Source organism: Athene noctua, chromosome 8, assembly GCF_965140245.1.
Source record: "Athene noctua chromosome 8, bAthNoc1.hap1.1, whole genome shotgun sequence".
NCBI lineage: Eukaryota > Metazoa > Chordata > Aves > Strigiformes > Strigidae > Athene > Athene noctua.
In genome coordinates this window covers 19,658,322-19,727,262 of record NC_134044.1, presented here as the reverse complement: position 1 = coordinate 19,727,262, position 68,941 = coordinate 19,658,322, and the positions used below count along the sequence as shown (strand labels likewise).

The following is a 68,941-nucleotide window of genomic DNA, read 5'->3' as shown; positions in this document are numbered from 1 at the left end:
CAAGAGCCACATGATGCACAGCGGGGCTGGGGAAGAAGAAGGGGAAGCCAGAGCTGCGGTGATGTCTGCGGACTCCCTCTTGCTTACGAGGGGGTTTCTCCCTCCAGGTCTCATCTTGGCTTTCATCACTGAGACATCAGAGGGACCTTCGAAGGGGAAGCCATGCATTGCAGAAAAGGTCTAATTGCCCAAACCATCGAGCCTGAGTGAGGTGTTCTGCCAAATTCAGCAGCAGCCAAAGTGGGCCGAGTGCTTTCCCCAGGGAGGGGACTGTTCCTTGGAAATTGCAGCAGGTGAGCACCCAGGCACCAGTACCCAAGCTTGGATTTGTATGTGTCCCTTTTCCACCCTTATCTGCACTCCTCAGCTCTTTCTGCCCCATTCCTCAGCATAGGAGAAGTAATTCATAAGGTAAAAGACCAAGTGTGTGCCTTGGGCCAGGAGTGTGCCAGGCTCGTGTAGTGCTGGTGTGCTCCTGGGCATTGAGGTCAACCTTGCCAATGCTGCCACTGCAGGAGCAAGGGGCTGTGGGGCTGGTGGAATGCTAATGGGGTCTGCCCCGGGGAAGGGAACACCAGAAAAGACCCCCAAAGAGGAAAATTTTTGTCTCAGAAAAGCCTATGTGTTCCCACAGGGATTGGGACAGAAGGAGGCACTGCCAGCTGGCTGGGTGTGCTGGGGATGCCATAAACCAGGCAGGCTGGAATGGGGATGGCACAGATGTTGGGCTGCTGTGAAGCTGCGAGAAAAGTTTTGAACATTATTCAGGAGCTGGAAGTAGAGGAGGCTGGTGATGGTCCCCAGGTCTGAGAAGGGTGTTGTGATCAGCTGCAAGCATCTGGGGGCTTCACTCCACAAGGCAGAGCCTGAGAAAAGTGAGAGCCTTCACTGGTAACTGAAGCTATGCAGGGAGTTGAGCTGGGGAAAGGGGAGAGGGCAAAGCACTGGGAGAGACCCATGACCAAGGGGACTGGGTGCCACTGGGATGGATGCTGGTCTTGCTGGGGTGGGGGATCTGTGGTGGCCAGTGAGACTGAACACCACCAGGGCCCCTGCACAGCCTGGAGCCTGGCCAGGACAAGTCTGAAGTAGGTTTTGAAGCGGAGGTTGTAAACTCAGCCTGAGAGCATGGGGAGGGGCAAGGGAGGAAAGGGATGAGGAGGTTTTACGGATGAGCGGAAAGCCCCAGGGGCTCCTCTGTCACGCCATGGGGCTAGTGTCTTCCTCGGCACCAGCAACCTGTCGGTGGTACCAACGGGAAAGGGAGAGCCAGGAGCAGGGCTTCCCATCCCTGACTAGGGATTTTGGCTTTAAAATGTAGCCTACTTCCTTAGCTCTGGGGCAGGGAGCCCTGCAGCCAGCAACGGGTGCCCAGTTCTCCCATTAGACCCCATGTCCTTCAGCAAGCAGGCACCAGGCAATCCGCAGGTTCTGTGCTCACCTCTGGAGCATTATCCAGCGTTAGAGCAGCAGTAGTCCTTCTTACCGTGTGACTTTGCAACAGGGAAGGGCGATTTATGAAAGGACTCGTGTCCTTCTGAAGTTTCCTCAGTGAGTGCTTCTATTTCCATGTTGCTCTGTGTTCAGTGCATTTATCTGCAGGATTAAAGATGCTTCTTGGAGTAGCTGGGAAAAACTCCTTGCCCAGGGCTTGCCCAGGTTCAGGAACCTTCATTTCACTCCTGTTAGCCCTAGCACAGGATGCCCAGTGGTACCTTGCTCTGGGAAGCTGAGCTGAGTCAATGAGATGCCTCGAGGCCACCTGTGTGTCAGTGGGGGCTGTTTTGTCGGGGATCAGCATTATCCTCGTGAAGTTTCATGGCTGCAGTCAGAGCTCTCCCCAACAGGCAGCTGCCCGCCAGCCAGCTGCAGCCTGGGTTTTCTCTGCAGCTTTTAGATGTCCCAGCCCTGTGTTCATTAGCAGATAGCCAAGGTTAGCCCATGATTTGATGTGGTGGTTTGTTCCAGCAGTGGATTACCTTCACGCATTACAAATCAGGGCCGAATTTCTCAACGGTTTTGGCACCAGGCAGGTGCCTGGAGCACGTTGCAGGGAGGACGAGGAAGGGGGAGGAAAGGGCTGGGGGAGGCGGCAGAGATGGAGCAGGTGAACTTCGTTCTTCCAGTTCTGGAAAAAAGCTCCTATTCTTGATTGAATAGCCTTTGCAGGGAGAGACAATGTTATTTTGCCCTGCTGGCTGTGTGGCAGAGAGCTCTGCAGTGCCGTGGCTGTGCTCGGGCATGCAGAGCATCATGGGGATAGGGATGCTTTTCCTAAAAGCTGCTCCCTGGCAGGCACTGAAGTTGCCTGCGCTGACAGTGCGGGACAAGCAGCAGTTGATCATCCTCCATGTAACTGCTAGAGATGCCTAAATAATTCATTAATGGTTTGGGGAAATAAAAATATTGTGCAGTGAGTAATTGCTTGCCAATGACGTTGTGCATTTCTTGAGCAGGTCATGGGTGGCCATAGCAGCACAGAGTTAGTGGGGCAGCAGAGTGCAGACTGCTTCCTCTGATTTTTTTTTTTATTCCTCTTTTAGTTTTTTGTTCCTTTCCACATGAACTTTCCTGCCTCTGGCTCTGTGCAAACATGAAGGCCTTTTGTTTCCCAGAGAACTGAGGCAAGGTGGTGGGACTGAAGCGTGGGCTGGCGGCATGGGATGTGGGGAGCAGACAGGGGCTCATGGGAGCACCACAGCCCCGCTTGGCCCAGCTCTTTGTGTTGCATGAGGGAGAGAAGGGCTATGGGGACAGCAGCAGTTCCTTTCCCCCCCAAAACCCACTTGCAGTGATGGGACTGGTGGCATCATGCCAGCCAGAGCCCTCCCCAGCCAGTCCCCATGTGCTGGTGACAAAGGGCTCCAGGCATCCCATCCCAGACACAGCCGTGGGCAGTGGAAGAGGCCAGGAGCCCCACGCTGATAGCAGTGACAACGGACTTCTGTTTCTCCGAAGTGGTCTGGGAAATGTCCCAGACTGCTTGTTTGTCCCCAGCATATTGCTCTACCGGAGGCGGCAGGCTGAAAGCAGGGCTCCAGCTCCCTGTGGGTGCCCTCACATACGGGGCAGGAAGCCCCCACGCTTCCCTGCACGGCTCCGGGTGAGCATTACGCCAGGGCTGAGCTTCGGGCACGACGGGGAGTTCATGCCCCGGCATTAAGCTGCAGCTTGTATGGGCTCCTGGAGGAAGCCTGCGCTGCATTCCCCGCAGCTCCTGCTTGTCACTCTATTAAATTTCCATTTTAACATGAAAACAGCTGGTTTCATGGTACCTCTAACTGTGTTATTTACACAGTCATGCACACAATCCCTGCTGAAAACTGCATCACTCACTGCGGCAGCAGCCCTCTGTCTTGCAGGTACCGAGCGGGTGGGTGGGGAGGTTGTGCCAGTCCCTGGGTCAGGCCACCAGCATTGCTCTTGCCTTGCCTGCGGCCACCCTGGCAGCTTGTGGTGAAACTTGGGTGATTCAATAGGGGCAAACCCACCTCGGAGTAATCCCAGTTCAGCCTGAGGGCAGGATGAACCTGTCTCCATCCACACCAGCTGGCAATTCCCCGTGAACCCGACCCTCTGCATCACCACTGAGCCCCAAGGATGGGATGCCTGATGCACATCAAGGGACAGAGACAACAACTGTTGGCCATGCTCAACAGTGCTTTGTTCTCAGCCCAGGAAGCAATGAAAATCCTCCAGCTTTGAAGCCCGAGGAGGCCTTTTTATTATATCCAGGACTTCTGGAAAAGGGAACTGGAAGTGCTTTCCCATAACGTGATAAAAAGCGCTCCTGGTTGAGACCACAGCAACTTGTTACACGTGAGAACAGTGAGTCAGTGCAGCGTGGGGCTGAGCCCAGTGCTTGCCCAGCCACTGGAAATCACCCTTCTTGGGGTATGTGTAACTGGGATTTGGAAGAGCCTTGGTACAAGTTCTGCAGACCCTGTGCTCCCTCCCAGAGACCTGGCAGCTGCCTGGTCCGCGTGGTGCCCGGTGCGTGGTGGCTGCGGGGAGCAGTGTGAGGGGTGGATGGGTGGGGGGCACATCCCTCCCCGTGTGCCCGCAGCAGGTAAGCACAGGGCAGAGCCGAGCCACGCACATGCCCTGGCTTCACATTTTAACAGCAGACAGTTGTCTAGGAACAATAAAAATGATCCGCTAATAGGAAAAGCACCTAGGAGACGAGAGGCACTTAGCTCGGGTAGAAAGCCAGGTTGTAATTTACAGTGGCCATAAAGCAGCCCAGCGTGGGCTGAGCAGAGGCCCAGGCTCCCCCCGTGCTGGCTGGGGAACATGGGGAAGTGCAGGTCACACAGATGGAGAGACCCCACGAGCATCCCATGTTTGCACCCCACAGCGGGCAGCTCTGGGTGAGGGCTGGGGTGCATGCTGGGATCCCCCGTACTCATGCATGTGGCAGTGATAAGTGGTAAGGAGGCTGCTGCAGTGACCATAGCTCTGGGGGAGGCGGGGGCTGAGATTGCTCCCCATTCTTTCCCACCAGTCTCGGGCACAGCGGGTCCTCCCTGGCACAGCCCCTGGCCCAGCTGGGAAACTCCTAAGTGGTAAGGCTGGCCTAATTAGTCTCCTTAATCTTCCCCCATAAATCACTCCTCCCCATCCCCTGCAGACTATCGGCAGCATCTGAAGTCATTAGTTAATTTAAACCTGGGAGTTCACACGTTGGCTTATCGGGAGTCATCTCAGTTCCCGCTAAGCGCTTGCTCGGTGCAGTCTCTGGCTGCTAGATCCTATCTGCGCCCGCTTTGAAGCGGTGATGGGTTGCCGAGCAGACGAGGTGCGCTGCCTGCTTCCCTGCCTGCTGGCAAGTGGGAGGGGAGATGGAGATCCTGCTTCTCCCCCTCCCTGCGCTCCCCTTTTCTGAACTTCTCCTCTGACTCATCCATTTGATTTGATGTTTTCACCTTTGTTTTACAAATAGCAGTTTGCCCAGGCGCTGCAAGGAGAAGGTGGCTGGAAGGAGAAGACGGCTCGGATGCTACTGTGGCTTCCCTGGCTGGGAAAGGACATGCCCAGGTCCCCCGGGTGGGCTGGCAGCCAGGTGAGTGGGGCCCTGGGGAGGGAGGCTGATGGGTGCCCAGCCTGCTCTCACACCCAGCAGGGACGCGGGGACAGCTGGACTACTGAGGGTGGCCATGGGGAGCTGGGGGCTTGGTGCCAGGGATCCCACTAAAGGCTTGTATTGTCCATTGGTTGCACTGTCACCTCTCTGTCCTCCTGTTCCTGCTTCTCCCTGGCTCTCCAGCCTGGTGTGAGCAGGACTCCCCAAGGCTCTGGGGTGGGATGTCCCCTCCTGCATGGGGATCAGGGCTTCCTAAAGTGAGCTGTGTTGCCTGGGGCACAATCCCGATGGCCTGGGTGCACACCTGTCCTTGTAGCCACGCCAGCCGCACTGTGTGGGAACGTGGTTGTGAGCTCAAATGTCTCTGCGGGGCCGGCGCAGCAACGTGAAAGCTGGGCTGCTAGTGCAAGGCAGAGTGTGGGAAAAAGGGGATTTGGCAGTGGGGTCTGGCTGCTCCTGGCTGTTTTTCTGCAAGGCCCTGGGAGGTGGGAAGCCATCCTGACCATCCCATGCTGCTGTGCCCTCACGGGAAGGCAGCACCCGGGACAGGGGATGCCTGGCTGGGTGTCCCTATGCAGGCAGGGCCCTGCCTAGTAGAGCGGCTCAGGGATCCTCCACCCCACAGCAGCACCCCCGGCGCAGCCCCATGTCAGGGCAGCAGCCAGACACCCCTCCAGCATAGCATACATGGCCCATGGCCCCCCAGGGGGCTCTGGCTGCCTGCATGGGCTCACATCTCGTGCATGGGGTGCAGGTGATGCCATAAACCTGGGGGGTATGTGTCCTTCCCCTGCACCCTCCACACCCCCAGACTCTGTTCCTGCTGCTCCCAGAATGGTGAGGGATGGCTAGTCTCTGCATGATCCGCTAATCTAGGCTGCTTGCAAGGATGGTCTGTGCATCCCTCAGGCACGGTGACTGATAGCCCAAAAGAACCAGTGCAGCCAGCTTTTTGGAGCCACATTTTTGGCCAGAGCACCCTGATCAGGCCCCTTTAAGCATCCTGATTGCTCAGCAGCCAGTCCTGCTGCCAGGGGTGGTTGCGGGAGGGGACACCATAGCTGTGCTCCCTGGCTGGCTTTGTGGCTGTCCTCTTCCTCTCGCTCCCCCATTCCAAGGGGATGCTGCAGCCGTGTTTGGTTTTGTAGTCCAAGCTCTGGATTTATTGCTTCCAGGTCTTTCTGTGTTTGTTCATTAAATGAAAGACGGCTGGGTGAGCCTGCTTTCCTCTCCTCCAGCCCCCCTTCTGCAGCCCAGAGGGAGTCCTTCGGCCTCAGGATGACACCTCCCTTCACGTCTCACAGGCTCCCAAACACTCCGTGGGGCAGTGTGAGTGGGGGACACATGTGCATGGGGTGATGTATTGTGAGACATGTCCCAATGCCCCTGGTCAGACACTAAACCTGTGCCCTGGGTGTCGGGGACAAGGTGGCTTTGGGCTGAGGGCAAGCAGGGGGCAGGTGCTGGTACCACCCTGTTCACGCCCCCAGGCACTACTGGCCATGCTGAGGCACAGCATGTGGAGGACACAGAGCACCAGCCGCGGGGCCCTGCCTGGATGTGCTTGAGTTATCCCCTGTCTCCAGGATGATGCTCCCCTTCTGCTGTGGCTGGAAGACATGAGCTCCCGATTAAAGGATATTTCAAACTGACAAAGGGGCTGCAGCAGCTGAGGGGACAGGGACAGGACATGTGAGAGACACGAAGGAGAAGCCAATTTGCACTGGAATGTAAATACAGCAGCAGCACGCTGATCCATGAGGCGCATCACCCCCCTTCTGGGCCTGGGACCAGGGCAAGAGTTGCCTGCAACAGCTCAGACCTCATCTGTGTAACGGGACGGCAGAGCCCACGTCTCGCCTGGGTGGTGTGCAGAGGTGAGGAGGAGGAGGGTCAGGCACTGCTGCAGCAGCCCAGTCCCACTGCAGCTGCTGCTGCTCTCTGCAGTGAGGTACCACGGGTCACACATCCACTGGCAGAAGGATGGAGTCTTGGCCATCCCTTAGTAATCCTAAGAATCAATAGCAGTGTCTCTAGTACCCCTGGATGTGCAGAACAACAGTTTGAAGTTAGGAAGGGAACTTCTCAGCAAGATTAACTTTGAAACCTAGTGACAACTCTTTAAGTATCTGTGTTATCTGTGTCCCTGCTGCTCATTCTAGCAGCTAGCTCTTACTAATGAGCTTTACTCAACACCACTAGATTTGTCTGTAAGACCAAACTCTGGGGATCAAGAAGTAAGGTTTAAAGATGCAAATATTCTGTGAGATATGCAGATTTAAATGGGGTATTTTTGTTCCTTAGCCTGGAGTCCAGGAACAAGTTTTAAGGTAAGTGACAAAAGGTCCTCTAGAATGTGAAACAAACTGTTAAAAAAGGAAAGGCCAAATAAAATTAAAACACAATTATTTTTAATTTTTTAGCAGATGCAGGGTGAACCCCAACCAGCCACCTCGCTACCCAGGGCAGAGGGAGCTCAGCAAAAGGGGTCCATGGCGAATGGAGCCTCAAATAAGTCCCTAAAACATCCAGCCCAGGCTGGCAGCAGGCTCCTGTCCTGCCCTGAGGGTGGACCCCAGTGCAAGGACCTGAGCTTGAACACAGATGCAGGGAGAATTCACCCCCTGAGGCAGGCTGTTTTTTGTTTTGTTTTGGTTTTTTTAATCTTCCACATGGCTTTTTTTTTTTTTCATATTGAGGCAGGAGTAATAACTGCTAAAGATGCATATGGAATTTGAATATGAATGATAAGAACAGCTGTGTATATCTATTATGAATGAACATAAACAGAAATGTATAAACTGAGATTTTGGGGCTTTTGGAAGAATTAGTGCCTTTGTTCCTGGATTTTTTTCCTATCAAAGTTTGAACCAAAGCCCATTAGCCTGGACTTTCCCGCAGCCGACCAAGCCAGGAGCTTCATTTCACCCTGGCTCCGAGCCACGCTGAATTCTCCTCAACAGCTCAGTGAGCCCTAATCCTAACAAATTTACCCAGAGAAGTGGGTCTCTTATTACACAGCCTAATTTGAATGCTTTCCAAGGTTAATTTCTGCTCCCTCCCTCTCCAAACACACTTACCCCTCCGGAGCTGGCTCCCCCCTTCCCCAGACCCCCCCACTCTGGCTCCCTGTTAGCGCCAGCCGGGGGGAGCAGCCCCCTTCACCACTGTGATGATTTTTAAACGAGAAAATAATGTGATGTGCATCCCTGGGTCTGGGCTTTGCCCAAAGGGTTTCTTATTGCCAAGCGACTTCCTTTGCAAATTAATTGCAACTTTCGTTGGGTGAAAATAGCCCTGGAAGCCCCTTCCCCACAGGCTCTTCCGCATGTGATATTACTCAATTTATAACTTGATTCCTGTGACTCTATTTCTTCCTTCCCCTCCCCGGCGTGCCGGTGACTGCCTGCGAGGGTAGCGGCAGGATGACCCACCGGCAAGGCAGCCGTGCTGGGGCGAGGGGAGCATCACTGCTGCCTGGCCAAGCTTGCACCGGCTTCTTGCTTTGCAACAGACTGTGTAAGAAAACCTCAGTGTGGGGAAACCAAAACCCAGCTTAGCACAGGGAGCAGCTGCCAGATCCATTAGGGAAGGAACCGGCCATGCCTGGTGGATGGCTATCATGAGAGAGGGGTGGTGGAGGGACTGACAGGGTGGTAGGGGCTTGCAGTGGGGGATTAAAAGGACGAGTTAGGGGGAAAAAGTGTTTGGAGGAGCTGGGACCCCACCTCACCCAGCAGCCTGGCTGGCTGTGGCCCCAGGGATGCTTCCTGCGGGCTTAAGGCTGCAAGAAGCAGAGCCTTTCCCCAGCAGCCATGACTGGGGATTTGCACTGGGTCCCTGCAGGTGTGGAAGAGCAGCCTCACAGCCCTGGGCAGGGGGCTTCCCACACACCCTAAGGCAGAGAGCTCCCTGGTGCATGGGGCAGGGTGCCCTGCTTGTCTCCTAGCTGCCACAGCAGCCGAGGTTCACCATGCTTGCTCTCCTTTCCTCACTTTTTTCCTCTTTAAAATTAGCTAATGCTTTTATATTTGCTCACACTGAGCATCACAGGTAGCACAGCATTCCATTGCTCCAGCAGAGGATGGACAGGGAAGGGGTTGGGGATGTGCCCTGTGCCAGAGCAGCGCCAAGGGCAGTGATACCGTGAAGATGTCCCATCTGAAGTGCCTCTGCAGGTCACATCTGCTGTCGTGTCCCACTGCCAGGTAACGTCCTGTTGCTGCTTCATGTCCCCCCAAAGCCTCTCTGCCCGACGCTGTCCAGTGGTCGTCTTGCCAAGTGGATACCCGCGTTTGATGATTTTGCTCCAGGCGTACGAGCTGCATGTATCAAAGCTGAGCCACATCTTATCTCCTGGCTGTGTTCCTGCCTGCTCCCAGCCTGGGAGTGCTGGCTGCGGGGTGTTTGCAGCGGTTCCCCGGCAGCATGTCTTGTGGTGGATTTGAGGTGCCAGTTTCAGAGGCTGAGGGGAGCCCCAGGGAAGGTCTCTGGAGTGTGGGTCAGAGCCCCTCCACAGCAGGAGCCCCATCTGCCAGGACGATGCTGGTCATTGCTGTAAGGTCAGCCTTAAATAATGGGAATAATAAAAATAACATAGCCTGGGGTGAAGGAGAGAGCAAACTGAATCCTAATGAGGTTGCACGGACACATGAGCATTTCATGGAAATAATTTAAAAAAAAAAAAGCATCAAGAGCGATTATTTAATGGAAATAAATTTTTAAAATATTTTTAAAAGCACCAAGTTTAGTTTGAGGGATGTGGGACACAGCAGCCAGGGCACAGTCCCATGAGGCCACGGAGGTGGTCTGTGTCACCATCCCCACCAAGGTCCCACACCTATGAGCTGCTCCTGCCCCTCTGCTTTGGGGAAGGTCCAGGGCAAGGCCTGCCTGAAGAGGGGCTGGGAAACGAGCCTGAAGGATGAAGGGCGAAGCTGCTTGGTGCAGGACAAGGACTGGCATCTTGTCACCAGCTTTATTGCAACTGAGTGTGGTGCCTGGTGTGAAGAGGCAGGACATTTGCTTTTAGGGATGGCCAAAATTTACTGAGAGTTGTAGTGGCAAACACTGAAAGAGGAAGTTTTAGAAGGGAAATAAAACATTAATGCCTCAGGGCTTAAAGCGATCTTTGGTGCCAAGGCAGGAAAGTAATTAGTGCTGTAGATGGAGAAATAACCAGCATTAAATGGAGCAGGGCGAGGGTGGGTTGAAGGGGCCCCGAGGAGGAGGATGGGCAGGGACTTTCCAGGAGACAGCAGGGACTGAGTCTGGAGCCCCCCAGGACCCCTCCAGCACACCGAGTCCCGGCAGCATCCGTCTTGCTGGGGGTATGCGCCTGCAACGCCCCAACCCTCCTCCTTGCCCTGGCTCCCACTGGCCACAGTCCAGGCAAAAAGCTCCCCGGAGCACGGCGGGGACCTGTCCAGCCCCGCACAGCTCCAATTATCCCCGACTGGAGACTTTCCAGGAATCCCATCCCCTCTCTCTCCCCCGACCCTGCCTCCCCCGGCCTCCCCCCGTCAAAGCAATTTGACTTTTATAGTAATAACTTCTGAACCCTGAATTGGGGCTGTGCCAAGGAAAGCAGCAGAAAACAATGTGATGGGCCTCGGCAGGCGCGGAAACTCCAGCGACTGAGACCAGCCCTAAAATAACTTCTGAGCGATTGTTATTTATTCTGGGAGAAAGTTCGTTCATTCACAATTTGGAGGGGAGATAAATCAGGGCGGGCTTGGGCTGCCCGCCCCTGCGCGGAGGCAGCATGCCGCAGCTGCGAATGCAGGGTGCCTGCAGCACCGCGTGCACCACAGCCCTCATGTATGTGCCCTGCTGAGAAAGACACACTGATTATTTTTTTTAAGGGTATTAGGGTTCATCTGGAAGCACTGGGTTCAAGTGGAGGAGTCCAGCTTGAGGCTGGGGGTCTGCACGCCACGTGTCTGTGCTTGCACGTGTTCTGGCTTCCCCTGGCACGTTGCTGGGTGTGATGGCTGTGCTGCATGCCGCTGGCTTGCACCCCTGCCCCTGGGTTTAGCACAACTGGGCTGTCAGTGTCTGTCTGACGGGCAGCGGGTGGTGCAGGCAAGCACTGGGCAGGGAACACAGACAGCATCCCGCTGCGGGTCCTGGTGAGCATCAGCATGTGCACAGCGGCTGCCAGTCCACATCACCTGGGCAAGCGGCAAGTTGTGAGCCCTCAGTAATGTGCTGCTGTGTTCACAGCTCCAAGCTGTCACAGCTTCCCTGCAGTTTGCTGGGGCTGCACCAGAGCTCCTGGCTCTGCCAGAGGAACCTTGAGCGGGCCGGGCAACCGTGGTCACTTTCTGAATTAGGAAAATGCTCTCTGGAGGAGGCAGCCAGCCAGCACCGCTGCGTGTCTGCTACTGCCGATGTGTTTTATGGTACCTGTCATCATGGTCTGGGCACCGGTCAGGATTTGAAGTGTGGCAGTGGCTCTGCCAAGCAGGGCTCAGACAGCTTGCATGACCCCCGGGGTGCGCAGTTGGGCCCTCTTGGCAGGTTTGGAGAGTAAATGCTGGGGAAAAGCTGCTGTCTGAGGGCTGGGAAAGGCAGTCCCTGCCTGCTGGTGACAGGGGTGACAGAGACCTGGCAGCACGGCTCTGCAGGCAGGTGGGTGGGACAGGGACAGACAGTGACCTGACGGGGGACAACAGACATTGCCAGCTTTGTGTGCAGATCATCTCCAGGAAGGATGCGCATCCAGGACCACCTGCCCACGGGCATCTCTGGGGCAAGGCTCCGTTCTGCTCTACCACAGCACCAGCTGGCTCAGCCACGATGCCACAGTGGCACAGGGCAGCATCACCATCATCACCCACCCTGCACACTGACTCTTGGAGGGTACACTGCTCTGGAGTGGGAAAACCCTGCCACATCCACTCCCTGAATGAGGACAGCCTGGGACACCCCCCTCCTCCTCCTGCCTGCAGTCCAGGGGACCTTGCTGATGTCACCTATTGTTTTTGGTTTTGTTTTTGTCTCAGATGTGTGGACACAGCAGAGCTGAGGCACTGGAACTGCAAAAGACACCCAGCCTGGTGCTGCCACAGGGGTGACTTGGTCCTGTCCCTTGCTGAGTGAGAAGATCACCAGTTTAGGTTTAGCAACACAATCGGCCTGGTACTGGATAAAGTGTCGCTCAGCTCCCCTTGTGGCACAGACCGTGGGGAGAGCAGGGTTAAAGCTGGGTCAGACACAGGGCAGAAGCAGCCCTCCGGCAGCGCGCCCGGCCGTCACACACAGCTTCCTTTGTGGCACAGTGCCCATGCCGGTGAGACTGGCCCTGCTGGGCCACATCCCTCATCCTGCCAGGCAGGAAAGCCTTCTGCCCTGTGCTCCTCCTCGCCTCTCCACGTCCCCTGCCCTCTGCCCCGCCATCACTGTGGGCAGCCCCATGCTTGCCAGCTGACTTCCAGCCTCACCACTCTTTGGGCTATCTGAACAGCTCGTGATCTTGGCAGGCAGCTCAGGGTCTTACCAGTCATTATTACAATGGTTATTTTTGTTTTCCCAGCTCAAAAGGGCTCTCCTCTTGCCTCGCTCCCAGCTGGCCCCAAGCCAGGTGGGACTGAGCATGGAGCGAGGGAAGCAGGAGCATCCTGAGGTGCCAGGGCAGGGGACCGTGGTGGGATGCAGGAGACAGGGCAGAGGGGAGAGGAGTTCCTGTCCCTCCTCCTAAATGTTCAGCTTGGAAATCAACACCCGCTTGGTTAATTCATTAGCTTTGATTAGCGACTCTGAAGCTTAGATCAGTTAATGGGCTCCCTCCTGCTGGTAAATCTCCAAGAGGAGCTCCACGAGGTTATCTGTACCCGAAGTGGCAAGGGAAGGATGGGGATGAGAGCAATTGAATTAGGAAGCTGTTAAACGAAGAAGCCAAACTGAGCCAGGGCGGGGACAATGCAAGATGGCCACAGAGGTAAAACATGGGGCAGAGCACCGCGCCACAGCTGTGCCTGGCTGGGCCAGGGCTGGGGGCTGGGGCAGCAGCTCCCCATGGTCACCAGGCCAGGCTGGGGTTTGGTATCACATTTGCTGGTCCTGCCCTTGCAGGTCACATCACCAATATCTTTCTCTCCCTATGTGGCCTGCATCTTCCTCTAAGTGGGAGTTCCTCCACATCCTGGGTTTGGTTGTTGATTAAATTACCTGAGAAGTGACCTATTTCTGATGATTATGTGATGTTGCAACCTTTAGTGTTTTCATTAAAATATACATGTATATATTTGTTTTCTGTGGTTACGAATGTAATTCCACAACCCACTTAGGAGCCGGTAATTTTCTGGCTGAGGTGGGAAGTTGCTGACATCTTGTGATACATGACAAGATTGATTGTATTTGCTTACCCTTTAACCTAATAAAGAAAAATAATGTTCCTTAGTCTGGCTAATTCTCTATAAATGGGCATTGCTTTAAATCAGCTGGAGGTGCAGGTGCTGAACCACACCATCGCTGAGGCAGAAGCCATTCCCCCCTGGCCCTCTCCAGCTCCCAGCCGAGGGGGACCTGCATGGGAGCATCGTCCCTAAGAGCACCCAGCACCTCTGGGGCCGCAGGGACCAGAGTGGTCGTAGCGGGGGGGTGGCCTCAGCACCCAGTGCGTCCTGCTCACTGGGAAAGCATTAACCAATTTGCGACTAATTGTGTTATCACCAGCCCATCTGAGCAGCTGCTGGGGCAGTGGCAGGCCAAAGAAAACACGGCCCAGTGCCCCGAGGACAGGGAGCACGTCAGAGGCAGCTGCGCCTGCTCTCGGGTTTCCAGGTTCCCCTTCTCCCACTGCAGTGGTCCAGTTGGTCTCTGGAAAGGAGGCGGCTCTGCAAACACTGGCCAGCACTGCAGAGGAGAGGAAGGATGCTGCGGTGGTGAGGGAGGGAGCTGCCCTGGCCAAAAGCTGGGCTGGTGCTCCCACACTGGTGTCTGGGTGACCTTGGGCATGCTGCACAGCAGGCATTGTGCCTGGCAAAACATTTGCCCTCCTTCACTGGGGGATAGGATGCAAGACGCAAAGGAGTGGGCTGGGCAGTGGTTGCATGCCACTGCGGGAGAGCCAGCGCTGCGGAGAGGGGTTCTGCCACCCCATGCTCCTGTCTCCTCCATCCTCCCTTCCTGGGTACAGCCGTCTCTGGGGCGAAGGAATTAGGAAGGGTGAGCCATATCACTACAACATGGTTCCCCTCAATTACTCACCCACCCTCAGGACAAACACTGTGTCTGGGCTGCTCTTAGCAGCTCTGCTGGCCTTCTTCGGCGCACAGCGCAGAGCAAATGGCGCGAGCATGTGTCACCAAGGCAATGGCATCAGGGCATCACATTGCCCCAGGGCGATGGACAGGGCCCAGGGCAGCATGCCCCTGACTGGGCGTGCAGAGGAGAAGGGGTTGGAGCCTGGGGAAGGGTTTTGCCTGCTCGGTGCCAGGCGGCCGCCCCGAGGCTGGTCTGCAGCGGCGGGGCTGGCAGGGGGCTGCTCACCTGCCTGGCGCGGTGGTTTGCCTGCTGGCTGCCGCCCGGCTGGGAATTGCCTTTGCCTTTGCGGGTGTGTTTAAAAATAACCCGCTAGCTTGTCAAGGTTATAAACAGAGAGAGAACAAATTGCTTTCTGAGTTGATTAAACTGCTCAGCGTGGCTGTGCACAAGGCGCTCGCCGTACGGCTGGGACGAGCCGGAGTCTGGCGCGTTAATTTACACTCGGCAGTTCCTGTGCTAATAAGGCCTTGAGGAGCTGCCTCCTCTTACCCTCGATGCTGGCCCCTCCAAGCAATGCTTGGCTGGGCCCTGAGGCCTTCAGGGCACTTTTCAAAAAATTTTTTTTTCTTTTCCATTGCTTTTGAGCAATGCCATGTCCAGAGCTGCCCCAGAACTGCTGGACCAAATCTTTGGAGAATTTCACCGGGTCTCTGCTTCATCCCAGGGCAGCCAAGGGAGGACAGGCAGCAGCACACCTCAAAATTCAACTGCAGGGAGCGAAACCCACCCGCAGCCACAAGCTGCTGCCAGAGACGTTTCTTCATGCTGGTGCAACAGCCATCCTCGCCTCCGTGCCGTGCCGCACCGCTTAGCATCACCCCACGATGCTGCAGCCACGGCAGAGTCTCCCTGCTTAAAAGAGGTTTCCAAATATAACCAGCCCCTTGCCTCCCCCACCGTCTCCCTCTAACTTTCTGGGAAAATCCCTTTCTGCCTAAAATTATCCAGATGTGCTTTACAGCTCGAGGGGAGTTTGTGGGAAAAATATGAGGTTCGCTGGATGAGACATTTCCTGAAGTGTGGGGCTGGGAGCTGGTTCCACTTTGGAGCAGACCCGCTCATGTGCCCGTCTCTGACAGAGCTTGGCTTAGTTAGGCCAGATCGGTTTTATCTCTTAATGAGAACTAGAGAATGAGGGCTTTCCCCTTCCACCCCCCTTCTTTTTTTTAATTCATCCTGCGTGTTGGGGAAAGGAGGAAGAAGATTTACTAACAAGATTGGTGCTTCCTATCTCTCTGGTTCTAGATGCTGTACAGGTTTTTCAACAGAGTTTATCAGCACTGCTGGTTCCCACCAATACCCCACACCTCAAGGGGCATCACAAGGAGCTGGCATCAGGCCCCATCCAGGGACTAATTCAGGCCTGAGTGGTACAAAGCACACAGTTTTTCCCTGGAGAGTGGCCTGAAGGACTGAGCTAATTTGGGGGCTGCTCGCCCTGGGCAGCCTCCAACCAGTGAGGGAATTTTCAGTGGCAATGGGTGCAGACTTCTGGGTAGGGGCTTCATGTAAATCATAGCAATTTGCTGGCTCTGCCGCTCTAAATCCTGTCTAATTATACCAAGGGTAGCATCTGACATTCATTTGTTACAGTATTTGTGTATAGACTAGACATTTTGGGGACGGATTTAAGAACAGCCTTCAGATCTTTGCCCTTGCAATCCGCTGCGAGTTGCAAACGACTGTGTTTGGCCATCTGGTTACCTGCCTACATTGGAAAATCAGTTATTTTAAAGTCCTAAATACTATTATTTTTATCTGCGATCATTTTACAGACGCAAAATTAGAGGCTGCATTCAGGCATCTTTGTGGGGAAAAAAAAAAAAAAAAGAAAAAAAGGAAATATTGGCCCGCTTTGCTCCTAGCTGCCCTTTTCAGTCTCTGAGCTGTAAAATAAGATTGACAGCAACTTCTAGACACTGACAGCAAAGCGCAGCCCAGGTCACGAGCCCACAGAGTACTCTGGAGGGGAGGATGCCTGGGAACCAGGCTGAGGAGTAACTGGTGTGGACCGAGCTGTGCGATGTCAGGTGTTTAACCAGCCTGCTGGAGCTCTTTGAGGATATTACTGCTTCGCTAGATAAGAGAAATTCAAGGGATGTGCTATACTTAGAGTTTCAAAACACACTTGGCATCAGTGCAGATCAAAGCCGAATGGTGCAGGCAGCATCCTGGAATAGAAGGTGAAAGAGGGAAAAGATTTGGAATTTACTGGGAGGGAAAAAAATAATACACTGAAACCAACAGCACGAGGCTGCTGAACTAAAAATAGCAAAGAAGGTATTAGCAGCGGCTCTGTGCGCAGACTGACACTCGGCTCCGCTCCCCCGGCTTGGGGAGAAACCTCCCACCCAAGCTGGGAGATGCAGAAGGAAAGCAGGACTGGTCCCAGGAGCCTCCCCTGCCCCGGCCTGGCTCCCAGCCAAAACCAGTGGGGACCAGCAGGGTTTGGGCAACCCCCAGCAGGGCATGCTCTGTGTCAGCCTGTCCCCTCGGGCAGCCCCTTCTGTCCTCGCCATGTCAGGTTGTCCGTGTCCCACAGGCAGCTGTTTCCAATCCCATAAACTGGAACAGTGCTGCTTTGTCAGCTCCCACTCCGGTGACCAGCCACGGGCAGGGGCTTTCACACAGTCCTGCTCTCCCTGGGGACATGGTGCTGCCACCACCACAGTGGGACCGGGGCACACGTGCCGGCCCCATGCCAGCACCCTTCTCTGCTCACAGCACTGCAAGCTTTTGGAGAGACGAGATGCCAAGCACCAGCTGCTTCCTCAGCCCTTCCTCCTCCTCACTGACGGCTGGTGCTGGCAGTGGTAACAAATCTGCCCCTTTCCACCTCTGCTAGCTAACATCTCCCCCCAGCACAGGGGTGACCAGGGAGGGCTGGGTGCCCTCCCCACCATGTGCCCTGGTCAGGGCTGTGTTTTAGGACAAGCTTTCCTTGTGGTGCCTGGCTAGCAAGGAGGAAGCACACCCTCCCAACGTGGTCTCAGGGCATGCAGGTTGTATCGCAAACCTGCAGCAGGGGTGGGGGCCCTGGGGGGACCGCTCTAAAACATCAGCCACTGGGTCACAGGGTTCAGCTGGGGGAGACCAAAGCCAGGGAAAGCCCCATGGAGAGACACCTGTGAGTGATGGAGTGGCCAGGGGCTCCTACGAACAGCTCACATGCCCCTAGCTGTGTGACGGGGTGTTTCCCTGCAGAGCCGCAAGGTTTGGGCTTGAAATGAGGGAGGGACTTCTTTCTTACCTGCTCCTCCTGTCCCTCTCCTGCTTGCGGGTTTGAAGGGTAAAAGGCATCCTGCCCTCCCTGGGGGAGGAGGGAGGAGCATTTCTGAAGCACCTCAAGTCACGGAGCCCTCCTCTAGGTTACTGCAATCAAGCTAATTGCAGCCCTGCGAGGGGTGGGGGGCAGGGAGCCAGTCCCTGGCACACGGGACACCGGAGATCTTGCTGTGCTGTAGGGGATGAGCCTGCTGGAGCAGGGGTGATGGGGGGGGCGATGTCACATCCCCCGTGGATCCTGGCAGCTCCAGTGGTGGTGGGGAAATGGCTGGATCCTGTACCCCTGCAGCCACAGAAGCATCACCCCAAAAAGGGCTGGATCTCAGTGTGACAGGGTGTGCTACCCAGCCAGACATTCCCAAGGATGGGAACCCCAGGATACCACCCATCCCAGGGGTGACAGCTCACCCTGACACGTGCTTGACACCGGGGGCTGGGGCACAGCGGCACGTTCATCGGGCTGAGGACTGGGTGCTGGGGTGCATGTGGGAGCCAGCCAGCCTGGCCCCACCACGTGCCGCTGTGTTTCCTCTCGGCTGTGCCAGGCCCCTGCCAGCTGAGTTTGAGGTGAGGCATTAACACTGGTATCTCTGTTAATATTGCTATAAAGCAATAAAGGTAACTTGATTGCGGAAAGGCAGGGAGACCAGTGGGTTTGGAGCTGTTCCATAGCACTGCTATTAGAGAGCTCGAAATGAGAGTTATTAAATTACTGCCAGGTACTGCAGGCTTTTCTTAACAGGGAGACTTCGGCTTGGCTCGGAAACTTAAGCTCTGGCTTGTTCAGGTTAATTAAAAGAGAGCTGGACATCTTCCAGGGCCTCACTTCTCATTTCTGACAGCTGCCCCCTCCCCTCCAGGGCCCAGGCAGAGCATGCCATGGGCACCCGTGCGGCGTCACCCTGCCGGGAGACGCTGAGGGTGCCTCGGTCATCGGCACCAGGCAGGGATGGCAGACCAGGGAGGCTGAGATTTGATGTCCCACAGGATGGTGACCCAAGCATCACTTGCAGTCCCCAGGTGCCTTTGTACTGTCTGTCATGGGATGCCGTCCACAAACCCATGGAGCATGGGAGGTGCTGCGGGGCTGGGGCCAGAATCCCCAGGAGCCCAACACAGACAGCAGTCAGAGGTTTTCATGATGCTCACCACAATGGCTGCTGCTCTGCCTCCCACACCTCTCTGCTTTTGCCTGTTACCCCCGGTCCCCCGCAAACTCCTGGACCCTTCATAGGGAAACCAGGGATGAGCACAGCACAGCGAGGGGGAGGCTGGGGGCAGGCAGGCAGATGAGGTCCTCGCTATCCCTCTACCCCTCTTCCCACCCCTCCTATTGCATGGCTCTTGGCATGTTCTGGCTGCTGCACAACCGGCTCTAGGGATTTGTGTGGCTTCTCATCATGGAGAGCAGCAAACCCAGAGCAGCTGAGGAGGGTAGGGGGGGTGGGTTTGCCCCAGGAGGCAGCAGGTCCAGCTTTGGAGGGGATTGCCTTCTCTGGGTGAGGAGCAATTTTCTTTCTGCCTGTGCTCAGCCATCCCGCTGCTGCTTTGACTCTTGCCTCAACCTCTGCAGGGATTTTCCTGCTCCCTCACCGGTTGATGGAAAGTTTTCAGCAGCCCCCTCCCCTCGCCCTGGAGCGGATCACCTGCAGAGTGGCCTTTGTGGGGCTGGGAGGTGCAGGCAGGTGCCTGTGCTGCCTGCCCCTCCCCGGGCTGGGAACAACAGGCAAAGGGGCCAGGGGGGCTCAGGGCTGCGCTGACCCTCCCTCCCTCCTTCCTTCCTGCCTGGCTTTGATTCCCTGACTGCTGGGGAGGGCGAAGAGGGTTTACCCAGCAGCTCGGATCGTAAGAGCTCCCGCCACCCTCCCCCAGCATGGCTCACTCCTGCTCCACCTGACCTCTGAGCAGCTGAGGACCGAGGGCCCCCAGCACTCCCAAGCTGAGCTGGGTCCCCCCTGGTTTGCCCTGTTGTCCCTGGGGAAATGAAAAGCAGCCAGGGATGTGTGGTGCCAGGAGGATGCATCTTGCTGCCCATCAAGAACCCCAGGGTTGGAAGTTGTAGGGTAACCCTGAGGTTGGGCTGCCATGGTGAGAAAACGTCTGGTCCCCATCTTCTCCCCCAAAACAGCTTTGGAAGAGCAGGGAAGCACTCCAACTCTGTGACTCCTCCACCCAGCCCCACATTTCCAGCTGGCAGATGGACTAACACCCCCAGGAGGGCTGTGGCCAGCTGCCCTGTCTCTAGCAGCTCCCCCAGATCCCCGGCAGGACAATGGGGAGTGGTGGGGTGCTGTAGCTGTTTTCTAGCACCCAGCACCCCACAGCACCCTCCTCTTGCCTGTCCTGGCTGAGTTTTGGGGCTGGGCTGGTGGAGGTGCAGATAAATGCCACTCACATGCTGTTAGTGACTCAACCCCCTGAAACGCTTTTTGGACTCATTTTCCCAGAGAGAGTTTAATGGGGTTTGTCGTGCCAAAACCCCAAGCTATGCCTCACTTTCATCCCCTAATGCAAGCCATATATCAAGAGACACTAACGGAGAAGGGAGGGTTTCTGACAAGGGGATCCTGGGAACAATCAGCCAATACCCCCCTCCCCAGCCTGCGCCCCCCCTTTCTTGTGCATTCCTGGTAATGTAAATAGAGAGGCGAGTGCTCACAGCCCTCCTTGGACCCGAGGAGCCCGTCTGGGGACGGCGCCAGCAGCCCTGCCGGCAGTCTGCTCTTGGGGGCTTTGGCCGGTACCTTTTGAAGTGTCTCGAGTATCAGTGTCAGCATTGTGTCCCTGGGGAGAGCGTCCCTGGGGCCAGCTGTGCCTCTGCACATCCCTGTTGCATGCATGCAGTGGTTTGGAGGTGGGAGGTCCAGCTCAGCCTAAATTGCCCCTTTTCTCCCATGAAAAGCCACCCCTTCTGTCCCTCCTGCCAAAACAGCCTTTCTCCTGGCACTGACAGCATCCTGAGGGGGCTTTGGGGCCCTGACACCCTTTGGGTACCAGCTGCTGGGTCTGCCTCCTTCCCCAAGCACTCCTGGCTCTTGTGTGGCGAGAGATGCAGCTTCCTTGCCTCAGCGAGGTAGGGACAGCCGCTGCAGCAAGTCAGGGCTCTCGCACCCTATTTAGGGCACCATGGGGTGCTGGGGAGTATGCGGTCGTTTGGCACCAGGCACCATCTCCACTGAGGGCCTGGAAAGGGGGAACCGTGGGTGGGTGCCCTTTTTGTGGTGCATTACGAGGCATGGGGAAATCTGGAAGACTTAACTTTTCTTAATTTAAATGTCCATGCATTTGTTTGCTTTGCATGTTAGTAGTGTGGGTTTCGGCTCTTGTGAAGGATGTTGACTGTGTATGGCACCATGTCACCTTGGAGGGGACCTACAAGCCACCCTGGGCATGAAGTTTTGTCCCTGTGCGCTTCGGTCATCATCCTGGGAGAAACCCAAACCCACTCCAGGCAGGGCCAGAGAGCCCAAACTGGGCACAGCTCATTCTTCTAAGGAAAAAAAAAAAAAAAATCAAGCCAAGAAGACTCCTCTGGGAGAGTTTCCAAAACAAATCCAGTCTTGGCTCACCTCACAGAAATGGGAAAGCTCCTGGAGGTTTTCCTTCAGCTTGTCTGGAGGAGGATCCCCAGCACGTTGCAGCCAGGGCAAGGGACACTAGAGCCAAGGTGCCACCAGTGCTGGTCCCTGACCCCCAGGCCATTGCAGGAGAAGCAGACATAGCTGGTAACATTTGGGTGTGGAGGAGGTGGTGCCAGCAGAGGGGATGACAGGGAGGCTTGTGCTGGCTCGTGTGCCAGGAGCCAAGAGGATGCTGGCTGTGGTGTCCTCAGGGAAGTCCCAGGGCAGCAGGAGAAATCCTCGAGCCAAGCACCCCGGGACAGGCTGTGGAGCTGAGGGCCTGGGTGAGTGGGGGCAGCCCCACGGACCACACATGCCTGGGATAGACTCCAAGAAGAGAAGGAGCTGGGATGGTGGCGAGCAAGTGAGTGGGCTCAGGATGAGGAGGAGTGACCCTGGTGGGGATGGGGACCACTTGACACCATCTTCCTGGATCCTAACCCTCCAGGCAATGAGGACAGAGACTCAGTGGAATGGGGCTGCTCTCTTCTATCACCCCTAGCAAGGCTGCAAGCAAGGCCAGCAGGTAGTGGACCCCCAAAGTGGGGAAGGGGTGTGCTACTTCTGGGGTTAGCTCCCCTCCTGTCTTTGTTGGGTGTCAGTAACTCAACCAAGGGCCAGAGAGAGGAGGAGGACTGCGACATCTCACACACAGCAATCGCATAAGAAATGCAGGAAACCTTGCTCATGGCTACAATCAAAGCGCTCACGGGGTGGGGAATGGCACCGTACTGACTTGCAGCTGAACAAAAGCTGCTTCAAGGGAATGTCACCCCAGATCCACGCCAGTGAGGGGTGTCCCCATGGGATGGGAACACCTTTTCCCTGTGGGACCCTTCCCCAGGGACCAGTCACCACACCACTGAATGGCATCGCGCCGGCTGCCCATGGCCTTTCTGCTCTCCCACACACCCACAGGGGATCCTGCAATGGGGCCGGTGATGCTGGGTGGCCCTGGGGGACCCCAGGGGGTGTGCAGGGGCTGAGGGCATCTGCAAGGGTTTTATTTGCTGGGACCAGCCCTCTGCAGCCCTGGGGTTTATGAGGCAGCCGATGCGGCTGCTTCCTTGCGGACTGCAGCAATAAAGCTTGTCGGGGGGTCAGAGGTGATACCGGCTGCTCTTAAATGGTCAAAACCGGTGGTCTGGGATGGAAACTGAACTTCTTGAGCCATAATCAGAACCAGCGGGGTTAAATTCCGACAGCTAAATACCGAGGACTTAGCCTAAACATCTCTCCTGTCTTGCTCTGTCTGTCCCAAACAGGATCCTGCAGCGTGTGGTTGTTTGGGCAAGGTCAGGCTGCCGGCATGCCGAGGTTTGTGTGACGCATCTCTCCGCTGCCTTGAGATCAGGCATCGCCGGGGCCGCCGAGTTTCCTCCATCTCGGTGCGCTGTTGCACTGGGTAAATACCTCTGTAGCGCTTGAGAAATTCAGAGAGACCTGCAAATGGGTGCAGACTTAAGCAGTTGCTGGTTTCAGGGCTCTCCAAAGCGCCAGGGTGAGGTTGATGCTGGAAACCTGAGCCCTGTAATTGTATTTTTCTGCCCAGGTGATATCTGAAGGGTTGGTTGGTTTGTTTGCGTGTTTGTTTGTAGTACAACTATCAAAGGAGGTCTCGGCGGTGATGCACACCGCTTCTAAAAAAGGGCCTGCCCCGGAGCCAGCACCAGCCCTTCTCCAGGTCGAGCCACTACACGTCCCCATAAGCATAACCCGTCCTACCAGTGGCAGCTCCGGAGGCATGCCAGCATTCCCGCAGGAGTGGGGGATTGCCTGCCATGCCTGAAAACAGGCTCTGACATTGCTGAGCACTTCCAGGAGAGCCCTGGAAAAGGCTTTCTGCAGGGGGAAAGCGGTAAGTGCAAAGGGACATGGCCAAAACATGACTGCAGAGGGACAGGGGGAGCAGGGGACTCAACAGGAGCAGGGCTGAGCAGATGCACCATCACTTTTTCCTCAGAGGCACCCCCCTCTAGAAAAAGACACTAAAAAAATACAAACATGGCCATGAATCTCAAGGTCCATGTACTGACCATAGTGCAGTCTACTGAGGAGACCTGGCTGGACCTTTCACAGGCTGGTCTGTCCCTTGGCCAACCCAACAAGGAGGAGGGAGAGCCCTCAGTGGCATCCACCACACAAAGCCACCCCCATCCCAGCGTCTGTCTAGGCATCCAGGCACCTCCACCTCTCCAGGTTCCTGGTTTCTACCTCCAGTCTGTGGGAACAGAGTCACTACAGCCTGTGGCAGGAGGTTAGCGGAGGGCCAGGCGGGCTGCTGAGTGTTAGCATCGATGTGGTTTATTACACTCATTAATGATGTGGAGAAGGCAGCGTGTTAGCAAAAACGTGACATATTTAGGTTAGTTAAGGCTGAAGGACTCTGCTGCTGTACGAAGGGATTGCACAAAGATATATGACATTCACCATGGGCCTGTGCGAGATGATGCATCTTGGATAGACTAATCAAGATAATTCACATATATTGTCCTAAATTAATTATAGCTACTAAGTACAAGCCCAACATGTCAATGCAGACAGCTCAATTAAGAGCTCTTATTCAATATATGCTGATGGTCAAAAGAGCAAAGAAAAGATTACAATGGGAAGAGAGTATGGAGCAAAGCAGTGGAAATATTGCAGTATCACTGCTTAAATCAACACAGCTCTGCCAACACATGGAGGGCGAGGGTGATGGGCATGGAGCAGAGTGGTGAGAGGCTGAAAGGACACAAAGAGGGACCTGCTTCAGCCCTCTCTTCCTGATAACCTCTTAAAAATGGAAGAGATCAAGTACATGAAGCAGATTTTTTAATAACAAGGGGGGGGGGGAAGAGCTATTTTAGAAAGCAAGTGCTGTTTGGGTGGAGCAGGAGCAGCGTTTCCCATCAGTGTGGGGCAGTGACCCCAAGGCACAGCATCAGCTGGGGTGTGCATGCCCAAGGAGAAAAGGTGAGGAAGAGGAGAAAGATGGACCCAACTGTGTATACAGTGGGTGAGATCAGGAGCGGACACTGCACTCTGGCTCGAGAAAGAACATGGAAAAATTTGAGAGAGCTCAGGAATATGGGAAACTGCCTTTAAATGAGAGGTTGAGGCAGGCCCCTGTCTATTTAGTCTATTGCAGAGGAGGTTAGGATGTAACTCCATCACAGTCAGCACGTACCTCCATGGGGAAGGGATTTCTTTCAGTCAAAAACACGTAATGAAGCCCAGCGTCTGGGAGCTGGATCGAGTCTCACTCTGTAGCAGGAACTTACCAGGGGCTGGGAGAGTTCCCTGTCCCTCACCCCACGCAGCAGAGGGGCTCGCTGCAGGCTCCCTCCATTTCCCCAAGTGCTGTGTTCCTCAGTGGGGGACCCTGACACTAGACACCCTGTGCCCCAGGGCAAAGGGTTTCATGCCCCAGCCCAGCAGTGGCTGCGGGAAATCTTTGGGCTGATTTCCCTCCTGCAAGACTCCGGCCAGCATCGTGCAATCTCTTTTCATTCCTTTTTCATGAGATGTGAATAATTAATGAGAAACACAATGCAGGGAGGATAAGATGAATATATATGTATACATATACTCACATGCACACACATATATAGTGTTAAAAAGAATTAAGGCTCAAATGTATTGGGGATGTTGCAGTACAGCAGCCGTGAAAATGTGGGGCAAAGACCAGGGGCGTAGGAGACAGTCCTAAAAGGCAGATGGCAGGTTTTTGCAGGATATTGAGGATGGGATATAGGCACTGTCTCCTATGGAGGGAAAGGCCCAAGCAGGTTGCCCTGCAGAGCCCTTGGGGTTTGGCAGCAGGGACCCCCAGTCCTCCTGCCTGGCCTGGGAGCTCGCTGCAGGCAGAGGCGTCTCCCCCAGCTCCTTCCCTGGAGACGTGCCGGGCTGTGCTCGCCTGAGGAGAGAGCGATGCCAAGAGCTGCTCTGTGTCACCCTGGGGAAGGGGCGAGATCCCGGCGGGTGCCTGTGCTGCGATGGGAGGCAATGCCAAAGGAAGGATGGGTGACAAACAACATCTCTGGGCCCCAGGGGTTTTGGAGCCCTGAGAAAACCACCCTCCTCAGCCTCTCGGCAGCAGCCCAAGACCTGCACGGCCACTGCTGCTTCTGTGCAGGGTTGAGCCTCTTGCACACACGAAGGCTGGGCTGTCCATGGCCAGCCAACAAGTGGCTGTGTTGCACGTGGATATGTGAAATCCTGCGGCTCTCCCTGCAGCTGCACAGCAAAGCCCATCACCTGCTGCATCAGGCCTCCCAGCCACCAGCCAGGCCTGAGGAGTGCTAATTGGCAGTCATTAGTCTGCCTGCAAGGCTGTCCTCCTGCAGCCCTGCCGGTTCTAGAGTTCCTGTTGTAATTGGCTGCTGTTCCCCTGCCCCACGCTGGGTGCTGGAGGCAGCCCTGAGGAGAGGGGAATCCCCCAGCATCGCCCCAGCCTGGGGGACAGGGTTGAGAACAGGGATGGCTGCTGCTGCCTTCCTGCAGCCCAAATTTCCCAGGGGTCAGGCACTGGAGCTGTGGGGAACCAGTTGCCTTCCCAGGAGCTGCCCTGAGCTAACCCAGAATGATCCTGTGGTGCAGCCTCTCAGCTGTTTTTCCATCCCAGAGCTGAGTTGTGGCCCATGGCCAGAGAGAGGTAGAGTGAGGGGATGGACAGAGGGGACAGGGAGCACCTCGAGAGTGGGTGATGGTATAGCTGTGGGCAATGGTTGCTGAGCTCAGGCATCAATATGGTCACACTTTCATTTGCTCAGGACATAGGGAGCCTGGGAGTCCTCCACAACCCTGGCTCATGTTGTGTGAAATTAATTTGTAGGTCCTCTGCACCCCAGCAGGAGACAGCCCACGTGGCCCACCCTGACCCAAGGAGTGGACTTGGCCTCCAGTAACAGGAGGGTCTGTGCGGGTGGGGTGTGTGGGGTCCCCATGCAGGGATGTCAGAGACGCATGGCCACGCTCACTGTCACCTGCACCCCGGCCAGCCCATGTGTCCTGGTGGCATTTTGAGCAACGTGCAGGGGGATCCCATAGCTCCCTCGGCTGCACGTTCCCCAGACAAATTGCACAGGGCCATGTGCAGCCCCAGCAGCAAGGTGGCTTCATGGTGGGACACAGATTGTGGCTGATCCTCCTGACAGTCCAAGAGTGGGGCATTTTCCTTCTCCTTACTCCTGCCCTGGATTTCCAGCTTTTGATCCTCTTCACTCCCAAAATACCATTTTATAAATAACCCCTCTGGAGCTCTCCTCTGCACAGTGCCTGCCACCTTCCCCACCAGCTCATACCCCCACCGTGGCAGGGCCCAGGTGCTGGGCTAGCATCACTGGCAGGACAAGGTTTGCCCTCACTGTGGGTTGACCCCAGCCTGGCTCTACCTTCACCCACCGGGGCTGGGGGCAAGCAGGAGCGCCCAGCAGACAATCCGGCCTATCCTGCCTTTTATCCACCGAGTCAGTGGCTCCCGTTTCCCAGGTCTAATTTATCACCTCACTTTTTATAAATGGGTCATTTCCCATCCCCTGCCTGAGAGACAATTGCGACAGGCCCTGGCACCGCGCCACGAGCTCCTTTCAACTTCATAGCGAGTTCATCAAAGGCCCAAGACGCCATTTCCCCAAACAGTAAAAGTGTCAGAGAAAGAGGCGTGTTGGGAAGCCTCGGTGACAGCCAAGTGCTTAATTAGTGGTAATGCAGAGTTTACAGCCCCCCCGCTGCCTCCCCCCGGCCTCTTGTTTCTGGGAAGGGCATGAAGGATGAGAGACAGGTCTCTCTGCTGCTCAGTGACCCGTGATGTCCCCCAGTGACGCGGCGCTGGCAGAGGGGACAGGGACATCCCAGCCTGGCTGCTGCAGGAAGACAAGGAGAGATTTCCTCATGTGGTGCTCCCCCAAGAGCATCCCCATCCCCAGGTCCCCCTTGTGCTGCAGCCCACCTCAGCACCTATGGGTGCCCCACCCCTTGTCCCTGGCTGCTGGGTGACTGGGGAGGATGTGAGAAAGCCCCAGTGCGGGGTCAGTGGCGGAAACACTGTTTCCCACCCAGCCATCCTCATCCCAGTCATAATCTCCTGGCTCCTGCAATGCATTGCAGCCCCTTGAGACCCACTGGTGGGACACCAGGTCGGTGTGGGGGCTGTGTACCACTGTCACATCCCTTTCATTCCTCTCCTTTCTGTGCTAACCCTCTCTTTTTCCTCCAGAAATCACCTCCCTGCCCATCACGCTCCCTGCCTCTCTCCAGGCTATTTTACTGTATCCTTTTGGCAATGGGGCAGCCAGAGCCAAGTACAGTGACTTTGGTGTTCAAAGGCAGAGCATAAACATTAACAGAGCTGATGGCATGACAATATTGGCATTCATCTCTCTCACAGCTTCCTTAATACAGCTTAACATCAGCTACAATTTTTAACCACCGACGGTGCATTTAGCAGGGACTTCTTGCTGCCTCCCACAGCCGCCAGAACCATCCTCTCACCCCTGAGCTCGTTGTGGGCCAGATTTTCTGTCAGAAGTTGCCAAATACAGGTAAGGGTTAGAATGAAAATCAAGAGATTTGGTGATGTGGTGCTTCATCCACGCTGTGCAAGGGTGCCTGCAGCTCCCAGGGGAGCGAATCACCATGGGGAATACTGCCACCACTGCAAAAAAAGGTACAGGGAGTGAGAGAAGGGGTGTCCCCATCACTTGGCCAGCAAAGTACCATGTCCCACTCTAGGATGAAGCTGGCCCCAGCTGGAGCACCTTCATGCTTTGCTTTCCCACCTGCAAAGGTGCCACGTTACCCCTCCAGGGGCACACATGTGGGGATGAGCAAGGTGATGGGCAGTGCCATGGCACTGCTTGCTAGCCATGTTCTTCATCCCTCCAGTGGCCAGAGCAGTGCTGAGCTGATATAAAGCAGATATAAAGCTGATTTTCATTAGGGAACAGTCTCAGAGGAGCACCGGGTCTCACCGTGAGGCCCCACTCATACCCAGCAGGGCCGTGATGCCGGCAGGTCTGCCCCCTCCCCAGGCACATGCCCCACGCTGGGTGATGGATGGCATCTCCACACCACCACCCCGCGGCACACAGGCAAAGCTGGCCCAGATCGGCCCCAGGATGAGATGACAGCCATCATGGACCTGAGTCCCCACGTGCAGGACCATGCCACCCTGCGCACAGGACATCCCTGACCGGAGGAGCTCGTGGAGGGACCTGGCAGCTCCCATGTCCCACCTGGCTGTGGTTCCCTGCTTCACCGAGTTTTCTGAGTGCTGGGCTCCCCCGCGCCCCCCCGCCACCCTCCTCGGCATGGCTGGGGCCTTGCAGCTACAACCAGGAAACTATAAAACTTTACAGAGTGCGGCTGGAGAGAAACAGGAATTGCTGCAGTGACTGCCAGAAGGGCCAGCATTAGATTCACAAGATTTTCCAGGGCTTGGACTCGCCAGGAAGGGATTTATCCACCTAGGAGGAGCTGTAAAAACTAAAATTAAATTCTTCATCTTGGAAAGGGTAGTGGGGAGAGAAAGAGGAAAATGCTTGACCTCCCCCCAAATGCTCTGCTGGAGGCCAGGAACCAGAGTGGGATGTGGGGCACCCACAGCTGCACCTGCCGAGCCCCTGGCTGAGGGGGCCCTGGCACCCCGGGAGTCCCTGCCCCAAACACTGAGTGGGTATTTCTTGTCCTGGGGGCTGCACCCAGCACCCCTCCAGCCTGACCTTTTCCTTCAGGGTATCATTTGGGTGCCTCTGTGGGTGCCAAGGGGAAGAGTTGGAGTCAGTGTCCCCTCCCCAGTCCCTATCCCTATTCCCCATGGCTCCCATCCCCCCTGCAGGTGAGGATGGTGCCAGGAATTGCATGGGGGCATTTCGGGACCCCAGCAAGAGGTGAACAGGGACATTCCTGCTGGCACAACCTGATAGCATCCAGAAGCTCTGTGCAGGGTGTTTTCCATGGTGTTTTGGGGACTGGTAAGCAGTTAGGAGAAAAAAAATACACTGGCCTGAGAGCTTCAGGGATGTGCCACAGCATCCTGAGTGGCCATTGCAGGGGACAAAGCAGTACCGGGCTGGATCAGGAGCTGCTCTTCTCTGATGGGGTCCAACTGATTTGGGGACCACACATGACCCCCAGTTCTGGACCAGCTGAGCCATGGCAACCTCCCCAGCTCTGCACCATGGCCAAGGGGACCGGATCCAACCACCTGCCAAAGAACAGCAGGTCCCCTCCTGTGTCAGGCCCACCAGCTCTCAGCCCAGGGGCATCATTCTGGGACTGAGGTTGCCCAGGCACTTAGCACAGTCCCAGATGCTTTTCTCTGCTCATCTGCTTCCCCTGCCCTCTCCTCCATGCTGGTGTGGGGCAGGCAGGTCCTCCCTTACCATCCTGCTCCTCCCTGTCCTACCAGGCTCACACAGAGGTGGCAGGCAGGGGCACACCAGGGTCACCCAGCCACAGGCCCGCTGAACCGGCCCCGGCACCCAAGGGCTTCTGGAGCAACACATCCCACATTCCTCTACCTCTCCTCATGGGCTTTCCCCAATATAAAGGTGCATGCAAATGCTTTTAGCAAAAGCCCAAACTGCTGCCAGCTTTGAAGGCCATTTCGAACATGAGGGGAGCCAGGATGGTTCAGCATCCCAGCTGGTGTGCAGGGGAGAGGGCTGTGCCTTGACGGGCTCTTTTTAGGAATACTGAGCTCATGAGATGATAAATCTTATGTTGCTGATCTCTTTGCGACAAGCTGGGTCTCCGGAGCCTCGATGCCAAGCAGCATGGGAAAGCATCCCACCATGGCCAGGGAGAAGCCAGACTGCTCCTCCAGACATGCGGAGGCAAAGATCAAACAAGGCTCACTTGGAAATCTCAGCAAAATTGTGTCAGAGGACACAAAGGATGTCCGGGCCAAGCCAAAGCTGCAGCTCCACCATCGCTGGCTCCTGGGGTGAGCCGGGCTGTGCTGAGGCCCCAGCAGCTCCGTCTGCCCGGCCGCTGGAGCGGAGCACAACATGCCAGCAATTTGTTTTGTACCCGTGCTTTCAGGCTGGAAAAGCCAAGGGAAACATGCAGATGAGAAGTTTATGTGCAAAATCCCATCGACTGAGCGCCCGACTGCTGGCAGCGCCGCATCGCCAGTGTCCTGCCCTGCCGGGACGCCCAAGTGCTGCCTTGCAGATCGGCTTTGCGGCATTTTTTCTTTTATTCCATTTTTTTTGCCTGCAACAGATTTTACACCGAATGCATGGAAGCACTGCTGTGAAAGTATGTATCGGGGAATGCTCTTTTGTCGCTTATTCTGGTTTTCTTTCTATTTTTTGCCTGTTTCTGCCAGTGCAGGCTCTTAAAATAACTGGCTACTTTAAACCGTGTTTCTTTGTTCCCCAGCTGAGCACCGCTGGTTGCCAGCTGGAGAGGGAGGGAGGTGAAGTGTCAGGGCCCTGTGGAGAGTTTTAAAGGAGGTTTGTGGTGATGGGGACAGCGTGTTACACCCCGAGTCCTTCGAGCTGCCCTCTCTCTGACTGCCAGTAGGGCCTCGTGCTGTGGGTTTTCTCAGAGAAGCACTGAGTTTGCAGGTTCTCAGCTGACCCCCCACGCAACCACCCAAACCTCATCCAGGCTGCAAGAGGGCAGCCTGCTGGCAGGTCCCCCCACAGTAGCACATCCCCCAGGGACTCCTGCCAGACCCCACAACTGCAGACCCCTGCCTGCAAGGCTGCCCGTTTCCCACCCTCACACCATCCGCTTTTCAGTAAAATTTTTAAACCATAAAAGCTCATGACCACTGGAGGGGAGAAGGGGTACGGAGGCCATAGAGTTCCCTTAACCCCAGTTAGTGTGGGAAAGGGCTACGGCAAAGGTAGGTGGTTAGGAACTGGGAGCCAGCCCCAGGGGAAGCAATAGCTAAGCCTGGGCTTATCCCTCTGGAGCTGAGCGCCAGGGCAGCGAATGCAAATCCCAGACAGGCCAGGCACTGCCTGGCATCTCTCCCAGGGTGTTTGCACCCTCATCCTCGGGCACCCCAGGAATGTGGCGTGGCAGGGAGAGGGGATCCCTGCAGCCGGGGGGAATGGGGGGGGCACAGCCAGCCAGAGCGCTGCCAGCAGGCTGGGCTCCACCACCCACGGGGCACCAGGGCTGGGTCGGAGCCCGGCTTGGAAGCGCTACGTCGGAGGCTGGTGCCATGCCTGGGCACGTCCCCGCTTTGTTTATTCCTTCGGCTTATTATTTTGTTTGACTATTTATTCCTGGCTGCCTTTTTCTCACGGTGGCTGTGTTTATTTAGCACGGCTAGCCTGGAGCCCTCCAGGCTCGCACGCTGCTGCCGGGCAGAGCCATAACCCCAGCACGGCAAGTGCAGCGACATGAGCCCCACGCTGAGGTTTCCCCGAGTGCCTGGCAGGGTGTTTGCAATTGGTGAGACGGTGCTCCAAGGGGAAAGTGGCTAGGGGACAGCAGTGTACAGGGGGGTGGTCACACGTGCTTGGTGCTGTTGAGGTTGCCAGCACGCAGCCACAGCAAAGGGCTTTGGCACCTGGATGCCTTCCCACCAATACAGCCCTGCAGGTCTGGGGCAGCAGCACCAAGCAGAGAAACCCTGGGTGGGAAGGAGACAAGTTTGGAAAGAAAGTGACCCTTGAAGTGATGCCACCCCCTTGCCATCAGTGATGCTCCTAAGAGAGCCCATCCCCACCAGCCCCTCAAGGTCCCGGGTGGTCCCAGAGCCCATCCCCACGTGGTACCAGGGTGATGTGGAGATGCCAGCCCTCCTCCCACCCCCTGTTTGTCCCTCCGTTCCCAGGCCCCACGTGACGTCCCCCGTGGTGGCAGCCCCTGAGGACCCAAAACACTGGGTCCTCTCGATGCTGAGGATGCGGTTGTGGCTGGGGGCCGGGGAGCCATGGCAACCCAGCAAGGATGGGGGTTGCCATGGCGACGGGAGGCGCAGCATCCGGAGCTGGCTTTGGGCGAGGGATGCTCCAGGTGGGGTGGGAAGCAGGACCAGGGTACCCCCAAGGCTGGGGGATGCCAAAGCTTCAGCTTGGGGTCCAGGAAAGCCCCACTGCTCCAAGGGTTGCCCCTGGCCCACAGTGCCTAGAGGGGGTGGGCAGGTGGGGGCTGGCAGGGCCCAGGTTCTGCGCTTGGCCCTGCCGCAGCCCCACTGTTCCCACTGCCACTGTCACCTCCAGCTCCCCCCAGGCAGCCTCGGCAGGACACGGTGCCAGTGCCTGTGCACTTGGTCCAGGGAGCGACCGGCTCTGCAGGACATGCAGTGTCAAGCGAGGCCTTTTGTCTTTTTGCATCCAGGAGCATCTGCTGAGCACCTCTGCATGCTTCAGATATGAGCATGAACTCTCAGATATCTTGTTCCCCTTCTTGGGGGTCATTACCCTCTACTTGGAAAAGGCTCTGTGAGGTCAGACTGGGGTACAGGGCAGGATTTAGTCCCTAAATCATTCCATGTTCGGAAAGCATCTTCCCATGACTAAGGCAGGCACTGGGCTGCCCCCAGCACAGAACCGGGCATGCAAACTGTGTCTGCACCCACATTTCAGCTGCAGCCCCCTAAACTGTTCACTAATGGAGCCAGGCTGCTAATTGCCTGGTCAGCGAAGGTGCCTGAGAGGGCCGAATGCTGGGTGAGTACCCCACCATAGGGTATCACTGGTTGACATCCCTGCCTTGGGCCCCCAAAGACCCACGGCCACCCCCTCACAAGTGTGTCCCACCCTGCCCCATCCCACTGTACCCTGTCCTGCTGCAGAGCAGGAAGGCAGCGAGGGGAAGGGGGCAATGGGAGGCGGTGGGAGGAAACGGACCTCCCAGCTGGGAAGCATGGGGGAGAGTGACATTTGCCAGACACCGATGCTGCTTTTGATAAAGAGTGGGGGGCAGTTTGCTGCCCGCAGGCACCCACGTTTCCCACACCTCCCGGCAGCTGGGGCCAAGACTTGTCTCCCAGCCCTGGAGGCTTTGCCTCCCACCCCCCCAGTGCTGTCCTGGCAGAGCCGGCGCCATGTGAGGCCAGATACCTTCTTTCCTTTTTGGACCTGGTGGGCTGCAGAGCAGGGGGGAAAGGGCACAAACGCTGATTTTGACTTTTTTTTTTTTTGATGTAGCAGTTGTCAGCATCTGATAAGAAAGGGCTAATACAGAAGTGGACAGTGTCACCTCAACAGCATCAGCACGATTGCAACATACACCCTGTGGCAGAAAGACAGGGCCGGCTCTTCAAACACAAACATCATCGGATTTTTCCCAAGGGCTCATCTGCAGTGCAGGAATCAGTCCAGGAGCCAGGTTTCCAGCCACTCTTCCTCCTCACGATTCTTCCCAGGGCTCAGGGCTCTAACACCCAGCAGGCTGGGCCCTTTCCCCCTGCAGAAATGGTGGTCGAGCTCTCCTGCAAGCCCTCGCCGGCAAACGGGACTGGTGGCTGCTGGCAGATACTTGCAGCGATTCCACCCTGAAGCTTGTGGCTGGTCTTTATATCCTAAGCCTGCTTCAAACTTTGCACTGGGAGAAGTGATTTGTCTGCAAATGTTATGTGGTTAAAATAAATGCAGAGAATTTTAATCCTGGGAATTTGGAAAGTAGGAGATTTAAAATAACAAAACCCTTTCATATGGCACTTAATCCAAAATTAGCTGGGTTTTAAGTTTTACGGCGGTAGCTGATCATTCCTTGGCCACCTCCTGCTTGGCGTGGGAAGGGGAGGGCTCCCCAGTTCCCCGGAGCGGGGGTCAGTGGGGGCCGTAGGATGGGCTTTCCCGGCAGTGCCATTCTGCACCGTGCCAGGGCGGTGCCAGAGCAGTGACGGCACTCTTTTTTTTGTTGACATGGAATGGATCTCCCACAGCTACTTAGGGTTTTAATTGCCCTGTGATTAAAGTTTTCATTACTAAGCAATTAGCACCTGAAATTTTAAGTGCTGAAGTGTTTAACTGCATCCTGAAGCTGCCAGAGGTGAGGGGTGGTGGATGTGGGTGGGACGGGAGAGGGTTTTGAAGTGGAGACCAGGAGTGGCAGGAGGTGGCCGCCTCGCTGGGGCCCAGCCGGGCTGGCACAGGTGCTGCCGGCTGCCCCAATCCCGCTGGCAGCGCCAAGCGCCCGGCAGCCCAGGGAGGAGTGCCCGGAGGGGCGAGCGCCCAGGGAGCCTGGGAAGGAGACAGGCTGGAGCCAGCACTGACCCGGCGGGAAACGCGCCGGCTGGGCGAGCTGGCACGTGGCAGCACTCCCTGCCCTGGGAATGGGGCGACAGGGCCCCCCAGGGCCCCCCTGGAACCAGGGATGACACAGGGAACCCCCCCAGCAGCCACACGGCTGCCTCAGGTGCCTGCTCAGGTGTTGTCCCTCCACGTGCTGCCCTTCGGACAGGGCAGATGGAGATGCCACCTGATACCACGACGGTCCTGCTGCAGCAGTACCTAGCCCAGAAGCGGGGGATCCCCCCCCACCTCAACTCCCTGCACCCCTGGCACAGCTGCACTCCCAGAGAGCAGGCAATGGAGGCCTCTTGCAGGGTTTTTTTTCTCCATCCAGTCAGTGCCACCCTTCAAACACACATCCCTGTATCTATCTCGTGGCGATGCCTTCCCAGGACTGGCTGCCTGGCGAGGAACACACTCCCTTCTGTTTGTTTTACAACTCCTGCTGGGTAATTTCATTTGATGCCCCTTAGATCTTCTGAGAAAATAGGAATAATTGTTCCCTAATCACCCTCTCCTTATTAAGTTACAGCCAAGGCTGCTGCATGCAAACGAGGTGAGGGGCGGTGGCTGGGTGCACCGGTGTGCACGGCCATGGTCTGACACACACCATGTGTGTGCCACTGTGATGTGAAGCCGCCACTGTGATGTGGAGCCACCACTGCAGCACGCTGGGGCTGCGTTTGGAAATGAGGAGTGAAAGTCAAGCTTGCTCCAGCAGGTTGGGGTCTCTGGGTGGGGAATTTCTCACAGAGAGAGGGCTGGGCTGGGAGGTTTGTCCTCTGAATGTCCATAGCTGTTGCTACTTTTTGAGGCTTTCCTTTCATCTCTTTTCAGCAGATCCTGCCGTCCTGCTGCTCCCCATCTGCGTGGGAATGCCTCCTGGGGACACTGTGGGCACTGCAGCTTTGCCATGCAGGCTGGAGGGCTGTTCTAAGGCAGAGCATCACTAACTCAGGTTAGTGCTGCAGACACGCTCCCCTGCGTACCCCAAGGCCCCGCATTTCACCTCTCAGCCCATCCCTGCCCACGTTGTGCTGTCCCTGTTGCGGCCCTGTCCAGCTCCAGCCATCGCCCCAAGGTGCCAGGGAGGTGTCGGCGGAGGGGACCGGGGATGGGTGCATGTGTGCAGGGACATTGTGGGGCTGGGAGATCCCCGTATTTCTACAGCCATGTGTGTCCCCCAGCCACGACATCACCCCATCCCCCGGGGGCCACAGCAGCACCGTCCTCAGCACCAAGTCCTTGCACAAGCAGGCGGGTTGGCGTTATAGAGCCAGCCGCTGACAGCAAATACCACACAGTTACCACAGTTATTTCCTATTGTGCAGGCGCCGGAGCCCTGCCAGATCTGCTCCCCAGGCCGCCTGTCGCTGCGACACCCAGGCAGCCACCCGGGTCTCCCTGGCCAGCTACCTGTGCTGCTGCTGGCCAGGCTCCGAAATCCTCAGCCCCCAGCTGGGACCGCAGTGCTGCACCCGCCTGCACCGGGGGAGTGGGAGGCCCCGGGGAGAGGCCGACTGGCAGCACCGGCGGGAGCAAGTGGGGGCTCATTAATTGCAGCACATGGGGAGAGAGGCGATTATACGAAGCATCCTCCCCCTGCCTGCGCCCCCCTCTCCCTGCTCCAGTTTCTCATCCTTTTCTGAAATAAATTCCTTTCGGGCTGAAATTTGCCAGGCATGGCTTGGCTCCAAGGGGAATTCTTGGGGAAAGTTTAAGTAAAATTGGTTCAGCCATTTTTGAGTTATTCAAGTGAGAATAAGCAATTTCCCCATGTGCTCCGTTCAGAAATTTTGTGCTTGGGTAACTCAGACCTCTGGAATCACAGAATAAATGAGGTTTCTGCATCTCGCTAATCTGGCAGACTCTGGCTGCAGGGGTTGGTACGGTGTCTCCGGCAGAGAGGATTTCCCGGGAGTGACTTCATGGGGAGACAGCGAATCTTCCCACACTGAGTCTGACCCTTGGTTAAGTTTCTTGGCATCTCCATCAGCCCCCACTACTCTCCTTCCCCACTGGCACAGCATCGTACCCTGGCATGTGTGTTAACAGTGCCAGCTTCATCTTTCACTGCTCCATTGCTCATCTGCTTGAGTGACAGCAAGTCCAAACCAACAACTTCTGCTTCTTTGCTCAAACTTTGGTATTTTACACTGGAGCGACCCCCTTTCTGCTGCTTAGCTCCCAAGCCACTTCCTTTAACCTGGAGAGTGCATCACCTCCCTTGCTGCTTCTCCTGTCCCTTGCAGAGATTTATCACAGTCATATGTCATGTCCCATCTTAAATTAGCACACTGGCTCTCTCGAGCATGGCTTTTCCCTTCAGGAACCGTGCCCGGTGGTGCTGGGGCGCTGCGGCAGCCCTCGGGGCACAATGCCCAGGCAAGGCTCCCCGCAGCTCCCAGAGGGAGCCAGCATTCCTGCAACAGGAATCGGTCATCTCCAAATTTTCAGCAGCCCAGGCAGAGACCAGGCCTGTCCTGATCTCTCTGGCCAGGCTTGGGAAGCTGTATCCATCTGGGACAAGGAAGGAGAATGCCCGTCTAAGACACTGGTGGGTTTGTGCAGCAGAAGGAAGAGGTGGTATGGACATGCTCTGAATACATCCACACGGCAGAAAGGCTGAGTGCAGCCAGCCCTGATAACCTCCCAAATTCCTGCTCCTGCCAGCAGTGGTGAGGAAGGTGACTGGTAGCGTGGGCTTGTGGTCGCCCTGCTGCACCAGCACGGGGCTGGGGCCATGGCTGCACAGTGAAGGAGTTTCTGGGGCAGGTTTCTGGGGCAGGGAGCACTGTGACAAGGCGCAGCTTGCACATGGCAGGTGGCTGTGGCGGGGGCAGCCCAGATGGCTGTGCTGTGATGGTAAAGCTGCCCGGGGTGACGCACCCAGACATGCACCCCACTACCCCAGACCTGCTGGAACTCCCAACCACCCTGGGGACCAGGGGCATCAACATGCCCCCAAATCAGGACTCAGGGGATTTTGTTCAGCCCTCAGCCAAGGCCAATCCTCCCCAGGCATCTGAGGAGGGGGCTTGCAGTGCAGCACAGAGGGCCAGGACAGGTCACAGCCCATGTTCTGTGTCTGGCACTGTGAGGATTTGTCTGTCCTAAAGGATGTGGCAGTGCCAGCTTCAGCCATGGAGACGGTGTGTATGCAGCATGCCAAGGGAGCAAAGTCTGTCCCACACAGAGCCCCACAATCTCCCCATGGCAATGGGGGGAGAGATCGGGGAGAGGACTGAGGCACTCATATGCGTGCATGGTAGCTGGCACTGTCTCCCACGAGGACTGTGATGGGGAAAGCACCCTGGGGTTTGGGAAAGGGGTGCTGGGGGGTGTGCTGGGGAGTGTGCTCTCTGTATGTCACCCTGGCCAGGATCACAGCATTCAGCCCTGTCACCATGGTGGGAATCATGGTGTGGTGGGGATGGGATGGGATGGGATGGGACGGGATGGGGTGGGTCGGGATGGCACAGTGTGGGATGCATGAGATGATGGGATGGGACCATAGAGGATGGGATGGCCGTAGGTGGCACAGGTAAACCAGGCTGCCAGTGATGGGGCACAGAGGGGCCGTGGCCCGTCAGCACACACACTAACAGGCTCCCGCACTCAGCCGCAGCCGGTGGGGGCAGGGCAGGGCGGGCCTGGGGCTGCGGGGCAGGCCGGGAGCGCGGCCCCTTTAAGAGCCCAGTTCCGCGGGCGGCCGCTGGGTGGGGCGCGCTCCCCGCCCTGCGCCTCCCGCGCCGGGGGGCGGGGCCACCGGGGGCGCGCCGGGCAGCGCCCGCCCCCTCCGATTCATCTTTCCGCGGAGGCTCCGCCCCCGCCCCACCGCCGCCCAATGGGCGCCGGCGCTCGCCGTCGCCAGGGGCGCCGGGTTGCCAGGGGCGGGCTGATTGGCGGCCCGGCCCCGCCCCGCGCGGCTCAGCGGCGGCAGCGGCGGCGGCGGCGCCAGAGCGCGAGCGTGGCGCGGCGGCGAGAGGAGCCGCGCGTGGCGCCGAGCTCGGGACTGCCCGGCGGGGCCGCCCGCACCGCCCCCCGCCATGGCCGCGGCCCGCCCGGGGGCCGCCCCGCCGCCGCCGCCGCCGCTGCTTCCCCTCCTGCTGCTCCTGCTGCTCCCCGGCGGCCGCCGCGCTCTGGAGGGTGAGTACCGGGGCGGGCGTGCCCGCCCGCCCGCCTCACCGGGGCCCGTGCGATCGCGCGCGCACACACACACGCACCCTCCAGGGTGTCCCCGGCCCACCGGGCCTCATCAGTGTCCGCCGCCGGCTCGGCGCGCCGCGGACGACCCGGCTGTTCCCGCGGGGAGCTCGCCGCCGCAGCGCGCCCCAGCCCCGCTCCCAGCGCTTAGCCGCCCTCAGTAGGTTTCAGAGTCAACGCCCCGTGGAACCGAGCCCGGCGCGGCCGAGGCGCGGCTGCCGCGGCCGGCGGGAAGCGGCGCCTCGTTGGATACTCGGTTCATGTTCCGAGGCTTTTCGCCACGACCGAGAGGACTGGAAAATTAATATTTCTTTCAGTGGAATCTCGCGGCGTGCCAGAACTGGTGGGGCCGCCGGAGGAGTGTCCGTGTGCTGTGTCCGGCTCCATCCCTTCCCCGGCGGGGCTCGCCGCGCCCGCCGCCTTAACCCGCGAGGCTCCGGCGTGGGACCGCCGGGGCCAGCGGCCACGCGTGCCGCATCCATCCCCAATCGGGGCTGTGCTCCGCGGCTCACCCGCCCCCGCGGGTGGGCGAGAGAAAGCGGAGAGGAGGACAACCCCCCGCGCTCCGGTGGAGTTGGGGATAAAGGGAGCGTTAATTGTGTCGCCCTCCCCTCGGTGAACCCCGGTTCGCGGAGCGGTCGCCTTCCGCGGCTTTGAGCGAGAAAAGCGGCTTCTGGCCCCGCTGGGGGATCGGGGGGTCCCGGGGCGGACCAGGCGGGTCGCACCGGGGAGGAGAAGGAGGAGGAGAAGGGGGGGGCCAGGAGGGTTTTTGTCTCGGCACAAAGTGTGCGCGGCTCCGGCCGGCAGCGCCGGGGGCGGCAACGCTCCGGTGTCCGGTAACCGAACCCGCTGCCGGAGCCACGGGAGGGGGCTGGGAAGGAGAAACCCCGAGTGGAGAGGAACTGCCGATGCCTCTGCCCGGGCGGGGGGCGGCGGGGGGCTTTTGTGTGGTCGGAGGCAGTTTTGTGCTCGGACTGCTGCTGCCGTTCACCGTCGTCCCGCGGGCCGCGGCACCGGGGGGTGACCGTGGGCAGGAGCCCTTCCCCGCTGCGGTTTGTTGGGGGGACACGTTTCCTCCGGCTTTGGGCTTTGTAGAAAGTTTAGGGGGTGCTTGTTGCCCGTGTTTCTTTTCATCCTCCCTCCCTATGATTGTTTTTTTTTTCTTTAAAGGGTAGGGGAAAAAAAATTTAAAATCATTCTGCTTTGTACGCCGTAGGAAACAGAGCTGTGGGCCTGCTCGGTCCGTGAGCTCCGGGCTGAGCGGGAGCCCCGCGGCAGGAGGGGCAGGGAGAAGCCTGCCTGCACACAGCCCTCTCGGGATGGAGCTCTCGGGGAGCCCTGCCTGCTGGAGAGGTGCAGGCAGGGAGCCTGGCGGGGCTCCACGCCTTCGGGCAGCCCCTCGTAACCCAGCAGCGGTTTGGGAGCCGGGGAAGGAAACCCGGCGTGGGGGCTTGGCAGCACCGGCATGCATCGTCCAGGGACTGTCCCGCCAAGTCCCTGGGGAGATGGGGCGCCCCAGCCTCTCCCCCACCACCGTCCGAGGATGGAGCGGCGTGAAGAGCTGGATGGAGAGAAAATAAACAGCTCCTGCTGAGGAGTCGCTGGGTTTTCTCAGCTTCCCGAGCGTGCGGAGGGGTCAGGGGCCGAACACGCCGCCCGAGGAGGTCAGGGCCCAGCTGGGTGCCAGCCCGATGGGACTGCTTCGGGGCTGGCTGGCAGCAGCCCAGCATTTTTGGGACTGGCCCCGATTCCCCTGGGAATTTTTTTTTTTTTTTTTCCTTCTTCTTTCTCCTTCACTCTTGTCTGAGCTGGAGGGAAAGTTGCAGCTGAGCCAGGAGAGGTTTCTGCCTTGCCCAGCGTTAGGAAAGCCATTGCTCGCGTCAGGGTCAGCCAGCTCCTGTGCTTCTGCTGCGCTGGGCTTTTCTGTCTGCTCGCAACGCTGCTTCCTGACAGGGACCGGCGCGTTCGAGCGGTTACTGTAAATCTAGCATGCACGTTCGTTTGGATATTTTAGTGCTGATCGTAAATCTGGCGTGGCCATAAATCTGCGCACACGTCCTGCAGACAACGACAGCAGCAAGCGGTCCCCAGACCCGGCCACCTCGCCATCCCCCTCCAAGGAGGCAATGGGCTGGGCTTGCGGCCAGTGCCCGACTGGGAGGGCAAGGGGCTTCGGGGCTGGACGGCGTTGCCCGTTCCTGGGGGGGTGGCAGGGAGTTGGGTTTCTTTATAAGGCCCCACGGGGGTGGAGGGGAAAAGCCGCGCTCGGCAGCAGCTCAGTGAGGGCTTTGTGCTGCCGAGGAGAAAATGGTTTCTCTCCAGATCCTGTAAGTGCGCTGGGTCTGTTTGAAGTCACAATGTGTTTTTCTTCTCCGGTTCAGCAGTCCCCAGGCCGGCTGCAGAAGGAATGCTCTATCCGGGGGCAACAGCGGATCCTTTCTCCAGCGCAAGGGTTGGAGCTGAGGAGTTTGTCCCAGTGGGGCTGTGGGAGCAGAGGCCCTGTGGGGAGCAGACACAGGGAAACCGAGTGGGGAACGTGCTGTATTCAAGGCCCTTGCTGACCGTCCGGGGATAAAACCCCAGGCTTCAAAACATTCCAGCCCAAGGGAGCGTGGATGCCCGCAGGCTTCATCTGCCCGTCATCCCGGGGGTGCGGGTGGGCTGGGACTGGGACCTGCTCTCCCAAGGAGCTGCTTTTCCAGGCAGCTCCTGCCCTGAGCAGCCTCGCTGGGCACAGGACTCTGTTTAAAGTTGGGGTTTCCCATGTACTCCCCCACAGACCCCCGTGCAGAGGCACCGTGTTTGTGCGTAGCCCTGAGCCGACTCAGGCCTCTAGTGAAATACCCAAACTCACCCGAAGCAGGAGGATTTCTAGGGGGGGGTTTTCCTCATCTGGGCTTTGCCTGTTGGCAGCTCCCAGACCCCAGCCGGGCGTTACGCAGGCTGACCATGCTCCTCTCTGCACCAGCAAACCCCTGCTTAATTGACCCCTGGACTGGAACTGCCAGGTATTTTCTTGGCAGGGAGATTTGCTTTCCATTTAATTACTTTTCACTGAAATGGCATGTTTCTCAGCGGGGTGATGGGGGGAAGTTAGCCCTGCTGTTTTATTGATGCTTGGGGTAGGACTGCGAGGGAAAGCGGGTCGTGGGGCTCTGTAATGCTTGGGATTCATTAAATCTCCGGTTTCTCACTAAAAGCTCCGCTTGAGGAAACCCGCCCCATCCATACTCCTGAGGCGGGGAGGAGAAGGGCTTTCCTTTGTGTCAAGCGGAGCATGCGGAGAGGGAAAACTTGCAGCACTGGGGTCTGTTTGCAGCCCTGTGTTTCTCCCCCAGTGTATGGCTTGGCTGGCGGGGCGGTGAGGCCGTGCCTGCCTGGCCCTCACGACTGGGAATAGCGGCCTCTGGTTTTTAAGGAATGAACCGAAACTCCTTGTTTTGTTGTGATGACTTACTGCGAGAGATATTTGGGGAAACCAGTTTGTTGCATTTTCTTTCCGTGAGCCGTTTGGTGCTACCACTGAGGCAGGGGAGCTTGGCGTTTAATTAAAACAGCCCTAGCAATCTGAATCACAGACTTGCATGTTTTTAAAATTGTAGCTGTTCCTGTTGTGCTGAGTCAAACTGGTTTGTCGGGATTAAGCGTCTCCGCCTGGGAGCCGTGCTGGGGGAAGGGTGCCAGGGCAGCCCCGGGGTCGGGATCCCCATTCCCTGCTGGAGGAGGTGGCAGGGTGGGTGCCAGCCTGCTCCGCCCCCCAACCCCGAGGAGAACCCCCCCGGGAAATGGGGGACTCTCCCCACGGGCTGCAGTGGAGCCAGTGGCTGCCATCGCCTCGAACTTCCCCGAGGTTGAAGCCATAACGAGCTGGCGTCGCTTCTGGGATGGGCGTGTTTGCAAGCGAAGTGTTTTGGGGGGACAGTGGGGATGGGGGTGCCCCTCCACAGCCAGGAAGCTCCTTGCAGGGAGCCAGGCAGAGCCCCATGCCTGTGGGGACGGGCTGCCATTTTGAAGGCCAGGCAGCCTTTTGCAGTGGCACTCCCACCTGGCTGGGACACTTGAATTCCTGTTTTGCTTTTTTGTTGTGTTGGTTTTTTTGTTGTTGCTCAAAAACCAGTCCTGCGCTCAGGCTGGGGCGGGGCTGGTGGCAGGACACGGGCCATTCCCTCTCAGAGCCGGGCCCCATTCAAACTCCATGGGGAGCCCAACAGGAGCCATTTTGTAGGGCGGGTGGGCAGCCGGCCGGCGGAGGGCCAGGCCTGGCGCTTGGTGCTCTTGGCAAGGTATCGCCCGCCCTCAGCATGGCTGTGGAGGCCTTGTGGGGCCGAGCTTGTGAGCGGGGCTGCATCCGGTTTCCAGAGGGGCTGCAGCCCTGCCCTGCCACCCGCTTTCCCCTCAGGGTAGCCGAGCCCTCCAGCCCGTGCTCCCTGAGGCAGGAGGGAGCGAGTCCAGAGCCGGCTTTGCATGGCCGCCCCTCTGAAGAGGAAAGGGAGCCATCTTGGGAAGAGGCAGGAGCGTGGCGGCAGGGCCAAGCACCAGCCCCATGGCCGCTCTCTGCGCGCGTGCCAGCGCGTGCCGGCCAAGGGTCTCAGCCTGGGGAGGGGGGGGGCAGGGGATTGCTGTGGGGTCTTTTATTTTATTTTTGCCCGTCGCTAAGCTCCATGCTGCCGGGGCCTGGTGTTTCTCATGGATGTGGCAGGAGCTGTTGACAAACACCTGTTTCCCGGCCCCCTCCCCAGGAATGCCCTGGGGGCCCCATGAGGGCTGCAGTGCCGGGGTGGGGGGGGGGTGTGGGTGGTGTAGGGGACAGCAGGGACACCCCCTCCCTGGGTCCCTCGCCCCTCCCAGGGGAGCCCTCCCCCAGGGCTTTCCTGCCCGGCAGCAGCTGTAGGGGGGGGATTTGGGCCTCCCTGTTCCTCTCCGAGGTGTGGCCGTCGTGCAGGGCTGCCAAAACTCGTCCCGGGGAGGGGACACTAGTCCTGTCGTGTCCTGTTGTCCTCCCAGCTCCGGACCAGTCCTGCTTGTCCCTTGGGTGCTCGGCCGCCTGCCCAAGCGAGGGCTGGGACGAACGAGGGACCCCGCGGGGCGAGTGGGGAAGGGAGGGGGGTGCTCGGCGGGCGCGCACGCACACGCGGCGTGCGATCCAAGGCCTTTTTTTATTAATGAGAAAAATGTGCAGGGCTTGAGCGATCGCCAGGAACAGATTTATTCTAGTTCCCCAGAAATTAAACTGAAATGAAGGAGCGAGTCAGCCTGGCCCGGCACCCCCTCCTGACTCTGTGCTTGTTTTAACTCTGGAAGAATCTGACTTTGGGGGTGGGGGAGGCGGGGAAGGGGGGGGATATTTGGGTTTAAGCAGTTCCAGATGGGCTCAGTGCTCGAGGAGAGCCGAGGAAGCGAGCAGAGAGCAGCATGGAGATTTGGGTAACTGCCCCAGGCAGGAGAGAAGAGGGAGATCTTGGCAGAAACTCCCGCTCCGCGCTGCCGGGATGGGATGGAGCTTGGCAGCCGAGCCGCCCCGACTGTGGGGCGAACCTTTGGATGTGCAGCGAGTAACCTTTTTTGGGGAGGGGGTGGGGTTTTTGTTGGGTTTTTTTTGTTGTTTTTTTTTTTTCTTAAATATCATTACTCCTTTCCTGGGCTCTTTCCAAAAGTACAACCTGGAAAAAAATGGAGCTGGAGGGGGAAGAGGGGCCTTTTGGATCTCAGCCTGCCACAAACGGTTACCCTGCGGAGGCAGGCCTGCAGTGCTGACCGCGTTCCCTTCCTTCCCCTGGGGACTCTGGGGCTCTCCATCCGCGCCAGCCTGGCTCAGCTTGGTGGCCCCTGCCCCATGAAGCCACGGCCACAGGGCAATGGGGCCACGGAGGGAGGTGGCAGGAGTGTCCCCATCATAGCAGGGCCTGGAAACAAAGGCGGTTTTGCGGGTCGATTTGCTGCCTACGTCCTGGTCAATGGCATTCACGGCTTGAACAGGTCTGGCATCTCCCGATCGGGTGAGTTATTTCTGTGGCAGCGGAGGGTGGCTGCATGGCCATTCCTGCTGGGGATGGTGACCTATAAATCTCTCCTGCCTGCTGGCCACAGAACTGCTTGCCCAGTGTAGCTGGTCATGTTGTCCCCATGGTGGGGAGCTGCTGCAGGCAGCCCCTTTCCCTGGGCCAGGCAGGAACATGCCCATCCTGAGCAGGCAGCAGTTGCTTTAAGGCCAGTGGGGAGGGCCGAGAGGCTGGCTGTGGGATCTGTCCATTCCCCTCGCCCACAGCCTGGCAGAGCAAAAGCAGCTTTTCCCCCAGGCAAGCCAAATCAGCGAGCACCGGGGCGCATCCACTACGTGGGCAGGGATGGCAGCTCTTCCCCAGCTGAGCTGACCCCAGCGTGGCGCACCGGGCTCTGACATCCGAAATCCCCACGGTATTAATAGAACAGTAATTGCAGTGCAGGGCTGGACTCAGGCAGCTGGCTCGCGTCCTCTCCCGGCGTCAGTACCGCCTTTCTGCGGGATCGGGGCCTGGCAGCGGGACCTGGCAGGACTTGGGCAGCGGGCAGCACGTGTCCTTAGCGTGCGATTGCAGGGCAGGAGCCTGCCGTCCTGCAAAAGCCCTGGGCTCCAAGCACCGTGTTTTGGCGGGGGTGTGTGCAGCATGGGTGCTGGAGCGTGGCTTGGCATGGCCCTGCTTTGCTTGCAAAATGGCAGAATCTGCCCTCCCTGGCTCAACCCGGCGTGTGACCGGGAGGAAACGAACGCCCATCCCTCCCCGTATCCCGGGCGCTGCCACTTGATCTGCTTTTCGCAGAGCTGGCACCTGTCCACTCTCACATGCTTCAGTCTGTCTCGCGGCCGTCAGGAAACAGCTCCTGGCGAGGAGCACGCGGCCGGAAAGCCCTCTTCAGCCAGTTAGCGGCTGGCAGGTGGGCGACAAGGGAGGGCTGGAGGGAGGAAGCGCTCCCGTCCCCCTCCGTCCCATGTGCCAAGCAACTCCCAGTCATCCAGGAGCTGGATTTGGCCCATCCAGAAGTTGTAGGACATTGGGGTTGCATGGGGGGACTGGGAGGGAGATGCAGCCAGCCGATGGCCATCTCCCCATGTGAGATTATATCTCGGTGCAGGTGTGAGATTAGGAAATGGAGGATGCATCCTTGGAGAATCCTTGGAATTGGCATCTCGGGCTCTGCCGTGAGTTTACCATGGTGCCAGCGGGGCCGGGACTGGCAATGGTGCTGGGACCGGCGGTGCTGCCCATCCTCGGCCAGGCTCTCCGGGGCAGGGACTGTCTGCCCTGGTGCGTGTGTGTGTGGTGTGTACAAAGGGGCCTTAATCTCAGTTGGGGCCTCTGGGCCCTGCCATAATGCAGAAATAATGAGTCTATTATTAAGTGCCCACAGTACTTCTTCACTCTTGGTGGCTCGCCTCCAGCAGCAGGCAGAACCTGCCCCGCTTGAAGTGGATGTGTCATCATTTGCCTCAGCAAATCCGATCCCCTTTGATGATGGGCCAAACGCCCTTGGCATGAAGGGCCACAGCTGTGATACAGGCCCCTTTTTATTTTATTTTTTTTTTCCCCTCCTCTCTTCCCTTTGTTCCCAGTTCGTTGGCAAGTCATCGGCTCACCCCAGACCTGGGGCAAGCGCGCGTTGGTGGGCATGGGCAGTCTGAACCCCTGCGTTCCCCTGGAGAGGGATGGGGTGGGGGCTCAGCTCCCACGGTGGCCCCGCATTTCCCCCCTCGGCGCTGGGGAGCAGCAGGCGCCCTGCTCAGCGTAAGGACGGGTTCCCAGCGTGGGTGGCGATAGGGAGCACTCCAGCCCTTCCCTTGGGCTGAACTGCACTGCCTGGCCTGCCCGGCCCGACAGCCAGGGACGACAAGGGTGGGACTCTGTGCAGACCCCTGACCTTGCACTGGATGCTTGGGTGGCCGGGTGTGCAGGAGGGGTCCCCAGGGGAGACAGGATTCCTGGGGAAGGACGAGGGTGCCTGGGCTGTACAGCATGCCGACAGTGCTGCCAGCCCCATCCCTGCAGAGGGAGCTGGCAGACAGCATCTGCCAACACCTTCCCCAGGCTCCCAAACCCCGCGCCTGGCACCTCCACCATGGGTACCTCCGACTCACCCCACGTACTGCCAGCCCCGTGGATGCTCTGCCTGCTGCCTTCCTCCCTGGCTACAGTCTTCCTCGCTGCTCTCCTGGCTGTCAGCTGCATCAGCAAGAGCCTCGCCTCCCCGCAGTGCAGCTCGGGCATGAGGGGCTGCTGAGTGTCGAAACCTCCCAGCACGCCACCTCCCATGCACGCGACGGCTCCAAAGCCGCCGTCTGCGGGGTGCTCCGTGCGTGGAGCATGTGCTCTGCCCTGGGCTGAGCCGGACGGGAGCGCTTTCTCACAGGCCGCATGTGGAGTCTCTCGGCGTCAGAGCAGGGCCATCCCCTGCCCAGGAGGAGGACGGCCATGGGGTTTAGATGGGGTCAGAGGGGGAAGGACCCTCCCAGAGGAGAAGGAGGAGGGATCCGGGTGGGCGGCACGCTCTGGGAAAATGCGTCGCGGGGTCTCCCAGACCTGACGCGCGCGCAGGGCGCTCTGTGTGGCTCGGCTTTTGTGTACGCGAAACGCTCGTCAGCGGGAAAAGTGCAACCTCAGGTTCTCTCCCACAGGCAGCTCTTTGTTCCCAGATAAAGGACCTTACACCAAAGGCCCTTTGTGCCGCTGCTCAGAACGGTGCCGGGATTAATTGTACCGATAGGTGCTTGAATGGGGAGCACGCAAGGCCACTGGCTCCTGCCGTAGTGATCTCCAAAACCGAGGAGGAAATTAAAATATGTGGGGAGATGCCCCTTTTGGTGGCTTTTTGACTAGCAGGCAGTCACCAAGATTGAAAGTGCATCCCTAAACAAGCTGCCTTTCCTTCAAGAGGATCACAGCGTGGCGGTGAGGGGGAGAGGCATCCGGCACCACCGTGGGCAGCCACCACGGCAGAAGCCAAGCCATCCTGCGGCAAATGGCTCAGCCATTGCTGCTGTCTAGAGGAGTCCAGCGTGGGGCAAGTGGCCTGTATGGCTGGGCCACTTGCCCCATGCTGAGCTCCTGCAGACATGGTGCCCTGGTGTGTATAGCTCCCAGAGAACACGGGCACGTTGCAGAACAGGTTCCTCTGTTTGTGGTGAGGCTGCGTGGGTGTCTTTACTAACTTTCCTCCCTTGCCTTATTCCAGGATGCTCTGGACTTGCGCGAGCTGCCTTCTCCTTGTCGGGGCGAGGAGCTGGCGTCCTACCTTGCCAGCGCATCCTGATAAAAGCCGGCGGTCCCCGTGTTCAAAGGCGAGAATGTTCCAATCAGAGCCGGTTGGTGGAGAAGATTGAGTCTTCCCCAGCGGCTTCATCTTGAAAGAATTTTGACTTTTTTTTTCCTCCCCCCTCTTTCTGGCTTTCTGGCTCAGCCGTTGCTGCCGCGTGCGTCTGCCGCTCAGCAGCGCGAGACGGGCTCTCTGGGCCTCTTAGGGGGGGAGTTCAAACGTTTTCACTGGCCTCAGACCGTGCACACTGCATTCCTGAGCCCCTGTGTGGGGAGGAAGAGGTCCCCGGCTCCAGATGGGTCCTCGCCAGGGCTTCAAACAGCCAGCGAACTGCTGGGACTCTGCAGAGGTGATGGGAGGGCTGCTGGCAGGAGAGTCCTGTTCTTTGCAGCTTGGGGTGCACTTGGAGGAGATTTTTGCAGGGTGAGGAGGAGGCAGCCGGAGCGATGCTCACAGCCCTGTTCAAGGAGCGAAGGCTCTTTCCCTGCCCCAGGATCCCACTCTGCTATGGAAATCCCGCTTTTGTGGGGTTGACCATGGCCTGCTGCACTCACTGAGTGTAGCAAGGCTCCTGCTGCATCCCTTGCCTTTGCCAAGGTGAAGGTAAAGAGAGGACAACTCCCCAGTGCTGCAGACAGTGATAAAGCAAGCCTTAGGGTGACTTCCCCAAGCTGGCGAAATTGGTAGCCAATTTCCCCTTGACTAATGGGACCAGGCTCTTGCTGTGGTGTGCGGGATTGAGGTGGCTTTGACTCACCACTCTGCCAGCCCTGACATTGTTCACGTCCCTCCGAAGTACCTGCAAACCTGAACTGAGCCAGGAAACCATCAGTGCTGCCTCCGAGCCCACTGCATGCCAAAGGCAGAGAGCAGCCAGCTACTCCTGGCTGAACCCCGGTGTTTGCCCATCCCCTGAGCCCTGGACACTAGTACGTGCCCTTTCATGGGGGGCCAGCGCTTAGTGTGCCCTGGTGTCTGCTGAAGAAAGGACACATGTTTGGTGCCAGGCTGCTGTGAGATCTCTGCGGCAGCTTTAAGGGCAGAGAGCGGTTTCTGTGGCTCGGCTGCAACCGGCTTGGCTCAGCATGTCACCACCGGCCCCAGGACCACGCAGTGCAGCAGCCCTCGGGGCCCTCTGCCCATGACCTTCACAGCAGTGGGCTGCGAGGGGCTGGGGAACTCTGCTGACCCCCTCCGAGCCCCGCTCACTCCCACGGCTGCAGGAAACCCCCGCTGCCCTCTGCACTCAGTCTGGTTTTTTTAGCTGAGTTGCTCAGTGATTTTATTATTTCCCCTCCCCGCTCTCTCTGTGTGGTTTACGTGGCTCTTGCGCCAGCGGCCGGCTTGGCTTTGTCAGGTTTTTTCCCTCTGCCGGTCAGATGGCAGATGCTGCCAAATTAGGATGCAGGCAGTGAGTCTCCTGTCCGAGGCCAGCGCTCACGGGGAAGGTTGCTGTCGGAGGGGACGGCTGCTCACATGCCCTGTCCTGGGGCTGGGCCAGCATGGCAGGGGCTGCCTGCATGGGGCATGCTGGCACGCAGGGGAGTTCCCGTACGCCTTGGGCAGTTTTGGGGAGCAAAACTCCCCTCCCATCTCAAGAGCAGGGATGCCCACACAGTCAGGTCAGCCTGGCTCTGCTGTGACTGGCTGTGGGGATCCTTGTGCTGCCCTGCTCGTGGGCACACCCTGCCACCCAGATCTCCATCTCCCTGGCCTGACTCACTACCACAGCCGCTCGCCCGCACCAACCCCAGCCCTGAGCATGCAGGGCACCCCTTCCCCACTCCTCCAGCCAGGTCTAGCCCTCCTACAGAAACACCCACCCAGCTGCCTGGCCAGACCCATGTGGGCTCTCTACGCCAGGACTTGGCAGCCTGGCACACTGTCAGCGCCGAGCGCGTTTGGCTCCGCTCCGCCGCCAGTGCGGCGTGCCTGGGCCCTCGCACAGCACCGCTGTGCCCTTATTAGGGCAGCCGGAGTGTGGGGCCCGTCCCTCGGAGAGGTATGAGCTGCCCAGCTCTGCAACCTGCTCCCCCATGGCCTGGCACCAGCAGCCGTCTCTGGGAGCCCCCCGGTGTAAGGGTTGGGGGAGCGCGGCAGCATCTCGGGGAGGTCTCGTGGCTGTGCAGAGCCACGCTCCAGCCACTGCTGGTGGTTGGTAGCTGATGCTGTGGGGAAGGGGATGGGAGAGAGATGGAAGTTTGCTGCATCCCCTGGGCCCGTAGGACAGGGCAGAGGCTGCCCCATGCCTCCAGCCCCATCCTGCACGTTCTATGCCCCAGGCCTCCTGAAGTCCGAGTCTTGAGCCCCCCTGCATTACCCACTTGGCAGGGGGCCTTAGCTTGTGTTTTTGAGAAACAGCAAATGACCGCCGCCAAATAACTACCTCTGCGCTTCTATTTGCAAATGAGCTGGTGTCGGTTTGTCCTTCCTGTTGTAGATGCTGCTCCCCTGACCCTCTCTCAGCGGAAAAGCTGGCACCATGAGGGATTTTCCTTGCTCTGTCCCCGGTGCTGTGTCCACTGCTGTTGCCACCACCCCACGACAGGACTGTGTTTATGTTTGCTCCACGTGCACAGCCTGGGAGAGAGGCAGGCTTGCCGGCCAGGCTGGGATCCTGGCAAATGGCAAGGCGGGCCAGAGAGCCCATGTGTCCCCAGATGTTTATCGGTGCCACGGTGGCACTTGCAGCCTGTGCTCCTGGCCTGCCCATGGGTGCTGGCTCAGGAGCTGCTGGCGGGTCTCCCCAGGGTGGGATGCAGGAGGAAGGTGTTTACCTCCAGCTGGGCTTCATCTGAAACCCTGCGACGTGTGAATGTTTCCTTCCTCTCAGCGCTTCCTCCCTGGCTGGGTCAGCCTGTGGTTTTCCTGGGGTGGAAGGAAAGAAGCTGAAACTCTCTTCCAGGGCTGAGCCGTGGTGTCTGACATGGCCGAGCTGCCCTGGTGTGTTCTGTGTCCCAGCCATCGAGAGCAAGTGGCTCCCAGCCGGCTGCCAGCTCTGGGGACTGAAGAGCCACAGCTCTCAGCCCTGCGTCTCAGGACTAGTTGGGCTGAGGGATGGACAGACGGTTAGACAGCCCTTGGGGAGCTGTGTGGGGCCTGGGATGGGGCCATGCCTGCAGCCGGGAAGGGGGATGCCCTCAGCAGGGAGGAGTTTTGGAGCTGGTCGTGGGCCCTGCTCAGGGAAGGCACCAAAGCCCCTCTGAGCACACCGAGGTCTGCAGGGGGGCTATTGCCCAGCTCTGGCATTTGTATGCCCCGTGCCCCAAAACCCCCTTGGGCAGGAGAGGGGCCGGAAGACCCCAGGAGCGCTTCCTCCCCTCCAGACAGCCTACGGGGCCATCCCTGGAGTGGAGGTCACAGAGCCAGCAGCCCACAGAGGGACCGTTGGCCCCAGTCCCAGAGCACATTGTCATTCTCCATCCTTGCATTTCACTCCCGGTTTTTGTGCGTGGTGCTTGCGCGGAGCCATGCGGCTCTGACTGGGATTAGGGACAGCTGCCTGCAATTGCAGCTCTTCCCAGACAAGCGTCTCGCTCCCCCAAGGCTGGGGCTGGGGCTGTTTGGGGAATGCTGCCGGGGTGGTTTGTCTTGTAGTCTGCTCCAGGAATGTTGGCCAGACGGTCAAATTCTTCTCCCCTCTTGTAAAATGAGTGATGTGGGGCGTCTCTGGGAGAGCAGCCTGCCAGTCCCTCCTCCTCTGGATAAACCTGCCTGGCCCGCACCGCCCTGTCATGGGAACGGGCCCTTTCAACCCCAGCCACAGTAAATACGCGCCCTGCCAAAGCAGAGGGGGAGGGCGCAGACAGGGGTGCATGGTCTCCCTCCTCTGGCACCCCCCACACTGGCCAAGAGGCATGGCTGGCTGTGTTGGTGGCCGGGATGGCAGCCTGTCCCCGTCCCCCCTTCACCACCTGGCCAGCTCCTCATCTTGCCGCTTCCCCACTCTGGCGTGGCTCTCCGGGGACGCCTCTCTCTTCCTGTTCTCCTGACGGGAGAAGAGAAATCTGGAGTCTGTCTGCGCCGCTCCCCCCTCCTCCCACCACGTCTCACCCCCCAAGTTGCTGTTTTCCGCAGAAATGTCAGGCTTGACTCTCCTCTCCCCCACTCCTCCTGTTTTTTTTCCCTCTAATCTTGGCCTTCGTCTCCAATTACTTCTTTCTCTCCTCCCTCTCTCTCCAGAGACCCTGATGGACACGAAGTGGGTGACCTCTGAGTTGGCATGGACAACTCATCCGGAGACGGGGGTAAGTCTGGAGCCAACCCCGGTCCTGACCTCCAAAGGGCACGGCTGGCCCCAGCCCCATGAGAATCAGGGCTGCTTGCCAGCACCTTCGCGGAGCTGGCTGCGTCTTCCCCCTTCCCTCCCGTGCTTCTCCTCTTGCCTCATGAAAGCATCTCCTCCTGACTCCGTGTCGGCGGAGCGGGAGTGCTGTGGTCCCTGGCCCAGGTTGCTCTTAGTCACTTTGATGACCAGGAGGGTTGGGATGGGTGGAGGTGCAGCTGCTGCTCTTCCCTGTTGCCTGGTCCCCCCCCACCCTGTGCGATTCGCGATGTGTCCGTGGCCCTGATCTCCCCAGTTGGGGGTCTAACCTGCTCCCCTCTTGCTTGCAGTGGGAAGAAGTCAGCGGTTATGATGAGGCCATGAACCCCATCCGCACATACCAGGTGTGCAATGTGCGGGAGGCCAACCAGAACAACTGGCTTCGCACCAAATTCATCCAGCGCCAGGACGTCCAGCGTGTCTATGTGGAGCTGAAGTTCACTGTGCGGGACTGCAACAGTATCCCCAACATCCCCGGCTCCTGCAAAGAGACCTTCAATCTCTTCTATTATGAGTCGGATACAGATTCTGCCTCTGCAAATAGCCCTTTCTGGATGGAGAACCCCTATATCAAAGTGGATACAATTGCCCCAGACGAGAGCTTCTCCAAGCTGGAGTCTGGCCGGGTGAACACCAAGGTGCGCAGCTTTGGCCCTCTCTCCAAGAATGGCTTTTACCTGGCCTTCCAAGACCTGGGAGCCTGCATGTCTCTCATCTCCGTCCGGGCTTTCTACAAGAAATGCTCCAACACCATTGCTGGCTTTGCTGTCTTCCCGGAGACTTTAACAGGGGCTGAGCCCACCTCTCTAGTCATCGCACCGGGCACCTGCATCCCCAACGCAGTGGAGGTGTCTGTACCTCTGAAGCTGTACTGCAACGGTGACGGCGAGTGGATGGTACCTGTGGGAGCATGTACGTGTGCTGCTGGATATGAGCCGACCATGAAGGATACCCAGTGCCAAGGTACGCGCGTGGTGGAGTGACCGTGGCTCTTGTCCCTGCGGGCACATTGATGCTGAGGTGGTTTTGCATTGAGCTCAATCTGTTTTCGGAGGCTTGGGAGCTGGGCAGGCTCCCTGCAGAGGTAGCAGGGTTGTATCTCAGAGGACTGGTCTGCAGTTTGACTCAGCATCTGGAAGCCTTAAAGCCTTCATGGTCCAGACTGGCACGTTGTCTGCCGTGACACGCAGGTTAACATCTGCCAGTGCTGTCCTCTGCGGGATGCATGTCCTCGCTGGGATCCACAGCTCCGGGCGTGGTCCTCAGCAGGGATCCAGCACATTTAAACCTCCCTCTTGCCCCTGCTGCCATGTCCAGCATCTCCCCTCTCTCCCTCCTGCGGCGCTTGTGGCTGGGGCAAATAATTGTTCCTGGCAAGTGTGATTTCACGCTGCTTGTGCAGAGGCACTTGGAAACGCCAGTGGTGAGCAGGGCCCCGCTGCATTGGCTGTGGGAGAAGCTGTGGGGATGTTTGCCTTCCCCTGCCAGCACTGAGGGTTTGCAGCAGGGAGGGTGGGGAGCAGCATGAAGGCAGGGGAGCCAAAGCTCCCTGTCCCTGCTTGGAGGAGAGGGAAGAGCATTCTGCACATGGAGATATAGGGGATGGAGAGCCACGAGTCCTGTGTGGGTCCTGCAGCTGCCATGCTCTTCCACAACAGCTTTGGTGTTGCTCTTTCACCCCAGGTTTGGTGTGTTGATAAAGAAAAAATCTTCCCAGATGGATGTTGCTCTCCCTTGGTGTGATTTTGTCTTTGGGAGCCACTTCTGGCACACAGGACCCTGCCCTGGGGTGGCTGGGGTTTAGCCAGAAAGGTTGCCGCTCCCCTTGGCTGGAGGTGTTGTGCAGGGAGCAGGATGCCGGCTGGGCCCCCAGCACTGGATGCCTCGTACTTGCCGATGACGGGATGCTTGGCGCCGGCCCTTTGCTCTTGGCAGGGACGATGCGATTTGGGACAGCCCATGACGTGGGGCTCAGGCCAGGCCGGCCTCTCCGCTGGCTTTGGGAGCAGCATAGCTGTCAGCCATGCTGCTGTGGCTGGTCAGGGAGAGCTCAGCCTCCACGGGGCCACAGCTCTGCTGGGAAGCCTCCAGCACCATCAGTGCCAGCACAGACCCGACTTCGGTGTGCTGGCCCCCTGCATCCGTCTTGTGAGCAGCCGATCTGGCTCCTCCTGGGGCAGATGGACACCCGTGCCAGGCATCCATCGCTGGGTGAAGAAGCCACGCTTAAAAGTGTGCTAGGGTCCCCGCTCCTGGGGAGCTGGTTTCCCTCTTGCTTGAACTGGAAGATGTTAGACCATACAGGGGGTTTGCTCTTTCCCAGCAGGGAGTGGGGTTTGGGCACAAGGCAACACCATTTCCAGCCAACATCTGGGCTGTGCCGAGGAGGGGTACCCCAAGGTATGATGACAAGGGGCTCCTCGGGTCGGGCTCAGGGCATGGCTGCAGCCCCAGGGCGAGGTCCCCTCTCTGCCCCCTGCAGCCAGGCAGACACTCACGTGGTGGCTCTCCCAGTGTCTTTGATTTCCCCCCAAGCCCTGGCTTTTTCCCCAGCACACAGGGAAGCCACACTGAGCTGCGGGCACGTCTCCATCCGGCAGCCTGCCCTCTCGCTGGGCAGAAGCGGCGGTGTCCTCACGTTTCTCTGGGAAAGTTGCTCTGTGCTTGTAGGATCAGATTTTCCGCCATATGATCGTGTGTTTTAAGTGGAAACAGCTGAAGTAGGGCTGGGAGAAGCTGGAGCTGCAGCTCCCTTTTCTGCTCTCGGCTAGATGTTTCCTTACCCCTTTTCAGCAGCCCGGCACCGCCAAGAAGGCTCTCGGCCCCCATGGCGCGGGGAGAGGTGCGGATGCAGCCCTGCAGAGCTGGCGTTTCGGCATTCCCGCCCCAGGGAGCCGCTGAGGCTTCACCGCGCGAGCGAGGAGCGCTCCGGAGTGCCAGATGGCATTTTAATAAATAACAATACCCAGTTACTGCTTAGATGGGATAAGCCCTGTTGTAAATCTCCCCCTTTCCCCAGACTTTCAGTGGTCTTTGAAGATCTCCTCCTCCTCCTCCTCCTCTTTATCTCCATCCAGAGCCAGGATTAGACCTCGCATTCAGACCTGTTACAATGCAGCTTGTATCCTGGTCCCTCGGGAGCTGAGGGCTCATCCCGCCCGGCTGAAGGCAGTTTCTTTGGCATGCTTTGTAATGCGATACGCCAGGCTGGTATCTGGCGCTCTAGTCCTGAGTTGCCACAGCATTGATTTGGCATCTCATTCTCAGCCTCATTATCTTTATTTAATTAGCACACGGCCCTTCTGGGGGTTGTGCCGCTTCCCACACGCTTGCCGCCACACAGAGCTGCAGAGGCAGCTCTTGCAGGACGAAGAGGAGCTGCTGGCCAGGGGGAGGATGAAGACTCCCACATGCCTCTGCAAGCAGGGGTGCACTGCCTTCACCCTCTTGCACCCTGAACCTTGAATCCTCTGGGATTCAGCCTTTCCCCCAGCCCTGTCCCTTCTCCTTTTGGTTTGTGAGCACCCAAACCGTTCCGGAGCTTTGGTATCGAGGCACTCCCCGCGTTGCGCAGGCAGGCAGTGGGAGTTTCCCTCGAGCAGTGCAGGGCTCCCAGCGCAGAGCAGCTCAGCATGCGGCACCTCCCCAAAATTGCTCCTGGGCATGTGCTCCCCACATCAGATTTACCATGGTTTGCACCCTTCACGTTGCTGGCTTCACCCAAAGTTTGACAGAAAGGTTTGAGGTCTAGCTGGTTTGGTGCCAGGACTAGCAGCAAGCCCCCTCCTCACATGGCCCTCGATGTCCGTAGGGCGGTCCTGAAGAGTGGCCACGGTGCCCCCAGAGCCTACACCGTGCTCAGGAGGGGGACTGGGGGAGTGTGGTGCAGTCGATGGGCACCCAGTCCGTCAAAGCCCATGGGGAGACAGTGGAGTGTGACACCACACTCTCCTCAGGCCCATTTCTCAGCGTTTTTTATGTCCTTTTTCTGATGGCACGAGGTGCTGTATGTTTGGGCACAGTCAGTAGGTGACAGCAGGTCATGCTGGGGCCAAAATCTGATTTTTTGCAAAAATAAATTTCCCTTGCAATCAGTGACTAATGGAAACATCACCCCGAATTAAAAAAAAAAAAAAAAATATGCCAAGCAAGCATTGCACTTGCCAACTGTTTGCAGCTTTGCATTGCAACATGGGCTTGCTGCATGAAACCCAGGAAGTGAAACTGCCTGCTATTAATTGCCTGGGCTTCCAGATCAAAGGCAGCTCAGCAGTGCAGGCAGGGGAGAGCCGCGGGTTTACAGCCAGGCAGCTCCACAATGGGTTACTTGTAACACAGTCGAGGAAATCTGCCCCTGCCGTCCTGCCTGTGACCCGCTGTGGCTTGAGAGGCAGCTTTGCTTATTGAAATTTTTTTTTTCCGTTTAAAAAAAAATAAAATTGTTTTCCCGCCTGTTCTTTGGATGCCACTGTTCAAAACCCTGAGGGCTCTTTCCTTTCTCTCCCCTTCAAATTTACTCCATTCACTTTTGGACTGCATTAGCGTGAAATATTTCCACCCAAAGGGTGATATTTTTAAAAAAAAAAAAATCAAGTGCCTTTTAAGAGAGACTTAAAAAGAGAGTTACCGCCTCGGCTGTAGCCAGGCTGTTGCTTCCACAGCTCTAATCCATCTGCAGCCGCTTACGAAAGCGGGAAGGGAGCGAGCCGTGCAGGTTCATAAAACACAGATCGTCCCAGGCAAACTCGATTGCTGCCTTTAAAGAAATTACAGGGTTGCTGGACAAAGGGATGTGATCGGTTTAATTTATCTAGGCTCAAGTAAGGCGTTCTGCTTCAGTCCTACAGGCAGAGAAATACTGGAAGGATGCTACCTGGGCTGGAATAGCCTCGTGTGGATGGGAAAGCAATTGAGACCAGAAACAGGGTAGTTTGGGGCTGGTATTTCCTGATATGCTGTGGACTTTTTCTCCCTCCCTTTCCCAAGGGAGGGGACCTCGAAGTTTTGGGGATGCACACAGGGTTCGTTCGTGCTTGCCCTCATCCCATGCAGTAATGGAGGCTGCCTGCCGGATGAGTCACTGCTCTCTGCTGCTGCCAGGAAGGTTTTATTTCGGTGTTTTTTTCGGCTCCCTCCCTTGGACTTTATTCACTGGGGTGGGGGTTGAATTTGGGAAGTGCCCTCCTCTTCCCCCAGCCCTGTGCTGCAGCTCTGCAAGGCAGGATCAGGCCCCAGAGGTGAGCAACTGATGAGAATCCTGGAGGGGCTGCCAGAAGCAACCGGATGGCCAGCAGTGGGTGCCATGCCGTGTGCCGTGCCGTGCCGGGTGTGCTATGCCCCGTAGAAGGTGCAGGGGCAGTTTTGCAGCAGCCCCACGGCTGCATGACTGCCCTTCTCCTTCCCGCACCCTGCATAAATCCTCTCCGCAGCCGATCCCCGCTGTCAGGCCAAGCTGCATCTCCATCCCATCAAGCCAGCGGCTCCTTTTCAGGCCAGGGAGCTCCGTTTCGGTTCCCTGACCTGTTATCCTGTGGCTGTCAGTGACTGTCATGTTCTTCCCGGAGGTGACCACAGCCCGGCACCAGGAGATGTGATCTGTGTGCAGAGGTTCAGGGTTGTTATTTTATTTGAGGACACTTAAGCAGGAAAAGTGCTTATGCAAACCTCTCAGTGGGGAGAGGGGAGCCCGGCTCTGGCTGGCTGGAGTCACGTTCCCGCTCTGGAGCTCCCAGGCTCATTCCCCAGCGTGCCGGCCAAGACAGTGGTTGTTGTACAGGCAGTTTCTTGCAGAGAAGAGATGACACAGCGGCTTATCCACTGGGGACCTGGGATCAGCTTTCAGCTCGGTTACAGTCTTCAAACGTGGCGGCTGAGAGCTGTCACGCTGCCACCAAGGTCTTTATGCTCTGATTTATTAAGCAGAGTTGGAAACTTAAACACAGGAGTGCATCTGGGCCTCGGTCCCTCTCCTGCTCTTCCCCTGCTTAACAGGGCTGGCTCATCCCCCCCTGCCAGGGTGGCACGAGAAGAAATGACCTTCATCCCTTGTGCCTGCGCTGGGCGCTCCTGCGGGATGGCAGGCAGCTGCCCGAGGGTGGCTCTGCCTGTCCCTTTCTTCCCTGTCCGGAAGTGCAGGTCACTGTCCCCTCCATGCCTGTAACCCACTGGGAACCGGCTGGCGCTGAACATGTGGGAGGCCAAGCACCATCATCCTTCCTGCATCCTTTGCAGAGCACTTCGCTGTCCCCGGCTGCCATGCCACACTTGGGCTATGGGCTCTTCAAAGCTCTGGTTGCTCCAGCTTTGCTCTCCCCACAACAAGCCTGTTTTTTCAGGGGGTTTTGTCCCTGATGGATCTGGGCTCCTGTCCATAACCAAAGCATGTTTGGCAGCTTTCTGAGCCCAGAGCGTTTCTGTCCAAGAGGTTTCAGTCATCTCTCATTCCTCAGCAATCTGGTTCCTTATGTGTGAATCTGCATCCACCCAGTTTGAACCGCCCGGGACTCTGGCTGGGGTGGGTCTGCCTGTGCTGAGGCTGCTCTCTACCTCTGGGCATCTACTGTCCACGTCTTTTCATTTCGTGGTGGCAAGGGTGGGCCCGGCTGGGGGGACAGGAGCCCAGGACCTACTGGCTGGTGGCTTCCATTGTTCACAGAGGAGCAGGTCTGCGCACTCCTTCGCCCTCCAGCCTGTGCAGTTGGGATGAGCTAAGCTTTCGTTTCCAAAGGGAAGGCCCAGAGGCTGGGTGAACTCAGGTCAAGGAGCTGGAGCGAGTCGAGCCATGTGGTTGGTCCTGTTTTGACCAGAGAAGAGTCTCCTTGCCGGAAGGCTCGCGCCCTGGGAGCAGGAAGCAGCTCCTGCCGCCCATCCGGGCAGGGGAGCTGGAGAGTGCACGGTCCACAGGTCCCCTCCTCAGCAGCGGGGTGCCTTCCCCCGTGATGGGGCTGTTCATGCGTCCCCCTGCCTGGCACCACCACGATAGAGCAGGGCTTCTCCCCTGCAGCGGCTGCCACTTGGTGTCTTGACAAACTGGGGGGCCAGGATGGCACCCTGGAGCTGTGTGCAGGTCCCCACGGGGCTGGCCTGGCAGCATTGTGACTCAGCAGCGCTCCACACCCCACGCGTGGGGCTGCAACTAGCCGGAAAACTTCCACCGAGGATGTCGGGAGATACCTCATAGCAGGAAACTTCCGCTTGCCACAGCCCGGTGAAGCACTGGGAAAACCTCCTCCTGTTTACGGGGTGATGTGCCACAGGCGTGGGAGGTGGGACAGGGCTGCCAGGAGGGTTATGTGCCCTCAGGAGCTGCCCTAGCCCCGGCGGGGTGAGGAGGATGTGCCCCCCATTGGGGCTGTCAGTGCTGACGCTGCCCTGGCTGTGGCAAATGAGCCAGCACCATCAGATGTCTCACTGCTTTGGCCAGCTGCAAACACAGAGCACAGGACCCACTTCCTTGGGGCAGCACTGAGATAAATCAGGCTATTTCGAGGCATGGGTCAGGTTCCCGAGGCTGCTCTGCCCCTTGGCTCAAGTGCCATTAATCCTTTCACGTGCCCCTCGTTACGACTAAACACCCTGCGGTGCCAACCAGGCCGGATCCCAGGACTTGTGACTCCTTGAAGGACCCTGATCGGAAGTGGGGGTAGGAGGTGGCGGTGATGCTGAAGCAGCTCTTTAGCCAAGGACCTGCAAGAATGTTTTAATCTCGCTCAGCACTCCACTTGAGCCAGCCTCGGGAGGTGCCACTGCCCCGGGGCTGAGGAGTGGCTGAAGAGCCCAAGGCGGAAGGTTTGGGGCTGAGTGGCTGCATTTTGGGTGGCAGAGAGCAGGGGCTGCTGCTGGCAGGGCTGGGGGTCCTTTTCTTCCCAGCCTTATTTCTGTGGAGAATGAATCGCTGACCCTATGGAGAGTGCTGGGCCTGGAAACAAGCTGGGGAAGGGAGCATGGCAAAACCCTTAGGAAGTGCAGTGAAAAGACAAAACTGAGAGTGTGATCTCCTAGCTGGACCTGCCATGATCCCCATACAGCTGCTGACAGCAGGCTGCCCCGGTTCTGCTGCAGGAGCTCAGTGTCTTGTGGGCAGGGCTGTGCCTGTGCTGGCAGGTGCCCCTGCCCTGTGCCAGCAGCTTGCTCCTGCCCACCCTGCCTGGCCAGGGCACAGCTGGCAGCTGTGGAAAGGCTTGTAGGTGGCCTGTGGTCCTCAAGCCACTGATGGAAAATTTGGCAGGGAGCAAGGAAGGGTCTGCCCAGCCTTGGCGGGGAGGATGGTGGATGTTTTCTGGGTGCACTTTATAACTCATGTCTGTTTTCCCTTCCTCCAGCGTGTGGCCCTGGAACCTTCAAGTCTAAGCAGGGGGAAGGTCCCTGCTCTCCCTGCCCTCCCAACAGCCGGACCACCTCTGGAGCAGCAACAGTTTGCACGTGTCGAAACGGCTTTTTCCGGGCAGACACGGACCCCGCAGACAGTGCCTGCACCAGTGAGTCCTGCCCTGGGCAAGGAGGGAGGCGAGGGGAGCTGTGGAGGTGTCAGGGGTCCACATCTGGGTCGAGGGGTGTGTACTGTGCCCATGCCAGAGGTGAGCGGGGCATGGGGGCACGGCATCCCTGACCCCCCCATTCCCCCCGCAGGTGTCCCCTCTGCCCCCCGCAGCGTCATTTCCAATGTGAACGAGACATCGCTGGTGCTGGAGTGGAGCGAGCCGCAGGACACAGGCGGGCGGGATGACCTGCTCTACAACGTCATCTGCAAGAAGTGCAGCGTGGAGCGGCGCCTCTGCACCCGCTGCGACGACAACGTGGAGTTTGTGCCGCGCCAGCTCGGCCTCACCGAGCGTCGCATCTACATCAGCAACCTGATGGCCCACACCCAGTACACCTTTGAGATCCAGGCCGTGAATGGCATCTCCAACAAGAGCCCCTACCCTCCCCATTTCGCCTCTGTCAACATCACCACCAACCAGGCAGGTCAGTGGAGCTGCCAGAGAGCAGGGGCTGGCTCTCCGCCGCAGAGTGGAGTGGGGATTTCTTCCTGACAGCCTTGGAGGCTGCAGTCCTTTGTGCTGCTGTGTGTTACTGGCTCTCTGCGCCTGCATCTAATCCCCTGGGTAAATTCTTCTCTCCGTTTAACGCGTGTCCCTGGAGGAGATGAGATCAGAACGCGTGCAAGCAGAGAAGGGCAGGGTTGGCAGATGCTCCAGAGAGCTCTAGATCTCCTAGACCTACCCCAGAGATGTTGTGCCTGCTGTGAAGGCAGGAGGAAGGAAATGAGATTTCTCCCCTGTGGGCCTGGGAAGACTCAGCACCAGCCCAAACCTTCGCAGCCAGCTGAGTGCTCTGCCGTTCCCTACTTCCACCCGCTCTGGCACAGCTCCAGCGTGCTGGTAATCTCCAGCCGCTGCGCTCTGATCTGATTTCACGGGTCTCGTTGGTGGGGTGGAGCGCGGAGCTCCTGGCAAGTGGAGGAGGGGAGGGAGCCCCGGTTTGAGCTGGCAGGGCCCTTCCCCACACCAGCTTGCAGCTAGGCGTGGGGTGAAGCGTAGCCTCGGTGCTATGTCTGAGGCTTCCCTTGGTCCTTTATCACCTTGGCTGCAAGATGGTGAGATCACACCTCCCTACAGAGACTTGTGGGAGGCCAGTCTCAAAGCTTCTCCATGCTTTTCCACCGAGGTTATCCAAGCAGGTCCCAGGCAGAATCCCCTACACCGACACGGGATGGTGGAGGGGGTAGCCTGGCACAGATGACTCAGAAATTCCTCTGCCCTCTTTCCTAGCCCCGTCTGCCGTGCCTACAATGCACCTGCACAGCAGCACCGGGAACAGCATGACGCTGTCGTGGACTCCCCCGGAGAGACCCAACGGCATCATTCTTGACTATGAGATCAAGTACTCAGAGAAGGTAAAGCAGGAGGCAGAGCAGCTTTCCCCCTCCTCCAGCCCTCCTGGCTGGCCGTTGGCACCATGGCGCAGGGGTGCCCTTCAGAGAGAGTGCCTGGGGGATGTGGAAGCCAGCAAAAGGGGGGTATTGCCTCACAGAGGTGACACCCACATGTGTCTCCCTTACAGCAAGGCCAGAGCGATGGCATCGCCAACACAGTCACCAGCCAGAAGAACTCGGTGCGGCTGGATGGGCTGAAGGCCAATGCTCGGTACATGGTGCAGGTCCGGGCTCGCACGGTGGCTGGATACGGCCGCTATAGCCTCCCCACGGAGTTTCAGACAACTGCGGAGGATGGTAGGTGCCAGGACCAGGCTGCCTCCATCCCCCAGCCCTACTATGCATGCTTCTTCCCCAGTTTGACTTTGATTCCTGCCTCTCCCTCCATCAGGCTCCACCAGCAAGACTTTCCAGGAGCTGCCACTGATTGTGGGTTCAGCCACTGCAGGGCTGCTATTCGTCATCGTTGTGGTGATCATCGCTATCGTCTGCTTCAGGTACTGGCTTTGCAGAGAGTGGGGGTTCAGAGCTCGGTTTGGGGGTTGCTCGTGTCTGCCTCAGAGCTTTTCCCCCTTGCCTGTGGGTAGAGCTCTGGCAGCTCCAGTCTGAGAGCAAAGGACTGGATCTGCCACACATGGATATCAGAGTACAGGTCCTGTGGGAGGACTGTGCATCTCTGCTTCCCCAGAACCAGCTGGGGCTCTGCCCGGGCTCCTGCCATCCTCCCTCAGCACAATCTTCTCCCATTGCACCTTGGGTGGAGGGATAGCTCTGCTCACAGCCTGCCACAGGGGAAGCTCTCTGGCATATGCTGTCTGTGCTGGGGTTTGGAAGCTGGCAGTGAATGTCTTTGCCCCATCAGGAAAGGGATGGTTACTGAACACCTCCTCTCGTCTCCTTTGGGCAGGAAGCAACGCAACAGCACAGACCCCGAGTACACGGAGAAGCTGCAGCAATACGGTGAGTGTGAGAGCCCAGCAAGTGGGCTCTGCCTGCCCTCTCCCAATTCCTGCCCTGTGCACAAGAGGAGGGGAAACCTTTGCTAGCCAGGGACCAGGAGGGATGGGCTGACATCCAGCCAGGCTGGCTTGGCATCTGTCACCCATATTGTGTTCCTTCTGGTGATGACTCCTCTGCCCTTGCAGTCACCCCTGGGATGAAGGTCTACATTGACCCCTTCACCTATGAGGACCCCAATGAAGCCGTCCGGGAATTCGCTAAAGAGATTGACATCTCCTGTGTCAAAATCGAGGAGGTCATTGGAGCAGGCAAGTCCCAGGGCTGAGCACAGCAGCTGCTGAGACCACCACCTCTCACCCTGCTGCGTGGCTCACCGTGCCTCCCCCTCTCCCCTTCCCCACCACAGGGGAGTTCGGTGAGGTGTGCCGTGGCCGCCTGAAGCTGCCTGGCCGCCGCGAGATCTTCGTGGCCATCAAGACACTGAAGGTGGGCTACACGGAGCGACAGCGACGGGACTTCCTGAGCGAGGCCAGCATCATGGGCCAGTTCGACCACCCCAACATCATCCACCTGGAGGGTGTGGTAACCAAGAGCCGCCCTGTCATGATCATCACGGAGTTCATGGAGAACTGCGCACTTGACTCCTTCCTCCGGGTGAGCATCCTTCCCCTCCTGCCCTGGGCTGGGGGCTGCAGCACACAGAGGACAGAAGGTCTGAGCCCTCCTTCTCCATCCCACTGCATTGTCGTGCTGGCATCCCCAGTGCTAAGCTGTGCATAGACATCATGAGATGGGAGAAGAGTGGGTAGCTCTAGGGAGGAGAAAGGTGGTGGCAGCACATTGGGATCTTTCCCCAGTCCATTTGGGGTGTTGCAAACCCCTCTGATTTCTCCTCTGGCAGCTGAACGACGGGCAGTTCACGGTCATCCAGCTGGTGGGAATGCTGCGAGGCATCGCTGCTGGCATGAAGTACCTTTCGGAGATGAACTATGTGCATCGAGATCTGGCTGCCCGCAACATCCTGGTCAACAGCAACTTGGTCTGCAAAGTGTCCGACTTTGGGCTCTCTCGCTTTCTGGAGGACGACCCGGCTGACCCCACCTACACCAGCTCCCTGGTAGGGGACACTCAGGGAGGATCCACCGGTCTGGGGATGGGAGGAGACACCTCAGGTGTGTGCTAAATAATGGAGCTGTGTATCCCTGCAGGGGGGCAAGATCCCAATCCGATGGACGGCTCCTGAGGCCATTGCCTACCGCAAATTCACTTCGGCCAGCGATGTGTGGAGCTACGGCATAGTCATGTGGGAAGTGATGTCCTACGGGGAGCGACCCTACTGGGACATGTCCAACCAGGACGTAAGTGCTCCCTGGGGAGCGGGGAGCTGTGGGCTGCCCGTGGGAGCCCAGGTGACTCACAGCCCGCCTCTGCATATCTCTCCACAGGTGATCAACGCAGTGGAGCAGGATTACCGCCTGCCACCCCCCATGGACTGCCCCACGGCGCTGCACCAGCTGATGCTGGACTGTTGGGTGCGGGACCGCAACCTACGGCCCAAATTTGCACAGATTGTCAACACGCTGGACAAGCTCATCCGCAACGCCGCCAGCCTGAAAGTCATCGCCAGCGTCCAGTCTGGGTCAGTGGCATCCCTGCCTCCAGCCAGGACTCCCCCCAAGCCTGGGGAACGCTGGGGTGGCTGGGACTAGAGATGTGGGAGGGCAGGGATAAGAAATCTCCCCCACTTCCAGTTACATACACCTTTTTGTCCCCTGCTCCTTATGACCTGTGGTTCTCTCACACTTTAGCATCTCTCAGCCGCTCCTGGACCGCACCGTCCCGGATTACACCACCTTCACCACCGTGGGAGACTGGCTGGATGCCATCAAAATGGGACGGTACAAGGAGAACTTTGTCAATGCCGGCTTTGCCTCCTTCGACTTGGTGGCGCAGATGACTGCGGAGTAAGTCCCTGCTTGCGGAGGAGGGAGAAGGTTGGGGCTGGGGCTGCTGCACTTTGTTCCTTGTCCCTCATCTCTCTGGCAGCCAGCTCCTCCCGTCTGAGCCTGTGGAGGGCTGAGCTGCACGTGGGGTTTTCCCCAGTCAGTTAAGGTCTGGGATCCAGCATCCAGTCCCCTGTGTTGTTAGAGGGACACAGGAGCTTGGCAGAGGGCTGTAATGAATATGAATGGGCCCCTTGGCAGCAGCTAGCTAGGGCAGGGCCACGTGCTTGTGTTGCTGCTGTCAGAGATCTGAGTCTTCACCTTCTCCTTGCAGAGACCTGCTGAGGATAGGGGTGACGCTAGCAGGGCACCAGAAGAAGATCCTGAGCAGCATTCAGGACATGAGGCTGCAGATGAACCAGACGCTCCCGGTGCAGGTTTGACCACAGGGGACTCTGCATTGGAACGGACCGAGGGAACCTGCCAACCAGGTTCAGTTTGCGGTGCAGCCCGGCTTCCCGTTTCCCCCTTCACATGGCGCTCCTCTGCCTCGGACGGTCGCCTGGGACGGGACGGGACGGGCTGCCCTTCCCTGGATCGGAGGCACTCGTGCCGAGAGGGAGCCCAGCTTTTCGTCCCGTGTCCTGGAGCGGCAAGGCAGCAACACATCTTCATATTGAAGATGGATTATGGGACAGAGATGGCACATCCCGTTTCCCGCCCTGTCTCGGTGCTCATCGGTTTGAAGAGTTGTTCTGCTTCTTGGATTTCTTTTCACCCCGTTTTCCCCCCAAGCCTTCACTTCCCTCCCCTCCCCGAGGCCACAGACTGTTGACCCGTCCGCTGAGTCCGTCAGACACGTCCGAAGCCTTCCCTAACTCTGGTCCCCGCGTGGAAGCAGCCGGGGGAGGCTGAGCCGGCGACAGGGCCGGGGCCATCGGCCCCAGACAATCACTCCTCTCCTCCAGCCCTGGCGGCCCCTCTGCCCGAGGGTCTGCACTGGAACGTGTCCGAAGGGAAGGCTTCGCTCCCTTTCTTGGCTTTGCACGCCAGAACCCAAACCCCATGAGTTTTACTATGCAGGGAGTTAGGCAAAAAAAAAAAAAAGAAAAAAAAAAAGAGGAAAAAAAAAGATATTAAAAAAAAAAAGAGGGAGCAGAAAGGGGAGGGAGGGGGACCAGGCGCCCGGCTCCACATCTCTTACCCTCTTGGTTCTCCTGGCCGGCTCTGGACTGCAGAGCGAGGCCATCAGCACGTTTGCACAGGGACCCTCTGCCCCGGGACCGACGGCAGCCGCGCTCCCCCCCGAGGGGCCGGAGAGCGGGGCTGGGGCGGGGGCTGCGCCGGGGGGCCGAGGCCTGGCCTCCCCCAGCCTCCTCTTTTATGCAGAAGGAGCGGGTGCCGCCGGCGCGGCCGCCCCGCTCCTGACACACGCTGTGATTGCTGCCAAAAGACTCACTCACCTTTCCCTGAGGATTCACTGCAGCCCGGTTCCTCCAAGCCGAGGGAGAGACTCCCAGCGTGCCTGAGTGTGCGTGAGTGTGTGCATGCGTGCGTGGGTGTGTGCTGGCCGGCAGGACTGTGTGAGGCAATGGGCAGAATAAAGGCAATAAGAATTTTACCGGAGTTTCCTTTGCTCGATCGCGCTCTCACTGGATGGGCCCAGCTGCCTGCGGCTTTGTTGCCCGCCGGGGTCCTCCTCTTCCTCCTGGCTGGCCCCAGGCTGGCTCTGTGCCCCTTTCTGCTCCCCAGTTCTCTTGTTGCGTATTCAGGTGGTCCCGCAGGGTCGGGCCGGGCAGCGATGCTGTACCCACCCTGCAGCGCCCGGGGACCTGGTGTGCTCCCCTGCGGGGGTGCGTAGGGTGGAGGTTACAAGTCCCAGGGCAGAGCCAGCTGTGAAACTCCATCTAATTCAGAGATGCTCTTTTTTTTTCCCCCCCATCCCCTCCTCAAGTCAAACTGGATCTGTGGGAACCACTCCCGTGCATGAAAACCAAGCGGGGAGCAGCCGTGCTTGCTGCCTGGCCCACCACCAGCAGGTCCCTGCACCCCTGGGGCTTCTCTGCAGACCGCGGGTTCTCTACTCTCCCCAGGCAGAGTCCGCCCCCCCCGGGCAGGAGTGTTGCAACAGCCACCGGCACCCCTGAATCCAGCCTCGCTCCTCCTCGCCATGAAATGGCAGCCGCTGAGCCAGGTGGGAGCACGCCAGTGCAGGCAGCAAGGTAACCCCCCTGGGGGCTGCTGTCCCCAGGAGAGCGGGGCCGGGGGGTCCACATGCTGTCAGCCATGGGGGGATTGCTCCCCAGTAGCTGAGGGGGGCCCTGGGGTTGCTCGTGCTGGGGGCTTTCAGGTCCTATCACCCCCTCAGCTGTGGTGTACCTCACTGGCTGGCTTACAGGGGTGCTTTGCTGGTGGTGCAGAGGAGCAAGCGGGTGCTCCCTGAAATAAGGGTGTGCACCCCTGTGCTCCCCCCTAGTCTCAGCCCCGCTCCCTGCCTCCCCGGGCCGGCCAAGCAGGTGCTATTTTTCCTCTTTCCTTGAAACTCTGCCCTTGGGTTTCTCATTAACCCCATCCTCTTCCCCAGGGAACAGTAAACAAGGCCGGGAGGGCGGCTGGCAGCAGGTCCTGTCCCAGAGCACGGGCTCTCCGCATCCCACCGTCCCTCCTCCACGGGATGTGTCGGGGATGCTGCCTTCCAGGGACACCACAGCCCCATTCCGCCGGGGTTTCCCAGCCCTGCCCACCCTGGTTTGCTCCCCACCCTGACTGCTCCCCTGCTCCCCCCACGGTGGGACCCCAAACAGCAGCGCTGGGCAGAACTCCCCCCTCTCCCAGGTCAGGCGAAGCAGACTGGTGTTGGGAGGCTTTTAAGAGCAGGTGGCCAAATAGATGTCAGAGCCTGTTTTGGGCTTGCTGACCCCTCAGCCCCCCTGGCTGGAAGTGCTGTGGATCTCAGGGGCTGCCCCTGCCGCCCTTGCTCCCCCAGACCGGGTGCTGTGAGGCTCCTGCAGCTGCAAGGTTTGGGGTCCCACTGGCCCCGGTACACCCCAGACATCCCCACCACAACCCCTCTATCCCGGCCTGGCTTTGCTTTGGGGGGGTTTCTACTAATTTTAATCAGCAAACCCACCACAAACCCCTCTTCTCAGCCTTCTCTGTGCCCACCCTGCTCCCATGGGGCAGGACACAGCATCGCTGCAGCCAGCCCTGGGTCTCACCCCCCCAGCCTCAGCCCCCCACACTGCCTGGTTTGCACCCAGGGCTGCACCCAGCAGCTCTTCACATGCTGTACCTGCCACCTCCCTTTTTATACAGATACGTGTAGGGGGAAAGCTGTGTTCGATAGTGAAAGAAAAGCAACAGCGAAAAACAGCAGCAAGGGAAATTAATGCGAGCGTGCGTTTGTAAAAATATTTTTTAACGGAAAGACTTTTTTTCAATTAAATTATTTAAGGAATTTTATGGAAGTCTGCAGTGCCTGTGTGGTTCCTGGGGGCTCTGGGTGGCGGAGAGCCCTGCGCTGGGTGGGTGTGGGTGTGTTTGGGCACTTGTGTGTGGAAAAGTGGGTCCGTGGCAGAGAGCAAGTCACTTGGCCCCGCTGCAAGCCCAGCCCAAGCCTCACCGAAGATGCTCCCCACCTCCTCCTGGGGCAGCCAGGGAGTGAGGACCTTTGGGGGGCTGAGGAGAACAAACGATGCCGCCCAAGCTGCCAGCCCTTGGGTGCCACTGCAGGGACATCCTGGGGTAGCGGGGATGGGGACAGTGTGCAGTGTCCCTTGGGGAGTGTGGTGGCCCGACGGGGAGGGTGGGGGGAGTAGAAGGCAAGCCCTGCCTGCACCCT

General features: G+C 58.3%; 1 protein-coding gene across 2 annotated transcripts; it reads left to right on the top strand.

Moving 5' to 3' along the window:
* The first annotated feature begins 38,505 nt into the window (after positions 1-38,505).
* EPHB3 (EPH receptor B3) lies at positions 38,506-68,513 on the top strand. Of its 2 annotated transcripts, none has more exons than XM_074912826.1 (16): positions 38,506-38,597; positions 52,122-52,186; positions 52,554-53,226; positions 60,585-60,740; positions 60,892-61,227; positions 62,034-62,158; positions 62,326-62,494; positions 62,589-62,694; positions 63,105-63,157; positions 63,343-63,465; positions 63,564-63,811; positions 64,059-64,274; positions 64,366-64,515; positions 64,603-64,796; positions 64,966-65,121; positions 65,435-68,513. In XM_074912826.1, the coding sequence occupies exons 2-16, from the start codon at positions 52,130-52,132 to the stop codon at positions 65,541-65,543; spliced, it is 2,871 nt and encodes a 956-aa protein (XP_074768927.1). In that variant the 5' UTR covers positions 38,506-38,597; positions 52,122-52,129; the 3' UTR covers positions 65,544-68,513. The 2 variants fall into 2 exon arrangements, with proteins under 2 accessions (XP_074768927.1, XP_074768926.1); XM_074912825.1 differs by having other exon boundaries at positions 38,517-38,597; positions 63,060-63,157.
* Positions 68,514-68,941: the final 428 nt, after the last annotated feature.

Coding starts and splice junctions, on each gene's coding strand:
- EPHB3 (XM_074912825.1), top strand. CDS start 52,130: ATGGACACGAAGTGGGTGACCTCTGAGTTGGCATGGACAACTCATCCG. Junction 62,159..62,325: donor AGATCAAGTACTCAGAGAAG/GTAAAGCAGGAG, acceptor TCTCCCTTACAG/CAAGGCCAGAGCGATGGCAT. Junction 63,812..64,058: donor CACTTGACTCCTTCCTCCGG/GTGAGCATCCTT, acceptor CTCCTCTGGCAG/CTGAACGACGGGCAGTTCAC.